The sequence below is a fragment of the Microtus pennsylvanicus genome, chromosome 7 (genome assembly GCF_037038515.1).
Source record: "Microtus pennsylvanicus isolate mMicPen1 chromosome 7, mMicPen1.hap1, whole genome shotgun sequence".
Taxonomy (NCBI): domain Eukaryota; kingdom Metazoa; phylum Chordata; class Mammalia; order Rodentia; family Cricetidae; genus Microtus; species Microtus pennsylvanicus.
In genome coordinates, this window is record NC_134585.1 from 114,137,684 (window position 1) to 114,209,205 (window position 71,522).

At 47.8% G+C, this 71,522-nt stretch overlaps 1 protein-coding gene across 1 annotated transcript; it reads left to right on the forward strand.

Annotated features, from left to right (window-relative positions):
- The first annotated feature begins 15,611 nt into the window (after positions 1-15,611).
- Tent5c (terminal nucleotidyltransferase 5C) lies at positions 15,612-38,584 on the forward strand. Its single transcript, XM_075981794.1, has 2 exons — positions 15,612-15,709; positions 33,307-38,584. Exon 2 carries the CDS (start codon positions 33,334-33,336, stop codon positions 34,507-34,509), a length of 1,176 nt encoding a protein of 391 aa, XP_075837909.1. The 5' UTR covers positions 15,612-15,709; positions 33,307-33,333; the 3' UTR covers positions 34,510-38,584.
- Positions 38,585-71,522: the final 32,938 nt, after the last annotated feature.

Below are 71,522 nucleotides of genomic sequence, written 5' to 3' on the forward strand. Positions count from 1 at the left end.
AGTTGCCTTTCCCGGGGAGAGGTGAATGGATTTTTATTTGTTCATGTAGGGCACCAATGAGAGCCAAACAAAAGAGTACAAAGAAGTTGAGCGCGATAAGTCAGTGAGTATATGGGGCCAGCTTATTTGAGTTCTCTGGACAACCTGCAGGCACTTCTACTGAGTACATATGATAATTGTCTTTCTGGGTCTGGGTTACCTCACTCAATATGATATTTTCTAGATCCATCCATTTCCCTGAAATTTTCAAAATGTCATTATTTTTTACTGCTGTGTAATACTCCACTGTGCAAATGTACCACATTTTCCTTATCCATTCTTTGGTCGAAGGGCATTTAGGTTGTTTCCATGTTCTGGCTATGACAAACAATGCTGCTATGAACATAGTTGAACACATGTCCTTGTGGCACGATTGAGCATCCTTTGGATATTTACCCAAAAGTGGTATTGCTGCATCTTGAGGAAGGCCATTTCCTAATTTTCTGAGAAATCACCATACCCAAAGGGACTGTACCAGTTTGCACTTCCACCAGCAACGCAGGAGTGTTACCGTTACCCCACATCCTCTCCAGCATAAGTTGTCATCTTGGCCATTCTTATAGTTGTAAGATGGAATCTCAGAGTTGTTTTGATTTGCATTTCTCTGATGGCTAAGGATGTTGAGCATTTCTGTGTCATTCAGCCATTTTAGATTCCTCTGTTGAGAGTTCTCTGTTTAGGTCTGTACTCCATTTTTTTAAATTGGATTATTTGTTCTTTTGATGACCAATTTCTTGAGTTCTTTGTATATTTTGGAGATCAGTCCCCTGTCTGATGTGGGGTTAGTTAAGATCTTTTCCCATTCTGTAGGCTGCCATTTCGTATTGTTGACCGTGTCCTTTGCTTTATAGAAGCTTTTCAGTTTCGGGAGGTCCCATTTATTGTTTCTCTCAGTGTCTGTGCTGCTGGGGTTATATTTAGGAACTGGTCTCCTGTGCCAAAGTGTTCAAGTGTACTTTCCACTTTCTCTTTTATGAGGTTCAGTGTGGCTGGCTTTATGTTGAGGTCTTTGATGTATTTGGACTTGAGTTTTGTGCATGGTGATAGATATGGATCTATTTTCCTTCTTCTACATGTTGATATCCAGTTATGCCAGCACTATTTGTTAAATATGCTTCATTTTTTCCATTTGATTTTTTTTCTTCTTTGTCAAAAATTGGGTGTTTATAGGTGTGTGGGTTAATATCCGGGTCTTCGATTCGGTTCCATTGGTCCTGTCTGTTCTTATGCCAATAAGTCCAGGCTGTTTTCAGTACTGTAGCTTTGTAGTAGAATTTGAAGTCAGGGATTGTGATGCCTTCAGAAGTTTCTTTATTGTACAAGATTGTTTTAGCTATCATGGATTTTTTGCTTTTCCATATGAAGTTGAGTACTATTCTTTCGAAGTCTGTGAAGAATTTTGCTGGAATTTTGATGGGCATTGCTTTGAATCTGTAGATTGCTTTTGGTAAGATTGCCATTTTTACTATGTTAATTCTACCTATCCAAGCACATGGTAGATCTTTCCACTTTCTGGTATCTTCTTCGATTTCTTTCTTCAAAGATTTAAAGTTCTTGTCATACAGGTCTTTCAGTTGTTTGGTTAGAGTTACTCCGAGATATTTTATGGTATTTGTGGCTATTGTGAAGGGTGATGTTTCTCTGATTTCTTTCTCAGCCCATTTATCATCTGTCTTGTTCCTGATTTCAGTGGGATCATTTTGTGTTTCTCTCCATTTAGTTTGATGCTGGTTGTTGGCTTGCTGTATATTGGTAGGCACCGCTACTGAAAAGCTCCTCCTCTCTCAGTGGTCGTTCCTTGCTCATGTATAACTCCTCTGGGACTCAAGAGGTGGCTCCTTGGGCAAAAGCATTTGCTGAGCAAGCCTGCAAATCTGAGTTTGATCTCTAAAACCCACATGGCAAGGGAAAACCAAATCCTAAAAGTTGTTTTCTGACTCCCACATGAATATTGCACACCATGGCGCCCCTCTCTCTCTTTCTCTTACACACACACACACACACACACACACACACACACACACACACACACTCCTCGACCTTTGGGAGATGCCTTGTGCATCTTGTCTTTTGAACTTTCTGGGACTGGAAAGTGTCCTCAGCTCCCCACATTTTAGGAGGCTCGCCCCTCCCTTAGGCAGGGATGTTTCAATTCCAAGGAAATGGCTGCTGTCACCAGTTTGTTATCAAGGTGAAATGACAACTTCTGAGAAGCAGGCGAAGTGGAGACTTGAGCAGAGGAAGTGTGATTGTCTTATTGACCATGTCCTTTGCTTTGCAGAAGCTTCTTAGTTTCAGAAGTTCCCATTTATTTATCGTTGCTCTCAGTGTCTGTGCTACTGGGGTTTATATTTAGGAAGTGTCTTCTGTGCCCATCCATTGAAGGCTACTTCCCACTTTCTCTTCTATCAGGTTCAGTGTGGTTGGATTTATGTTGAGGTCTTTAATCCATTTGGACTTGAGTTTTATGCATGGTGATAGATATGGATCTATTTTCATTCTTCTACATGTTGACATCCAGTTATGCCAGCACCATTTGTTGAAAACGCTTTGTTTGACTTCTTCCTTTCCAATTTGCATCCCCTTGATCTACTTATGTTGTCTTATTGCTCTAGCCAGAATGTCAAGAACTATGTTGAATAGATATGGAAAGAGAGGACAGCCTTGTCTTGTTCCTGCTTTAAGTGGAATCACATTGAATTTCTCTCCATTTAATTTTATGTTGAAGGTCAGCTTGCTGTATATTTTTATTATATTTAGATATGTATGTTCCTTATATCACTGATCTCTCCCAGATCTTTATCATGAAGGGGTGTTTGATTTTGTAGAATGCTTTTTTAGCAGCTAATAAGATGAGCATATGATTTTTTTCTTTCAGTTTATGGTGTAGGAGGTCCTTCTGTATTTATGTTGCTTTCATTGGTTATTAAAGAAATTGCTTTGGCCTAATTGATAGGGCAGAATTTAGGTAGGTGGAGAAGACAGAACTGGATGTTGGGAAGAAGATTAGAGTGGCATATGCCATGAATCTCCTGCCTGAGATGGACATTGGTTAGAATCTTGCCAGTAAGCTACAATCTTGTGGTGATACACAGATTTAATAGAAACGGGTTAATCAAGATGTGAAAGTTAGCCAATAAGAGAAGAGAGCTAATGGGCCAGGCAGTGATTTAATTAATACAATTTCTATGTGATTATTTCGGGGGTTAAGCTAGCCAGGTGGCCAGGATGAAAAGCAGGCCCACTCCTATTGTAACAAGTTTATTTATATGGTGGATTACATTGATAGATTTTTATATGTTGAACCATTACTGCATTTCTTGTATGAAGCTGACTTGATCATAAGGCAGCCTACTGAATGGGAAAAGATCTTTACCAACCTCACATCAGACAGAGGACTGATCTCCAAAATATATAAAGAACATAAGAAATTAGACATCAAAATTCCAAATAATCCATTTTACAAGTGGGGTACAGAACTAAACAGAGAATTCTCAACAGAAGAATTTCAAATGGCCAAAGGACACTTAAGGAAATGTTCAACATCCTTAGCCATCAGAGATATACAAATCAAAATGACTCTGAGATACCATCTTACACCAGTCAGGATGGTCAAGATAAAAAACACCAATGATAGTTTATGCTGGAGAGAATGTGGAATAAGGAGAATACTCCTCCCTTGCTGGTGGTAATACAAACTTGTACAACCACTTTGGAAATCAGTATGGCGGTTTATTAGAAAATAGGGAATCAACCTACCTCAGGATCCAGCAATACTACTCTTGGGCATATACCCAAAGGATGCTCAATCATCCTACGAGGACATTTGTTCAACTATATTCATAGCAACATTATTTGTAATAGCCAGAACTTGGAAAAAACCTAGATGCCCGTCAGCTGAAGAATGGATAAGGAAAATGTGGTACATTTACACAATGAAGTGGTAAAAAAAACAATGACATCTTGAAATTTGCTTGCAAATGGATGGAACTAGAAAAAAAACCATCCTGAGGGAGGTAACCCAGACCCAGAAAGATGAACATGGTATGCACTCACTCATAAGTGGATACTAGCTGTAAAGCAAAGGATAATGAGCCTATAGTCCATGACCCTAGAGAAGCTATGTAACAAGGTGAACCCTAAGAAAAATATATATAGATTCACCTGGAAAGGGGAAATAGACAAGATTTTCTGACAAAATTGAAAACATGTGGGGGGGGATAGAAGGGGAAGAGGAGAGGAGAAGGAAACGAGGGAAAATAACTTGAAGGAATGGGCTAGTCGAGATGAAGGAAGGACAGAGGTGAGAGCAAGGAAAGAGATACCTTGATTGAGGGAGCCATTATGGGGCCAGCAAGAAACCTGGCCCTAGAGAAATTCTCAGGAATCCACAAGGATGAACCCAACTAACACCCTAAGCAATAGAGGAGAGGGTGCCCAAACTAGCCTTGCCCTGTCTTCAAACTGATGAATATCTGAAATGTCACCATCTGAAATGAAGATCCAGCAACTGATAGAAACAGGCAGAGATCTGCAGTAGAGCACTGGGCTGAGCTTCCCAAAGTCCAGTTGAAGAGTGGGAGGAGTGCGAATATGAGCAAAGAGGTCAAGACCATGATGAGCTCACCAACTCCAGCAGGACAGGGAAAGAACCCACATAGGAGCAAACTAGATCCTCTAAATGTGGTGACAGTTGCATGACTGGGGCAGACTGAGGGGTCACTGGTAGTGGCACCAGGATTTATCCTACTGCTTGTACTGGTTTTTTGGGAACCTATTATTTTTGGATGGATGCCTTGCTCAGCCTACATATAGTAGGGAGGGCCTTAGATTTTCCCCAAAGCAATGTGCCTTACCCTTTCTGAGGATTAGATGGGGGGAGTATAGGGGATAGGAGGGAGTGGGAACTGAGATTGGTATGTAAAAGGAAAAAAGATAGTTTTCTTTTTTAAAAAAAGAAAGAAAAAGGAAGGAAGGAAGGAAGAACGAAAGAAAGAAAGAAAAAAAAAAGAAAGAAAGAAATAAAGAAAGAAAGAGTGAGTGAGTGATCTGGGAGCACACACTCCCATCGTAGTGGATTCAAGTCCTGCCCTCCTCCAGCCAACATCACTTGGTCCTCTGTGAGCCTTGGCTCCAGTGTCCTGTTGGGATGCCCATCCGGATCGCCACTTCCACTGGGGAGCAGATGCTTGTCTACTGAAAATGAAAACACGGATGGGGGAGTTCATCTGGAAAGAAAAGCAGCCATTACAGGGAATGCTGCTGTGGAAGACAGCACAGGGGACCTTTACCTCCAAGAAGACGCCTCTTGGAAGGTTAGCTACAGAGTGCATGATAGAGGACCAGGACAGCCTTTAAATGGTCCAATGTGACATTTTCACAGTCTTTCTTTACCTGCCACTCAGAGTTTGAATTGGGGAAAAAAAAACTTGTTTAATTTATCCAGGCTAGGCATCCAAACTATAATTAAATTGGCTAGGACACTGGAGAGGGTTTTGCTCCTGGAGGAGGGAGGCATGGATGCAGTGGGACCTCCATCTTGGTTGTCCAGATTCTCTGCTCTATGTCTGCCAGTATGCCACTGTCACTATGCCCTGGGTCCTCTTGGGGCAGAAAATGATGGCAGGAATTGTGTAAACTGTCCTGTCCACATGCTAAGCAGAGGCTAGGATGCTGCTACTCCCCAAATGACCACACTTTGGCCAAGCAGACTTAGGGCAAGCAGGCTGACAGCCCCAGGTTGTGGCAGCAGTCACACCCAGGAACATGGCAATGTATTAGTGGGTGTCTGGCATCAGTCAAGAATGCCCAGTGTAGACACTTAAAATCTTTATCTTTCAAACCTCACAAGATGTGAACGTGGCTAAGAAGAAGTCTTGGAAATTCTAGCAGGTCCAGTGGCCAATAGCAAGCCCAAGAGAGATCTAGAGACAGGAAAACCTATGACCTACCTCATGGAGCTCTTGGGAGATTAAATAATGCAAGTATGTTCAAATAACTTAGAATAGCACCAATATATAGTAGACACTATCTTTTAGTAATAACTCAACTAGCAAAGTAGAAAAAGACAAGATCTCCTGAGTAATTTGGGAGCATGGGGACCTTGGGAGAGGACCGAAGGGGAAGGGAGAGGCAGGGAGGGGGGCAGAGAAAAATGTAGAGCTCAATAAAAATCAATAAAAAATAACTCAACTATCATGAGCCTAACATATTAGCTACACTTAGTGTAAACATTTGTGTCTGTCTTCCTTAGTTTCTGTTGTTATAATTAACATCCCAAACAGTAAATTATAAATAATAAAGGTTTTTTTAAGCTTATGGTTCTGATAGTTGGAAAGTTCAAAACTGAAGGCTGTGTTTTGGGTGGGTTGGGGGCTCCCAGCTGTGTAGCACATAGTTCTGAATCCTCTTTCAAAGTAAGGGTCTTCATATACTCCCAAGGGCAGTGCCTCCCAACTCAGTCACCTCTCAGGACTGCTGCAGTGGAGATAATTTCCCACAGGAATTTGGGGACCTACACAATCTTTACCTCTTCCTCATAGGGTTTGTCTTAGAACAGTATCCTCCAAGTCCTCCATGAAGCTGTAAGCTCCTGGAGGCTGGAGGCTCTGCCAGTTTTCTCTGGTTCCTCCTTCCTCCTCATCACTCCATCTCACACTATAGAGTGGGTCCACATTCACTGAACAGATTGGGAATCTAGCTCACTGTGTGAGGGAAACAAAGTGAAGTAGCCATTCTCTATGCTTACTTACCAAAGACAGAATGTTGTGTTTTCCAAGTTCATAAATTGTGGTGGTTTGAATGAAAATGGCCCCCAAGGACTCATAGGGAGTGGCATTACTTGTTGGAGTAGGTGTGGCCTTGTTGGAGGAAGTGTGTCTCTGGGGATGGGCTTTGAAGTTTCAGATGCTCATGCCAGATCCAGTCTCTCTCCCTTCTGCCTGTGGACCCAGACATAGACCCCTCGGCTACCTCTCTGACACTATGTCTGCTTGCCTTTCACCTTGCCTCCTGCCATGATGACATAATGATAATGGACTAAGTCTGAAACTGTAAGCCAGGCCCAGTTAAATGTTTTCCTTTATAAGAGTTGCCATGGTCATGGTGTCTCTTCGCAGCAATGGAACCCTAGCTAAGACACCAATGGGGACATTTAAAATTACTTCTTCGCACTCATAAATGGACATGGGAGTGCCAAGCAGACCCTCCCCTTCCCCCTCTGGCTTCCTGCTGGGTCTGAAGTGACACCACCAATCTGCCTGCTGGGCTGGGAAGCTAAGAGGAAGCACAGGCAGGGATTGCCATGTCTGCAGGAGGCGGGGGTAGGTGTGCTTCCCGGCACTTGACTTCTAGGTTCAGTCTAATGGTCATGGAACTCCTTAACCTAAAGTCATGTTGTCAGGTAGCCCTCTTGTAGCCAAAGCTACAAGAGCTTCTGGTAACCTGTCTTATCTCTTAAGACCCAGTGTGGAAATGGCTTCCCGTTTATTGTTAGTTCTTTAAGGCGGCCTATCCCTTTAAAGCTATACGCAGGATTATCTGGATTTGGTTAACTGGAGTGGGAAGACTCCCTCGAAGTGTGGGTACAACTATTCTAAAAGCGCTGGTATCCCAGACTGAGTAAAAGTAGAAAACGACGAGAATGAGCATCCATCTGCTTCTTTCCTCTGAAGCAATGTGGTCAGCCTTGTCAAGCCCCTGATGACAGGTCCTTCCCACCACCGTGATGGACTGTCCTCTCCAGTTGTGAGAAAGAATAAACCTTGCTGCTTTTGTAAGGTTAGCTGTCCCAGTGGTAAGGAGAGTAACTAATACAGACTGCCCTTCTCTTTGCTCTCTGCTGAGCTCCTGCAGGTAACCCTACTGCTCTGAGATGGCATTGATCTCTGCAGGGACTCCGCTTCCACAGGGATGAGCGTGAGCGTGTGAGTGTGTGCGAACGCAGGCGCACAATGCGGAAGGCTAAACACAAACTATAAACAGAACTGTTGTGCAGCTCGTCATAATTGACTCCTTCCTTTTGCCACCATAGCCTCTGGTTTCTACCACCTAGTATTCATTATTGAAGTAAAAAGGTATTTAAGGAATAAATGTGATAGACTTACCAGTTGATTCTGTGCAGATCGGGCTCAGAAAGACTCAAAGCCCTCAGGCCCTGATCCTCTCAGGACAGATGTTGAGCCCGGATCTACTTTGGCTGAAAGGAACTAAGGGCATTGGACATGACTCTGTGGCTCGTGTATCACAGGGATTAAGGAGATAAACATGTCTGCAGCTTCAGATTCTTGACATGATTATAAAGAAACTAAGAAGCCCATTATCATTCCTGGGCTTAAGGGAAGGTCCTTTAACTGTGGTTGCTCCAAACTCTATCAGCCTGACTGTGCTATGACCACACAGGCATTGAGCAGGAGTTGGAGGGCCTTCCACTGTGAGCTGGGACGGGGGACAGGCTAGCAGTTCTCAACTTTTAGTATGCATAGTAGGAGCTGGGAATGTGCCTAATGCAGACTGTCTTTGGTGCTCACCTGTAGTCAGTTTTTTTTTTTTTTTTTGGTCCGTCAGTTCACAAATAATGACATGGAGACTTACTATGAAAGCAAAGCCTATAGCTTAGGCTTGTCCCCAACTAGCTCTTGTAACTTAAATTAACCCATTTATATTAAACTCTGTCCTATCATTTGGCATTACCTCTCCTCCATCTTGCACCTCCTGTTTCCAATCTGTGTCTCCTGGTGTCTCCGTGGCATGCCTAGATTTTTCTACTTCCTGTCTCTGCCCGGAAGTCCTGCCTATGCCTCCTGTCCAGGTATTGGCCATTCTGCTTTTTAGTCCATCATCAATACACCTTCACACAGTGTAGAGATAGCCCACAACACCCACCCCACAGCTTTTGGTTGCATGAGGCTGAGATGATTCTGGGGAATCTGCATTAGAGAAGCTCCCTACCCCAAGCTTTCCGCTGCATGCCCTGCTTCCCTTCAGTGAGCAGAGGAAGGGGAAACGGAGAGGCGAAGAAAAGAGCCAGGTGGCTGAGAGGAGCAGGCATGGTCAACCTAAGCAAACCATGTCGTCACCCAGAAGGAAACCCACTGGCAGGACATCGAGCCCTCCCTGGGCTATTAGTGCTCCGGAAACCACGGGGACCCACTGGAGGCTTTGCCTGATGCGCCGTTCTTTTCCATTTCTTCTCTGATTACATTGATCCTGTACTTTTGCTGATGTTGTGACAGTCTAATTATAGACTTCTCAGCTGCTGAGCAAACAGCCAGCCCCTCTTGGTAAATCTGCCTGTTACACAAGCGCCAGCTCCGGGACACTGTCATTATGTGCAGTCAACCTCACGAAGTGCTGGTGGGCAGCGTGGACACTCACTGCCTGAGCTGGAGGCCCCAGGAGTGCCCAGGCCAGATGTGTGCTGTGTGGTGTGTGGTGTGTGGTGCGTGCAAGTGTTTTAAACAGATGGGGGAAACAGAGGCCCAAGCAGTGCAATGGTTGGCACCACAAGCAACAAGGAATGGAAACTGGGCTTGAGCAAGAGTTGCCTATCCAAAGTCTCCTCCCCTTTCTTCCTCCCCCCCCCCTTCTTTTCCTTTCCCCCTCCTCTTCTTCCCACCAGGCAGCCACTAAATGCCTATTCTAAGAATTCTGAAGAGGAAAAGTACCACCTGCCCAAGAGCAGAGTATGGCAAGGTAGAGCCAGCTGGATGGCCTCCACCCCTAGAAACTTCTCAAGAATCCATTTTCCTGGCCTCAGGCTCAGACTTCAGAAACTTGTCAGCCTTGTGTCCCAGAGCCAGGAAGATGACAAGGTGCCAATTTGCCTGTACAAACCTCACAGGAGAACAAGTGTAAAGCTAGAAGGGAGAGAACATCTTCCAGGCACCACAGGTGCGCTTCTTCCCTCTGGGTAACCTTCTGCTTGGGAGGCAGAACCTCCCAAGGTGAAGACAGAAATGGCAGCTAACCCACATTCTGGCTTTTGCCGACAGGGTTGATCAAATGTCTCTTCCAGCCCCAGGTTGTGAATGGTTGGTGGTGATGCCATCAGGGACACTCAGACACAAATTCTGCTTACCTACCAAGTGGTATTGGGGGGCAATTACATCCAGCAGTGGCAATACTTGCTGTCTAGGTGTACTGTGACTTCAAGGTATCTTTTGCACCTACCCTGAAGTTTGGCTTTTAGGCCACACCCCTGGTAGCATGGTTGATGAACCAGCCTATCCAGCTGTCTTGCTGATTCTGTGGACTCCTTCATAGCTTTTAAATAAATCACACTTTGCTTAAATCAGTCAATGTCACCTTTGAGTGCTTGTGACTAAAAACCCAGAGAAATAAGACCAGTGGATGAGCAGGAAATGACGCCTGTTAGGGGAGTCAGCCACTCCCAGAAGCAGGGCATCCTTTTTCTTTGGCAAAGGATGTGGAGGCAGCAGGAGCTAATAGGGATGGGCTCCTGCATTACCAGTCTCAGCACGAGGGAAGGCTGCTGAGGAAGAATCTAAACAGTGTGGACCCAGTGCTTGGTCATGAGATATGAGATGATCAATGAACAGTTCACACCCGTGAATCCCTCTTTCCAGTAGGAGGGCTAAAACATTAATCCTCAGATAAGACACAGAGGCTGTAGAAGTGAGGGCGAACACAGAAAGGTGTTGAGAATGTATCCTCCCCTGCTCTCTTGGGACTTGCTTGCCAACCTGTCCTAACAGTCAGTAATGGGATAAAAGGTTGTCGAGTTGGCAGGGGACCCTGCCCTCCCCTCCCCTTCCTCTGTAACACACAGTTCCATGAAGCAAGTCGGTAAATTCTGTCATTCTTTCTGTCTCTGGATCAGGACGTTGAGATTCAGACTGATGAAGCTATCTGTCCAAGTTTAGAGCTTGGCTAGGACAGGGCTACAAGCCACATGACTCTGTCCAATGTCCTTTTTCCAAGGACACATTTTCAGAGAGGTGGACAGAAAAAAAGAATTGGAGGTGGCTAGGAAGCAGTCGGCATGGGTTGTCACCGATGATCTCTTTGCTGGTGACTTAGTCACCCTTGCTTTCTGGGCCCCATCATACCCACCCCACCATGTCCCCTTCATGATACTGCTCAGCAGCAGCCCCTCCTCCACCATGCTAGGCTGTGCCTGCTGTCACAGTCAACATCAGTGATGCAGCCATCCTCCTCCCTGGTCCATCCACTCAAACAACGTCCTCGGGTCCATTCATTCTGGGCTTTGGTCTTCGTTAGGGTTTCTATTGCTGTGAAGAGACACCATGACCACAGCAACTCTTATAAAGGAAAGCATTTAATTGGGACTGGCTTACAGTTCAGAGGTGTAGTCCAGTATCAGCATGATGGGAAGAATGGTGGTACGCAGGCAGACATGGTGCTGGAGAGGGAGATGAGAGTTCTACATCTGGATCCGCAAACAGTGCAAGAGAGCCAGCCACTGGGCCTGGTTGGGATTCTGAAACCTTAAAGGCCACCCCCAGTGACACACCTTCCAATAGAGCCACTCCCTATGGGCCTACAGGGGCATTTTCATCCAAACCACAAATTCCGTCCAAACTCCATTCTCTTTCTGCCATGCCAAAAAAAAGAAAGAAAAAGAAAAAAAAAGAAAGGAAGAAAGAAAGAAGGAAGGAAGGAAGGAAGGAAGGGAAGGAAAATTTGACCTGAAGAAGCTAGAGAGGAACCAGGTTCACTGGTGAGCACTCTAGGCCTTCAGGTGGTCATTGGGAAGCCAAACCATGGTCCTTCCTGCCCCTGACTCACTGGGGGTGTAGACAAAGCCTCCATATTAAAGTATGTCACACTCACTTTGTTCTTTCTTTATTCTTTGATCTATATGTAGGTAGCTCAGGTTTGCTCCGTGTGTGTGTGGGGGGGACATATCCATTAAGCTGTGTTCTTATTGAGGCCCCGTACACCTTTATACATATGTCAATCAAGTTGAAATTAATCATTCGAAGAGAGAGACTTAGGAGACATTTGAATAAATATTATGATGACTCACTCTGAGATAAAGTAATCAGAAATTCAAGACGTAGGAAACTGATAAATCAGGGGACAAGTCTCTCACTCAACAAAGGCGGTAATGGTGGAATTTCTTTGCTTCACTGGAGCACTTAAAGTGATTTTCTTGAGACATGAAGTTTCTAGGGTTATTTCTAGGGGCACCCTTGCATTTTAAAGACTGTTTTATCTGGTTTCCCCACCCTCGGCTTCTCTGGACACAAACCAGCAGATTATACCAAATGAAGAAAAGAGGTCCTTGAAGCATTTTGATCGGCTGTGCACAAGCAGAGGCTGAAATCCGGCAAGGAGGCACGGAGAGTCTTGGAGGGATGATTTAAATATCTGGTTCCAGGTCCAGTGGGAAGGACCTGGTGGCTTCCGGAGCCTCCTGCCAGCTTCAGGGTGGCGCAGTTTTATGAGGTAGAAAGAACACAGTGTACTAAAAACTAAAATAAAACTCTTCAAAATATTTAGAAAGGCTGTAGGAACCCTAAAAAGTGAGGGAAAATGTACACATGTGTGAATATGGTAAGTTTCTTTCCTGGGTCTGTTTCTCCCCATCTCCCCATCACAGGATCACCCAGTGTGTTCAGGAAGTTGATGAAGTGTCACCTAAGCAAAGGCCAGAGCAAACTTTAGGCTCCGAGGTCTACCTGAAGTAAGAAAGTAGAAGGGACTAACAGGAAAGAGAAGGGGCCAGCTGGGGTGGGATTGGGCTTGGCGGAGACCTGAGAGGGTGGGGACCAAAGTGTCTGACAGACATGTAGGCATGAAGTGGCATGGTGAAAAGCACTAATTTGCATGCTAGCTAAAACCTAATAAGATCAATAGCTACCTCTGATGACAGTATCCATGTCAAAGGCCAAGGTAATAATTGGCTTGACTGGTATTGAGCTGGAGCTTTGCAGAAGGCCAGTTATTTGCTCAAGGCTTGAGACCTAATTCTCAGAAGACAAAGGCCATTCTCTCGGTGGCTTTGGGATAGGCGGAGATTCCTTACACAGGACATAAAACTCTGAGCATTAAAGATAAGATTGATAAATTGGGCTGGTTAAAAATTAAGAAATTCTTTTAATGGGAAAATAACATTAACTTTAAACTGTAAGTCAGCCCCAGGTTGAGAGAAGGTATTTGGAACAGACATACCAGAGGACTTCTCTCAAGAATATGTAAAGAATCTATAGAGTTCCAACAAGCAACAGAGGGAATGGATTCTTCCTTCAAAGGCCATCATAATGGATGATAAGCATCTGAAAGTTGCTCAGAACATTGATCACCAGAGAAATAATGTTTGATTACAATGAACTACACGGCCCCGTCTTTAAAAAAAAAAAAAAAAAACACTTGGACCAGGGAGCTGGTTTAGAGGGTAAAGCTGCTTGTGGCCAAGTCTCATGATGACCTGACATTACCCCCAGATTCCACGCGGTGGAAGGAGAGAACCAATCCCAGAAGTTACCCTATGACTTCCACACACCCACTGTGGGGTGCACATCTCTCTTCAACAATAAAATGTGGTTAAAACATTTTAAACACAGCTGGTGGGAACAGAGTTGGCCTCTTTAGCTTTAAAAATGTATCCATTTTTGTTTCATGGTTTCAATTTAAAAAAGTTTTTTTCCCTTTGGTCGCTATTTTTATTACTCACTACTAAATATATTAAATATCTGTAAAGCTTAACATGTGTAAACTCTGTAAATCAGAAGTTCCGATCCCCAGCATGTGTTTGACAAGAATGAATGCTCCATCTACACATAGAAGAATGTCTCCAGCAACTGTGGACCATGAAAAACCTGAAGCAACCGCAATGTCTACCAAACAGGAAATTGAGTACATGAATTGTTGGTTATCTAATGAATATGCAGTTGGGAAGAATGAGTCGCCGTTACATACAACAGAGAAATCTCATAGAAAAATCCTCACCCTCTATTTCACATCTAGTTCAAATACCAGTACAACTGATAGATAAAGACTGAGACCTTAATGTGGGTAGCCCTGTGAGATACTGAGTGGCAGGGGCCATGGCTAAGCTGGATTGTTCTGGGTGACAGCTCAGTGAGTATACACGCCCGTCATTCTGCACATAATAATAGACACTGTGAGACCTGACAGGGCTCACGCCATCAACAACAAAACTGACCATACGCCCTGAATGTGTGTTCAAGAACAGGGACAACCAATCTCTGTAAGTTCTCATGCTGATGTCTTATACTGGTACAGTTTCTTGGGATTCCACTCCCCTACTAGAGAAAGCCTGTACTTGGGAACTCTTCATAGCCCAGCAGGCGCTGCAGGGCACTCACGCTAGGCAAGGGTGCTGAGAGAGCAGAGGAGACCACTGGTTCAGGAAGCCGTCTTGACCCCCTCGTAGCCAGTATAGGAGCAAACGAAGCTCCACAAGTGTTTATTAATGACTGCTTTCTGGCTTACATAGCATCTGGCATGCTCTTTATTCCAAGTAGTGCACGATTAATAACTATTTTCCTAATATTATCCCATCTTTACTCCCATCCTGCAGAAGGAAAATAGAGGTTTAGGGAGGCTAGGTTAAGCCAGTCAGCAAGGCTGGGTGTGTAATCCCAGCCACAGGGAGGTGAACAATGGAGGAACAATCCACTAAAGGTCAGTCAAGGCTACCTAGAGGTCTGTCTGGGTTCAGGAGACAGCGTCTCAAAAACCCAAAACCAAACCAAAACAAAAACAGCTCCTCTCAAGGCCTTCCAGACAGTTAGGTGGTGCGGGAGATTCTCACTCTTTAACCTTAATTCTGAAGCAGAGCCATCACCACGTGCAGGGGATTTAAGGGCAGTGTCCCGGGGTCCCTCGCCGGCAAGTAATAACAGCCCACAAAACCCTGTGACATTCTGAAAACAGCCAAGCTGCGGGGCTTTCGGCTTTTGCGATCGGTTCCCGGGTCCACTAACTGCACCGCAGGTGGTCCCGGGGCCAGAGAATCAGCTGCTTCCTTTTCCCCAGGACCACGATCTCACCTCTAGCCAATTTGCTCGAGGACTAAGAAAGATTTCCAGGGCCCATCTAAGAGTTTTCCGACTTCACAAACACCGCGCGAGACAGGCGTGGGCTTCCACTCCCGACTCCCGCAACCAGGGAGGCACTGGTTCCAAGAGCGCTAAAAACTCAGAAAGAAAACGCACCCGCCAGGGGAGGAGGTGAGAACAGTCGGGGCAAGGGAAAGCAATCACAGGAGAGGAGAGTAGCAGACAGAGCGAAAAGTATCCCCTCAACTCCTAAGTTGGTGGCGACACAGCTCCTCTCTATTGCGCCTGCGCAACGCTGCCTCCGGGCCACCCCGCCCCTTCGCGCCCCCGGAGGTTTACTTGTCTCTCGGCAACCATTGACCCGGGGAGCCAATCAGAGGGCGGCGTTCGCCCGGCCCCCGCCGTTAGCGCCGGGCGCAAGGATCCTGCGGGGCCGCGGCCAGCGCGCCCCGCCCTGGCTCCCCCGGGAGGCCGGCCGCGGGGCGGGGGCAGGGGCGGGGAGCCGCGGGGGAGTGGTCAGGCCGGTTAAGATCGGAGGGGGCGGCGGCGGGACCGCTCACTCGCGGCAGCTGTCTGGGCGCCGTAGTCACCGCGCCGCTCCTGCTGGGGGCTGCCCACGCCAACCACCTGCTTGTGTCGCCTCCTCTTCCAGCGCCCAGGTGAGTCCATGCTCCCCTCCTCCTCAGGTGTGAGGATGCTGCTGCGGTCCGGATGCTGCTGCGGTCCGGCGGAGAGTCACGCACTCAGGCTCCCGGGTCCGTCCCAGCATAACCTGGCCGGATGCCTTGGAGATGGAGCGGAGATACCGGCAGGTGTCGGGACCCGCGTGGCTCCAGCGTCCCTGGCTCAGGCCACCTCCGTGAAGGAGCGCAAACTTTTCGGAGACTGCGGCTGGGGTTTGGCAAACTTCGCCGAGCTCTCGCTGGCCGGGCGAAAGGAGAGTGAGTGGTGGTCGCCTCTTGCTCTTTCCCTGCCCCTGCCAGTAGGTCCTCCCGCTCTGCGCTGTGTCTCTGTGGCGCGCGCACCAAGGCCGGAACCCGGGCGATTTTGAACCCCGCGGTTTCAGCGGCGTAGATGGAGATGCAGCGGTCTGGGACTAGAGCCTGGCAGGCGACGGGGAGGGCAGCTTCCTAGGCTCGGTGCCCAGGATGGCGGCCGAGATCCTTCTCTCTTCTGGGACTGTGGACATCGCGCGCGGCCAAAAAGCTGCGCGTCTCTCGGAAAACTTCTCGAGAATACGGTGACTGGGGAACCTGGTTCCTCCCCTTTGGGGATCGAAAGTTGCCTACCGCGTGGGCTGGAAGCCATGTAGAGTTAGTTGACTCTGATAGCGGTGCTGGTGGTGACTTAGCTGGTGGCGGCTGTCCTGTAGCGTCGCGGTCCCCTAAGAGGGTAGGAAGGACCTTAGGAGTTGAGGAACCTGCAGTGCCAGCTGGTAGCCCTTACCCCTAAGTTCTGACTGTTGGCGAGCGGGCAGGCGGGCGATCTCCAAGTCAAGGAGAGCTAGTGAGAAAATGCCTATTTGGTGTTTCCAGAATGCAGAACTTCCACCTGTCAGACCTGGGTGGTCTCGGCCCCTTTTCTCCCTTCTCCCCACTTAAATGTGCAGAAACCCTTCTGCAGGGCCGTGACTAATTCCTCGTCTTAAGCCCCTTCCCCCTCAATTTGAGGATAAAGTGCTTACAACGAAAGACTTAATAGATTAACAGATTTGTTAAGAACAGCTATATATGTAAACCGTATGAATTGTGACGAGTTTGGTATTCTGGAAGTAAAGTTAAGATGGTTAGATCCTCCTAAATTAGACTTCCAGCTGCCCCTTCTACCCAGGGAAGGAGGGTGAGGGTAGCCATTGCTGGCTACAACAACTTCCAGTGTAATTTGCTTAACAAGCCAGCCAGTGAGCCAGAAAGCTTGCCAGGCAGCCAAGAGGGTGGTAGTGGACCTTACCAAGAATTCTACCCTGCTGGAAGTCACAAGAGGTGTGTCCCCCCCCCCCATTTTACCCCGCAGTTGAAGGGTGTGGAGTAGGGATTAAAGAAGCTCAACCTTCCCCTCCCTGCAGCATCTGTATCAACTGTGGTTCTGTCCTTTGCTATTCTTCTTTGCTGAGATGGGATGGAGATCAGGTAGCTGAAACCTTGTCTCCGAAGGGACACCTTGGTTTTGGAATTCACAGATGTGAGTTAGGAGATGTTAGAAGGAATATTTTGATGGTTGGAGTAATTATCCCTGTATCTGCACAGGTTGTCCCTCACTATCATTCAAATTGTGGGGGTGGGGTGCTCCGTGAGAAAGGTCCCGACTTCTGTGAGTAACTTTCCTGTGCACTCCTAGAGCAAACAGCCACACTTTTCAGCGTGAGTTTCCTCCCATAATACCTACCTTGTGTCTAGAGATTCAGTTTGTGAACTCTGGAGGGAAGGGCTTGGCTCTTGGCCCGTTGGTCAGAGTGAGTGAGGATGCCAAGGGTTCACTCCTCAGCTCTTCTGCCAGTGTAAGTCACCAAGCCTTCAGCTTGACATGCAGCCTCCCCCAACCTCCACCCCATCTCCCAGTCCGGCACACACATAGCCTGCATCCCCCAGGGTTCAAGGCCAGGCAGATTTTCCTTGCCTTGCACTACCCACTAGACATCCCAGCAACAGCTCAGCAATGAAGATGATTTACAAGTGGGCCCTTAGCTAGGCTCAGCTGTTACAGATTGGAAAACTGCATTGAATATTTCCTTGCTTGCTTTCCAGCTTCATCCACTAAGTGGTACTTTTGTCTTTATCTTTCTTCCTGGCTCTGCCATCCTGGAGTCAGTCAGAAGGAAGGGCAGCCCAGGGTAGACTTTTTTTTTTTTTCCTGTTTTACTAAGAACAGCTGTAGAAGCCCCAAGGTGTGTTGTTAGAGTTAAGCTGGTGTTTGGGGGTTTCTTATCTCCTTCCTGAACACCTCTCTCTCTCTCTCTCTCTCTCTCTCTCTCTCTCTCTCTCTCTCTCTCTCTCTCTCTCTGTGTGTGTGTGTGTGTGTGTGTGTGTGTGGTGTTTTCTGGCCTAAGAGTGGCCTGTTGCTCACTGTCATTATTGAAGAAACAGGAAAATATGGAAAGACGCCCTCCCCCATCTTGGTGTGTTGACTGTAGCCCATGAGGCTGTACTTTGATGATGCCAGCTTCTCCATATTGAAAGAACTTCTCAGGAGTTTAAAGCTGCCTGAGCTTATCTCTTAATCTCTTGGACCCAAGGTTTCTCTCACTTTTTTAACCTTTCAATTGGATGTATTCCTTGGAAGGAAGCTTTTATTTAGAATTTAAATGGATATTAAAAGCATCTTCACACAACCCGACTTTGCAAGGGGATCTTATGAACTGTTTCAAATTAGTATTCTGCACAGCTGGCCCCTGTAGCTTGTTCTTGAAGTGTTTGCAGAACTTTTTGGAACAACAACAACAACAAAAAACTTAATATGAAGAAGTAATTACTGACACGAAGCAACTCCGTGTGTAAGGATGCTTTATGGTTTCGGAGCATTTTCTGCTGTGGGTCATTAAATTGTGAGGTGTTTATTTCTTGGATGACTTAGGTGGTTGAGTCAGAAAGTGCTTCCTAGGTGGCGTTTGGTGCCAGGTGCTGGGGAGGCCCAGGGAATGGTATGCTAAAGGCCTCTGGAAGAGCTTTGGAAGGGAGCAGCGGGTTGCCTTGATGTGCTTGAAGAACTTGCTTTTCTCTTGACTGTCTCAACCCCTCCTTGCACATGGACCCCAGAAAAGTGGGATTTGTAGTCACTGCAGAGTCCTCATCCCTGCTTAGAGAGTGTATGTATGCATGGACATTCAGCTGAGGGCTGCCTGCTGTTCTCTCAGAGAAGGAAGCCCTCATGAAGTGGGCGTTCTCCTCCTGGATCAAGGTACGGGATGGGGTTTTTGCATCAGAAGTGCGGGTCTAAAAGGCTGGACGGTTTCTGGGCTGTCTTTCCAGGGACGCCTTAGCAGTGTAGGTTTGGAGCTGAGGAGCAGGGAGTGCAAACTGACCAACAGCTGAAACTCCTGAGCCCGGCCAGCCTCTAGCCCCACCCCCTGAGCTCTTCCACCCTCCCGCCCTCCCAGCCGCATGCTTCTCCCAACCCCAGCTCGCTCACTCAGCCTTTCTCTCCGTGTTCACTCAGCTGCTGGCTCTGCTGACTGTTCTTTTTTTTTTCTTTTTGTTTCTCACTGTCATCACTGACCTGGTTTAGGGGACTGTAGACAGGAACTGGATGAGGGGAACAGCGTGCCTCCCTGTCTCTGACCACTGCTCAGTCCTGAGTGCAAGTAGGTTCCCAGGACCTGCCCATCCCTGAGGTCTCTCTGCAGGCCTCTAAGATGCTATTCCAGATGCTTTCTGTGCTGTTCCATGAGTAGGTCGTCCCTACCTTGCCTTGCAAAATACAGACTTAGATATTTGGGAGAAAAATTGAATACAACCCATCTCCCCCCCCCCCAACTTTGTTTGAATATGTCTTTGGGGCCTCTGCAGGCTCAACAGATCTTTTCTCATTTGAGGGCCATCTTATCCCACATCTGTCTGCTCCAATATGTTATGGTTTTCTTTTCCATATTTTCTTGTTTCCAAAAATTTAATGTAGAACTAAAGGGCTTTTTTTAAAAAATGAAGTCCCTCCCCCCTTGTCTCCATATCTGTTCTCTATTTTTTTTAAAAAAAAAAAGATGAGTGGAAGAAAATTATCCAGGAATCATAAACAATCCCCTTATCTCATCCCGTCTCCTTAACTTCTCTCCAGACTTGGCCTCACAGGTAGCTTCTATCTGGCCTGGCTATGCCCCTCCATGCCCCTCCATGCTCTGTGGCGATCCTTGCCTCTGCTTGTCTCGGTTAGAGCTGGGCATCAGGACTCTGCAGCTGCCCGAGGCTATAGCGCTGTCTCCTGGAATATGGGACTAGAGAAGGATGAGTAGGGCCAAGACACAGGGATGTTTGCTCTGCGGTGAATCTAGGATTCAGCTCTGCTGCTGCTATGTCCCCTTCCAGACTTTATGCTGACTTCCTTGCCTTGTGGGCTGCCTTTCACTGGGGCGACACCTGGGCACTGAGCCTGCAGACTGTCCCTTTTCTACGCCAGGATTTCATGTCTTCATCTTCATGCACAGCAGACAGTCATTGCTGCCCCATAGACATATGGGAGCAAAGCCTGGAAAAAGTCATTCAGACAATAGACCTACTTATCTATTTAACTCAGTATGTCAAGTCATCAGTACGAAAACAAGTAAAAGAGATATTTTATATCCTTCCTTAGTATCAAGTCCCTGAAGTCTGTTGTGCATTTTGTATACCCTATTCACTTCTGTTTGGACATTCTACCTTTAAAGTCCTCAAGAGCTGCATGGCTCGTGGCTACTCTGCTGTATTGGGCAGTGCAGGGCTAGACCATGTGCAAAAACATTTTCCTCATATCCTGATTCTATGTGCGCGAGAAGCAATAGTGAACCAAGCAAAGTCACTGAAGAGTGTGTACAGCTCTGTGGGCAGGGGTCCCTTGTCTTCTGCCTTCTGACCGCAGAGGTCTAGGGGGGTGCTTACAACCCAGCAGGGACTTGGGTATCTGAACAGATGAGCGGCAATTCGGTCATCACACCGTCTTCCAGGGTCAACATTCATCCCACGGGGCAGGCTTGACGCCAGCACCCAGGCTGTTTGAGTCCCCCTCCGCTGCTCGTGTTTTAATAATTTTTCTTAGCGAACAGCTGGAAGAAGTGCAAATGAAACCTAAGATTGGCAGGCGACCGGGGCTGAGTTTTACCAGCAGGTAAAATGTGCCAACAATGTATCGTTAATGAAAACCTAGCAACGATCAAAAAGTTGAGCAAACATGCAAGAGGGGTGAGCTTTCAAGGCAGAGATGTCTGGGAGATCTCTAGGGACAGTCTGAGGGCCATCATGCTGGTGACCTGGAGTCTTGGCTCGCTGGGCTCTATGCTGGTCAGGCACCAGCTCTTAGAAATTTGGCACAGAAGTGAGCGCTATGCTGTGGTTTGGTTTCTTCCCATAATGCATACTCCACAACGTGTTTAACTTGAGCTTGTTTCTCTCTGCCTGTTCTGGATAGTGCCTACGACCAGGAGGTCCGCCACCTGCTATGTTTTAATAGCCTTAATCCGACGGGGGGTGGGGGAGGGGCATGTGAAGTTCTCGTCGGCATAAAGACTGAGGCTAGCTCACATTCAGACATCTGTGGATGGGGTGTGTATACCTGTCTTACCCTGATAAGCGTGCATTTGAGAGCTAAGCGTTCCTGGCCCCGTTCCTGATAAGACCCAGGGCTGCTGCTAGTGACTAAGCCAGGAGCTGTAGCCACTTTCAACTGACCAAAGTCTTTGTTTTGGATGGCTGATGACTCTGAGGGCTCCAAGCTGGAGGGCTGGATGGTGGTGGTACAGCCTTTGACTGTGGCTTGGTTCTCCTTAAACAGCCTCCTCTCTAGGAGCCTTGTTTTTCTTAATCCAGTCTACCTCTAAAACAACAACAACAAAAACGCTGTCTCTGTTTGGAGAGCTCTTCATGTGAGCCGGGACTGGTGACGTCTCTGATTGAGAAACATGTGGTATAGCAGCAATTACTATTTCTAGTTCAGTTTGTAGGGAAGGTACTTGGTATTGACACCTTGGGGGTAAACAATCAGATATTTTCTGCCTAGCTGTCCACTGACAATGTCTGTGCTCTGACATTACATTTGCAGTGACTTCAGGGCATTCTCTTGAGCATTTGCCCTTCCCAGTCATGCCTCTTGGAGTATCTGCCTCCGTGTTTTGATTCTGTTCTGTGCTGGCCCCACCATGACTTCTTCCAACATTATCTCTCTGCCCACACATGCTTAGGCATCCTATTTTGAAAGGTGGGAAGTAGCTTTCTGTTTGGAGTCTTGTACAGGTAGTGTCTGGACAGGGCCCAGTTACTGATAACCACTGGGTGTTGACATCCCTAGGGTAGCAAGAATCTGAAGGTTTCCCCCAGACTCTAGAAGCTTGTTGCTGAGCAAGGCAGCCCCATCCTATGCCTCGGGCCTCTGCCATGGGAATCTGACTAAGCCTTTTGCCTTTGGTAGACAAACTGACTACTGATAACTCTGAGAAAATAGAAAATGTGTTAGAACAGCAAGGGAGAAAAAGCCACCTGTGAAGTCCAGTGTCACACTGACTCAAAAGTGTTTTCTTGGGGCACCGTTTTCTGACCAGCGACAGCTATTCTTGTGAGCTGAGGTACAATGGATTATGGGCATTTGGGTGGGTTGATTGTAAACAGGACTGTACTAATTATGTGTGGGTGTGTAAAATCCCTGACCTGAGCCACCTAAGGAGGAAGGATTGATTTTGGCCCACAGATTTAAGCTATGATGGTTGTGGCGGGGGGGGGGGGGGGCACAATAACGGGAGAACAAGGCAGCTGGTCACAACTTGTCTCAGTCAGAAAGCAGAGATGAACACTGGTTCTCAGTTTGGTGTCTTGTCTTTATTCAGTCCCAGGCCCAACCTGTGGGGAGATGCTGCCAACATTTGGGGTGGGTCTTTTCCCACCTCTGGTAAACCTCCCTAGCAAGGCTCTCCCAAACATACCCAGAATTGTTGATCACAGATGATTCTGAACCCATCAAGCTGACATTGGAGAGTAACTGTATCTCAGTAGCATCTTGGGAGAAAGTTGGTGTAGAATACACATTATTGTCCTAAAAAAAAAAAGAAGAAGAAGAAGAAGAAGAAGAAGAACATTACTCTATCTGATCCTGTTGCTTTTGGGCTAACTCATCTAGATTATTCTGTATACTCCAAACACACAAGTGCCTCTGATTTTCTTTTCTTTGGTTTTTCCAGACAGGGTTTCCCTGTGTAGCCCTGGCTGTCCTGGAACTCACTGAAACCCGCCTGCATGTGCATCCCGACTGCTGGGTTTAAAGGCACAGTTGGATGTAATTTCTTAACATGTGAGGCTGTAAAGGAGTCTTCAGTATGTGGCTCCTCCCTTCAGGCCATGGTGAGGGACTGGAAGCCAACAAATGAAGGGCTTTTCCAAATGCCGTAGGCCCTAGATAACTCCTGGCCTTTATAAACCCAGGAATCCAAGGAGGGAGGAGAAGGGACAGCACCTTTAGAAGGCCAGGGAGGGAGGGAGGACAGGGCTTTAGAAGGTCAAAGAGGGAGGAGGGAGGACAGGGCTTTAGAAGGCCAAGGGGGGGGGGGGGACAGTGCTTTAGAAGACCAACTCCACTTCCACCCTGGTCTTGGTCTTCACTTTTCAACCGCTGGCCGTAGATGTCCATGGTCAGTCAAAATACTTGGCTCAAGCTTGGATGTATTTCATCAGAAGAGCACTCAACATAGCAGACATAAATTCTTAGTTTCTTAAATGCATGCGTGTGCACACACACCCCTACATATACATATACACACAATATATATATATACATACACACCACACATACATATATGCATACATATACATACACATATATGCATATACACACATGCACATGTACACACACACACACACACATCACAAGTTCTGGCTCTATTCTCTCAGGTAAAAGAATCTTAAGTCAAACAGTATGGGTGCATTGGAAGTGACAGATGACTTGTCTGAGGTTGGTCCCTTGTGATCTATCCTAGGTTGCTTCTCTTTTCAGTTATGTCTGAGGCTAGCCCTTGCGGGGGGTGTCTGGTGACCCTATTTGCCTCTCATCTGTAGAGAAGATCTCTTTGGTTCTGTCGCTTTATCATGAATCAACACTTCTGATCTCCCAGTAACCAGAGTACAACCTAATGGTTGTTTGTTCTATGAGCAGTACCCACTGCTGGCAAAGCCCATCCGTCATTACTGTCTCCTCTCAGTGTTGCCAGACCATCTTCTTGACCGGCTCCTTCCATTTCTGGCTTCGCTGTTCCTCTGAACCTACTGTCTCTGACATGAGCACACACACCCCTCTCCAACCCCCAGCTTCCTGCAACACCCTCCAAGTTGGGATCTTAGGCCTTCATCTCTGAAGCACTAACTGTTAGCTTGCTTATGCTTACTGTTCCAGTTCTGGTAGCTCCAGTCAAGGCGGATACACCCCCAAAGTCATCATGACGATGGGGGAGCCGTTAGATACTTCAGTTCTGCGTGTCACCCAGTCTTTTAGTGCCTGCCCTCTGGTCTTGCCTCACTCTGGTGGCCAGAATCCTCTGCCACCATCTGACTGAAACAGTCTTCCTGCGTTCTCTCCTGTTTCTTCTGCATAGTGCTACCTCCTTCCCATGGCTACCAGAGCCGCTAGTTCTTAAAAGTTTTTCCCCACCCCGTAATACACCTCAGCGACCCCCCTGTGAGGAATAAGAAACCCCGTTAGTCACATTGCTGCCACGTACCGGCAGGGTGTCCTCTGACAGTTTACAGTGTGCATGTCCTCTTGGTTCCCCAGTGTACCCCCCTGAAATGAGGGGAAGCGGCATCTCCTTTATAAGATTTTCAAGGACGCATGAGGATCACAGGGCACAGGTGGATGACAGGGGGCAGCTTGTGCGAGTTGGGCCTCTTCACCACGCTGGCCCTAGGTCAGCAGGCTTGGCAGCAAGTGGCCCTTCCTGCTGAGCCATTGGGCTCTCATCACTGCTTCTGTAGAAACCGGGTGATCAGACACGGTTAAAGTCCTGACATCACTCTCTTGCTGCCTACCTGGGATGTGGCAGAAATTTCCGGACTGAACATGCAGATGCACTTCCTGTCCTCTGGCCACAGCTGTGGTGGCTCCTAGCATGCAAAGCGCCTCCAGAGGACCCCGTCTTTGTCAGTACTAGCCTGGATGGGGCTTCTGGAGGGTGGGTAGAAGTTACCCGGTGGGAAAAGGATGTGGGAAGAACCAGAGGAGGTTTGTTTTGAAATAACAAGCGTGCAGCAGTTGCATTTTGTGAAGTGGGACTTCCCAGTCATGGTGGCCCATGGGTGATTTTCGGTGTCTCTCTGGAAGTCACCTCTAAGCTACTTGGAGTCCTTTGGTTCTAAAGCTTGCACAAAAGTGGACAGTAAAGGGTGACCCACTCTAACAGAAGATGGTGTGAGGGTGAGGAGCCACAGTTGGTCAGGATCAGCTGCAGCTTGCGTTTTTGTTTTATTATTATTATTATTATTATTATTTTGCTTGGAACCTGTGAATCTGTATTTTGGAAATGTTTGAGCAGCAGTAAGGAGTACTTATCTAGTGCACTTGTGGGCTTGTGATCTGTGTGTTCCCTGGCGTCCCCCAACCTCCTGCCCATCAAGGCCCCTTAAGCCTGAGGGAGGAGTCAACATTTCCAAGAATTAGGGCCAGGGCTCCAGGGATGGGTTCTTGCTCTCTTTATGAGCCATACTGTTTAAACTGGGGATGCAGGAAGTTTGGCTTGTGAGGGGTTAGACGGGAAGTGATCCCAGCCGCTAATTCTGCCTGCTAATTCCTTCGCTTTTACTCATGCTGACCCTGCGCTGTATGGTGAATGAGAAATAACCTGACCTGGGGGTTTCCCTCACCTGGCTCACTGAGGTAAGAGGCAGCGTGGTGAAGATTGTTCTCAGTCGTTTTTACTTCTGCTTAAATGCCCAGGTGTTTTTAGATGCAACAAAACGACCCCTTTACCTGTAGAATCTTCTCTTGTACCCTGGAGAGTGGGGCGGGGGAAGAGTTTGTGTGGGAGATATTGTAGGAAGTCACGCTCCCCCAGGCTGGGGGAGTCGTGGTTTCATAGGTACATTAGAATCCTCAGGCGTGTGTGCCCAGGCTTGGTTCCTGCCACGGGTAGCTGCTAGCCTGGCCTGAAGGATTTACCTGGGAGGTGCACGTTTTATTTTCTAAAGATAGCATCCAGCAGCATTTTGCCACCAAGAGAATGTTGATAGGCGATCATGGTGCTTCTTTTCTTTCTTAAACCTACCGTAGTCAGAAGAAGATGTAGCTTGGTTTCCCTGAATCTCGAATGAGTGACGTGCTCCAGTAAGAGAGCTTCAGTTCTAGCCTCAGTTTCCCTGATGCCTTCTAGGCAGTCACGTCTACAACTTGCATGCTAAATATCGCAGGCCTGGAGAAACCTTCCTTGGCTTCATAGAGACCCATCTCTCTACATGCAAAAACTCCGGGGGCCGATCTCCATGCCTGATGTCAGGCACCAAAAGACTCCTCAATGTTGATCAAATCCCAGGCTTTTATGAAAGCAAGCGGCCTCAATGTCCTTAGCATGCTTGTCCCCATCTCAAACATCTGCCTCCTCCGCATGGCCTGAGCCTGTTCATGCCTCCCTGGCTGTGCCAGAAACCTCAGTAGGCTATGCAGCAGGGATCCAAATGGAGTCTCCATTACAGCTCATCCCCCTTGTATAGCTCTGTTCTGGGCAGTGAGGCAAAGCAAGTGGAGCATCTGCCCTGACCTCAGGGAGCTCAGGCTAACCCTTTGGCACAGGTTATCTCCTTCCTCCATGTCTGCTGCCATGTCTGCAAGGCCTTTTCTCTCAATGTGTGGTTTCTTCTTTGAAAGAAGAAGCAGCCCGGGAATCCAGGAGTCCCTAAGAGAAACAATTGTTCACCAGTAATCAGACCATCAAAAGGATTAAATATTGTGAGGATAGAGAGATGGCTTAGTGGTTAAGAGCGCTGGTTGTTTTTCCAGAGGACCTGAGTTTGAGGCCCAACACCCACAGGGAAGCTCAAAACCACCTGTGGCTCCAGTTCCAGGGGGTTCAAGCCTGTTGCTGGTCTTTTTGGATACTGCATATGTGGTGGTGTATAGACATACATGCAGGCAAAACACCCATACATATGAAATAAATATGTACATATAAAATAAAATAAAAATTATTTAAAAACAAATATTGTGAACTGAGTAGGCATTTGGCCATCCAGGCTTATAGAAGTGCCTGGATTTTCAAATCAGTGTGCCCACCGTTGCTCTTTGTATAACCACAATGGATCTGGTTCTCCAACTTTGTTTTGAAATTACTGGACTTCAAGTTAATTTGTTTCCTAGCCACTATTGTGTTAGTTCTGCTAACTAGAATTTGCCTTTAACCGGGACCTTTCATGAGCTGAGCATGTTTGTTTCATGTGATTCTTTTATTTGGAGCTTACATAAGTGTTGATTTAAAAGCAGAATTAGAACTGAAACTGCTGAACCAAGGCCTAGTGTGTTATCTAAGCACCCGGGGCTGCAAATTGGGTTTATTCTTGTAAAACCAATGTTGAAGTAATGTAGGAATATACTTTTGATATGTGAAATCATCTGGTTTTCAATAATAGTTACAAGAATATTTATATATATTTAGAAATTTGTTCATTTTTAATTATGTGGGTATGTATGTGTCTGCGTGTAGATCTGTGCCTGTGAGTGCAAATACCCTGGGAAAGCAAGGGGGGGAGTTAGAGTCCCTGAAGCTTGACTTTCAGATGGTTGTGAGTCACCCAGTATGGGTACTAGTATAGCCAGACCCAAGAGCTGTGCAAGAACACTACACGCTCAGCCACTAAGCAGTCTCTCCAGTACCACCAACACCACACCCCACTGCCAAATATCTTAAGAATTTCTACTTTTCTTATGAGCTAAGAATTCCATAGGTAAATTTATAAGTACATTGGGTCAGCTCAGCTTCGTTGTAACTAAGTTATGGTAAATTGAGAGAATTAAAGGCCATACTCTGGATGTGACATCAGCCCATGTCCCATAGTCTGCTTTTTATGGATTCCCATTTTTCCCCTCAGAGTTTACTCCACTCTTCATAATTCTATCCACAGAAATTCATATGGAAGATGCCAACATAAGACTCTTGAGTTCCTGAAAATGTACATACTGCCTTAAAAAAACGTTCTTGCCACTGTTAGCTAATAATCAGCAAGACGGCGTAGCAAGGGCGGAAGGGCATAACAAGGGCAGCTTTGACAATCTGAAGTGAGAAGTAGCTGCCCTGGGAAATGGTTGAAAAAGTGTTTTGATACAGAACATTGGGTAGATAGTGTGAGTTGAACAGGCCTGTTACTTTGAGTTGTTCTTTTAACACAAACAATGGATGTCTTTTTATTTTAGAGTATGTTTGGTAGAAACTTGACAGAAGGCAGTCCCCCTCTTCCCGCATCCCCTGCAGAGGCCAGCAGGGAAAGCTTCCAAATTGACTTGATTGATTTGGTGCATAGATAGGAGAAGGAGGGCAGGGAAGGGAACCGAAGAAATCAGACACCAGGGAGCAGCCGAGTAGAATTCTCAAAAGATAAAGATCTTAGAATGTGCTTCATGAGATTTTTAATTTTTATCAGTGAGTGCTTCTAAGTCCAAAGGGTATAAAATGCCTCCTTTCCCATGCCAAGCTCAAGATGGCGCTCAGTAGAGACTGAGTTGCGTGTGTGCTTGTTTAGGCATGAAGTTTTGTGTGCACAGGTTTTCCACTTTCCCACTCATGAGTCATTCTTACACACGGCGCAGGCACCCTCCTTTTGAACAACTGCAGGCGTCTGTGCACAGCTGTGCACACACATGAAATCATTTCACCCCCTTCTGCTGTTGGCCATGTGTCCTCCCAGCCTCCTGACTGTCCACCAATGCCTGTCTCTGTGCATACGTGCAACTAGCCTAAAATTTAGAGACTGGATAGAAGTAGAAGGATCACATCAAAGGATAGTGGAATTTGAAAGTTGAGCGTCTCACCTAGCTCTTCTAAGAGCCCAGGGACCGTGCACCAGAGGCGTCTGCTGGCCCACACAGGAGCTGAGCTGCCACCATGGGTGAAAACCAGGCACTGGGGTTTTAGGTTGCTCACCCTCTGAGTGAGGTTGAGTATTTTGTGTCTGAGCCACTGTTTATACTCCTTCCTCTTTCTCTTTTGGGGTCTTGCATTTATGACTTCTTCCTTACTAAAGAAATGAATACTTTGCCTAAAGTTATGAATGTTTGTTTACGTATGCCTTCTGAATGTTTTGTACCATGTAAATAGTTTAATTTTTGTGTAGCCAAAGCTGCCTGGTTTAGTGACTGGTTTTCTGTGGTCTAAGAAGGCTTCAAGGCTTGCCTACTGTGTGAATTTGTGTAGAAATTCTGGGTTTTCTTTAGTTACTCCTCAAGTTCTTTTTAGTCCCAACCCAACCAACGAGATCAGTGGTTCTCAACCTGTGGGTCAGGACTCCTCTGGGGTCACCTTTCACAGGGGTCACCGAAGGCCATCGGAAAACAGATATATTTACATCACGATTCATAACAGTTGCAAAATTACAGTTATGAAGTAGCAATGAAAATAATTTTTATGGTTGGGGGTCAGCACAACATGAGGGACTGTATTAAAGGATGAAGCATTAGAAAGGGTTGAGAACCACTGAACTTGATCTTAGTCTTTAGTCCCTGTCCTGACCAACTAGATCTTATTTTAGCAGGAGATTTCCGGCAGCTTTTAAAAATATATAAATGAAGGATCCAGATATTTGTTTATTTATTTGTTTGTTTATTTCTCAGCACCATTTTTTTTATTTATGGGTTATTTATTGTTTGAGTTGGGATTTCTCTATTTGACCCAAGCTAGTCTGAAACTTAAAATCCTCCTCTCCCAGCCCCCATGCATAATTTTGCTTACTGTTTTGAAACACTTCCTTCTTTATACTAAATCTTCATACGTGTTTGATTTACGTAGTTTGAAAATTCTGTCCCAACAATTTGTGCAGTTCCAATTGCAATTCTTATCTTCACGGCTCTTTCCCCCCTCTTACAGCTGGTTACCTCCTTTCCATTTCCAGAACATTTCGGGCTGTTTCCACCCCTTATCTCATGTGGCCCTTACAGATACCCAGTCTAACATAGGTTTCAACTTCAAATTTGCTGCCAATTTAAAACTGTGTGAAAATCTTCACACATATACTTCTTACCCCAAAGGGGAGAGTTGTGACTGCTAGGTTCTCTGTGGTCCCCAGATAGCCTTCTCTCATGTTCTAGAACAGCTCTGACTTTAGCCCTATATAAATTACTTTTCTTTTGGCCTTTTTAATTTTTTTTTAAAAGCTTGAAGCAAAGGCCTTTCCTGCAATTATTCTATGCTGTAACATTGCTAGGGTTCTTTTTGGAGCCTTTTTACAATATTTTCTTTGCATCTCATGTGCTGACCACATTGGGAGTTATCAGACCTGTGCCAAACCTGTGAGCCTTGGGAAGTGTAACAGGTGACAGACAGCATAACGCCACTCAGCCAACAGGCCTGACTGAAACCCACCTCATCAGACTGCAGGCCTAGCTTCTAGCTATGTCTCCAGATAAGGCTCAGACCATTATACCTTCCTGAGTCTTCCAGACACAAGTCTACTGTATAGATACTGATCACGGAAAAAAAAAAAAAAGAAAGAAAAAGAACCACCAAGTATAGTGAGCTCAGAGAAGAGAGTCAGCTGTCCCAAATCTGGCTTGAAGGCAAATGCCAGGCACAATAGATGTTAGGTGTACATCACAGGCTGTGCTTGCTGTCTGTCACCGGGGTGGGCTACCCTCAGATGGTCTAAATAGCTGCAGACTCTTTCACCTTCCCCTTGACAAATGCTCTTCTATAGCAAGTGGGGGGACACTCACCCCAGAGCCCACTAGAGACTGTTTTGATCCTGGGGAGGCTGGCCATTTCCAGCTGAGCTAATTGACAGACGTTGAACTTGTGTGTTACTGTGCTGACCTGAGAAGCTCCTGACACCCCCAGATTATTGCCATTTCTAGCCATACGCTGCTTTTCTTTCCTCTGTTGTTCCAGCAACAGCTCACCATGGCTTTGTTATCTTATGTCCCCTCTCTGTAACCGATCACTTTCGTGGATTTCCTTTTGGCCCCAATAGAGACAGTCTGTCTTTTGTCTGTGTGTTGTATTGACTTCCTTCCACCAGAGTTGTGTAGATGACACACCACCTTGGGTTGGAGTATTATACTGTCAACGATCTTTGTGATAGAGTGCTGTAAGAGCTCATCCCCACATGACTAGTAGGACCCTGGCACTGTTAGGGTGCTGTAAGAGCTCATCCCCACATGACTAGTGGGACCCTGGCACTGTTAGGGTGCTGTAAGAGCTCATCCCCACATGACTAGTAGGACCCTGGCACTGTTAGGGTGCTGTAAGAGCTCATCCCCACAGGACTAGTAGGACCCTGGCACTGTTAGGGTGCTGTAAAAGCTCATTCCCGCAGGACTAGTGGGACCCTGGCACTGTTAGGGTGATGTAAAAGCTCATTCCCGCAGGACTAGTGGGACCCTGGCACTGTTAGGGTGATGTAAAAGCTCATTCCCGCAGGACTAGTGGGACCCTGGCACTGTTAGGGTGCTGTAAGAGCTCATCCCCATGTGACTAGTGGGACCCTGGCACTGTTAGGGTGCTGTAAGAGCTCATCCCCACATGACTAGTGGGACCCTGGCACTGTTAGGGTGCTGTAAAAGCTCATCCCCACATGACTAGTGGGACCCTGGCACTGTTAGGGTGCTGTAAGAGCTCATCCCCATGTGACTAGTGGGACCCTGGCACTGTTAGGGTGCTGTAAGAGCTCATCCCCATGTGACTAGTGGGACCCTGGCACTGTTAGGGTGCTGTAAGAGCTCATCCCCACAGGACTAGTGGGACCCTGGCACTGTTTGGGTGCTGTAAAAGCTCATCCCCATGTGATTAGTGGGACTCTGGCACTGTTACAGCCACAAATCTCTGGACCAGGGCAGGCTCAAAATCTATGTCGAGCCCAAGGAGAGTGCACTGATGCGCATTAAAACGTGGCAGTTTCCAAGCAATGAAACTGGGGCCGGGTGAATTTTTGTCTGCATAGAACTTTGCAGGGGGAAACCTTTCATTCATGGTGGAATTGGGAGACTGCACCAAGACCTCTTGTTTCAACCTGTGTCTGTCTAGATGACATCCAGTCAATGTGAGGACACAAGCTCTTTGGGTTTCTGAGATACCAATGTTTTGCTTCTATGTATTAGGATTTCTGGTAGGCCATCATTTTGATCTTCTTTAAAATAAGATCTACTTCCCTGTTACTAAAGTGCTCAGTGGTAGGCACTTTGTTGGCATGCTCATGGGCCAGGGTTCAGTCCCTGGCACGCTGTATGCACACATGCACACAATTATTGGGAAACTTTGTGGTTCTGGTGTGTGAAGTATGAGAACTGCTTTCTTTCCCGGCTTGGATTCAGTTTTAACTTTATTCCCCTAAAGGAGCTTCAAGGAATGCTTCTGCGGAAGGCCTTTGGAAGTTCGCCTGCCCTGAGGCTCTTTTGCATCTTTTGCATCCTTGCTGAAGGATGCTCAACTGCAAAGCTGATCTGACTTCTGGTTGACCACTGCTGTCGTCCTACAAACAGCTCTGGTCTGTCCAAGATGATGTAGTATTTGTTGTAGGATAGATTAGGCCCATATATGAAAAGGAAGTGGTGCAACAAATGGAGCAGTGGCGTGTGTGTGTGTGTGTGTGTGTGTGTGTGTGTGTGTGTACGTGCATGTGTTTGTTTGTATTGCACTGGGTAGTAGGTTTTAGGTATCTACCGGTTTAAAATGTAGTTAGGGAGCTAAAAGCAGAAGTAACTTCTATAGAAACCAGAGAAAATTAGGAAAACACACACATTGTAGCAAGTCTTTCTCCATCCCACTAGCCTGCTTCCAAATAACATAGAGACTTATTAATTAGGAAAGCTTGGCCTTTAGCTTAGGCTTGTTTTTAAATAGCTCTTATAACTCAAGTCATCCCATATTTTTATTAATCTACATTTTACCTCTATCCCATTCTGTGTGTCTGACTTGTTTCATGCCGAGATTCATCTACTACATCTCTCTCTGCCAGGAAGTCCCACCTATGCCTCCTGCCTTGCTATTGGTCATTCAGCTCTTTACTACCAATCACAGCAGTGTAGCTTCACACAGTGCACAAATATCCCACAATAACAGGTTCTATTTATCTGCACTGTTATAGGCTCTTTAATGTTGTTTGGGTGACGTGGTTAAGCCGTCTACTTTTCACACAAAGCAGCCTTCTCCACCCCTCCCCCACATAGGACAAGCAGATCACCCACAGCGAGAGCACCCACACAAAACAAAGCAACGCTCTCATCCACCCTGCTGCAGAATGAAGCTTGCGCGTTCGTGGTGCTTAATGTGTTTGGTGTTCACCGCCATGCTGATTAGCAGGCATTGTAGATGGCTATTTTACAGGAAGGTGATCATTTGGTACCTTTGAGCTCCTCCGCTGGTTTTGCCTTGCCCATGTGAATCCTAACTCTGTCTCTTGCCCCTTTTCAGCTCCCCCTGGCCAGAACATCCCCCAAGATGGCAGAGGAGGGCAGCAGTACCAGGGACTGTGAGTCCCTCAGCGTGCTCAACTGGGATCAGGTTAGCCGGCTGCACGAGGTCCTGACTGAGGTCGTGCCCATCCATGGACGAGGCAACTTTCCAACCTTGGAGATCACCCTTAAGGACATTGTCCAGACTGTCCGCAGTCGGCTGGAGGAGGCGGGCATCAAGGTTCAGGACGTCCGACTGAATGGCTCTGCGGCTGGCCACGTTTTGGTCAAAGACAACGGCCTGGGTTGCAAAGATCTGGATCTCATCTTTCACGTGGCTCTTCCCACAGAGGTAGAATTTCAGCTGGTGAGAGATGTGGTCTTGTGTTCCCTTCTGAACTTTCTGCCGGAGGGCGTGAACAAGCTCAAAATCAGCCCGGTCACCCTGAAGGAGGCCTATGTGCAGAAGCTGGTGAAGGTTTGCACAGACGCAGACCGCTGGAGCCTGATTTCCCTCTCCAACAAGAACGGCAGGAACGTGGAGCTCAAGTTTGTTGACTCCATCCGGCGCCAGTTTGAGTTCAGCGTGGACTCCTTTCAGATCATCCTAGACTCTTTGCTCTTTTTCTATGACTGCTCCAATAATCCCATCTCTGAGCATTTCCACCCCACCGTGATCGGGGAGAGTGTGTACGGGGACTTTGAGGAAGCCTTTGACCATCTCCAGAACCGGCTGATCGCCACCAAGAACCCTGAGGAAATCCGAGGCGGGGGTCTTCTTAAGTACAGCAACCTCCTGGTGCGGGACTTCAGGCCTGCGGACCAGGAGGAAATCAAGACTCTCGAGCGTTACATGTGCTCCAGGTTTTTCATCGACTTCCCGGACATCCTGGAACAGCAGAGGAAGCTGGAGACCTACCTTCAAAACCACTTCGCCGAAGAAGAGAGAAGCAAGTACGACTACCTCATGATTCTTCGCAGGGTTGTGAATGAAAGCACCGTGTGCCTCATGGGGCATGAACGCAGGCAGACCCTGAACCTCATCTCTCTCCTGGCCTTGCGAGTGCTGGCAGAACAAAACATCATCCCCAGCGCCACCAATGTCACCTGTTACTACCAGCCAGCTCCTTATGTCAGCGACGGCAACTTCAACAACTATTACATTGCCCATCCTCCAGTTACCTACAGCCAGCCTTATCCTACATGGCTGCCTTGTAACTAACCTTAAGACCTGCGGGTTTCCGTAGTGGGAACCCATTTAGGGCAGGGGCTCTCAGGTAGGAGAGCCTCCTCCTATAGATATAGGTGTTTGGCTTTTAAAGGGGAGCTCAGCTCTGACTCTGCTTTTCTTTGTGAACCCATTGGACTAGGTCCTCAGACTATCCTGAGCCAACCCTAAAAGGACCCGTATCATAGTGCCACTCTGGAAGATGCAATAGGAAGTGTGACCTCTCTCCATCTTTCTAAGATAGTCACTAACGTGTCCCTTCCCAGACATTAGCACATGGGATTTGAACTCTGCGCAGTCTCTGAGGTGGGGAGAGTCGGGTGGCACCTGAGAAGTGTTCGAGGCGCTCTTCTTGGCTAAGCCTACAGTCCTCTGCAGGCTTTCCTTTAGGATTCTCAGCCGCTACCCCGCAAGCTGTGCCGATAGTCTCCTATTGTGTCGGTTGTAGTCGGCCCTCAAACTGATAAAAAAAAAAAAAACCACCAGGGTGCTCTTTGTGACTGAGTTTTCATTCACGGGACTGAGTGTGTCTGTCTAGTCCCTGTCCGCAGAGCTGAGAATTTCATTCATCAATAAACCAAAGCCAATAGCTGAAGACTTGAGATCTGGTTGGAAGTGGTTTATGGTAGATGCTGGGCTATATCAAGGAGTTTTGAGATATTGTGGAGAGAAAAAAAATGACCTTTTCTTGAAATGTAACTTGAAAACAAAATAAAATGTGGAACATAATGTTAGTAGAATTGTGGTGGTGGCGGGTGGCGGTTGTCAATAGGAAACACGAATGTTTTGTTTTTGTTTTTTTCTATAAGGAGTTCTTATTGAATGATATGTTTTTTCCCCCTTTATTGGCTCTCTGATGACCGACTCTTGTTTGATCTTTCTGAGAGTAAGGGCTGTGTTGTGTTTAGAGTCACTGTCGTATCTGACATGAGGTTCTTCCTGTGGTTTAACTGGAAGCCCAATTTTTTTGGACATCATTCCCAGCATGACAGCTGTTTTGCTGGAGTACATTGGCCCCTTCTTCTCCAATCCCTTTAAAAATAGCGATTTCATTCCCTATATATTTTTCACAGCAGGATAATTCGGGAATTTCCGGAGAAAAGAGTGACAGTGGGCCCACTCTTGAATTTCACTTGCTCTCTCCAAGTCGCAGGGAAGTAGGGCGTTAGTGTCATCTGGCCTTATGTGTTCTAGCTACCAAGGCGCTTTGACATCACTCTGCTGTGTTTGGGGAGGAGTCAAGAAGGCGACGAATGACCCTTCTTACTCTGTAGATTTAAGCATCATGTTTATGTTCTGCACTTTAGAAGGAAAACAGTGTTACTTGCTGGTCCAAAGCCAGCAGGCCACGGGGAGAGATCGAGGTGACTGTCACCTTACCTAGTAGGTTCAGGGGAGAGATTTCGCCCTTTGGAACTTTCTGTGGGATAGTTTAGAAGGCATGGCATTAGGACACCAGTGGGAAAAGCATTCGGTATTGCCAGCAAGCTTGATTTCTAAAGTCATTCCATAAGATCCATGAGCTCAGTTTTGACTTCCAGCAACCATAAAAAAAAATCCAAAGATCTGGGCGCTTGTTTTATATCTGCTTTAAACAACCTAGTTATCTTCTTGCAAAAAGGTTTAGTACAAATGAAGTGGCTGGCCCTTTTCTAGTGCTGTGTTTTCAAGTTTCTTCTGGAATGTGCTATATTGCTCCCCTTAAGAGTTGATTGAGGTGCATCTTCACTGGCCTCCAGAAGCCACTTAGTATAACTAGTTTCTACTGCCCTGTGAATCTTCGTTATTTGTGAATTTCCTGGCTTTGAGTTCTGTGAGGGGACCCGAGCTGCTTCCGCTTTGGAAGGTAATGAAAAGCCAACCTAGCTTTGAAAATCATCGGTCATCCATGACCTTAGGATGCTGCCATTGTAGTGAAATGAGAAGATGCTTGCGCAGAAATAGGTTGGTTTAATCAGAGCTTTTGAAGTGGGTTGGAGCCGCCCTCAATAGAAATACTTGCTAACAGAGGCAGAAATCAGAATTGCTTTGACCAAGGAGGTCGGGGACCAGTGGGGCACTGGAAAAACATCCGGTGTCTTTTTGGAATTCTTTCTGCTTTACATACACTTTTTTTCCCCCTCCAGTCTGGCCATAGTCCCCTGAGGATGGAGAGAGAGACACAGGCATTGTAAGCCACCACTATCTGATGGCCCTCTTGGTAGTTTCTTCGCTTGCCCAGCTGTTTTGTAGTTTGAGAATTGATGTGTGTTCTAGAACCATCATGGTAAAAAGTTGCTTTGACCAGAGCTCCGTTTTTAAGATATGACTCCTAGGTTGTGCATGTCTGGACTTAGAGGTATATCTACCTGCTCTGTGAACCGTCTGCCAGACCAGAAATAGGCCAGGGAACCCTGTATTTCAGAGACTGTGCTGCTCACATACGTACCAGACACCCTTACTTGTAGTGACTCCAGCGGCTCCTCTTTGTGTGTGTGTGTGTGTGTGTGTGTGTGTGTGTGTGTGTGTGTTGGGTAATGTGAGACTTGGCCTTGGCAGAGGGCACTGAAGGGCAGGTGCACGCTCTGAGTCCGTTCTCCCAGTCTTCTCTTCAGAGTCAGTGACAGCTGGGATGAAGACAGTGCCTTTGCCGTTGAGTGCACGCACGCACGCACGCACGCACGCAAGCTTGGTTCTTGGCCTTGAGCTCCAGGCTCACTCTCTTCCTTACCCTGGCAAGAAGATGCTGTTCCCTGATCAGTCATTGCATTGCTGAGCTGAGACTCTAATTCTTAACTCCTCTAAATCACATTCCCGGTGACTGCTTGTGGACTGGGGGGAGGCATGGCCTACACCTGGGATCTGGTGAGGAGTGGAGTTGAGTAGGGAAAATGTTTGTCTTGGTTCTTGACTTTTTTTTTTTTTTGGCTTTCCAGTGTTCTCCCCCTCCTGTTTGACTTAACTGGGAACTTGTGTCTTTAGCGAGCTGTGTGTGGATCTGTGCCTTGTGGTATTGCAGCAAGAGTTGCCTTGCTAAGCCCCACAGTCTACTTGCCTTCTAGCTGGTTTGGCGCTAGCCCCGTCATGGTGGTTTAGGATTTTACCCAGTACTGCTTTAGTTTTGGGAAATGGTGCCTTTCGGAACCGACTTTGATCTTTCTTCTAGTGCTCTTTCTTTTACTGGGACCCTGTTTCAGGACACTGCTAATGATCTTTTCTTAGGCTGGGGCCCTGTGTCAGGACCCTGCTAGTCTTAGTTCAAATGCTATCTTCTAGAGGCGGGGCTAAAGTATCATTATCCAAGCATGAGGCGGTCCTGACGGCTCTAGGGCATTGCTTCCTGGGTGTCTAATGGACCCTACACTGGGGAAAACCCTTGGGGGTGGTTCTAGAAATTGAAAGATTTCCTAATTTTCAAAGTTGGATTTACATCATTATTCTGAGACAGAATTTCACAGCCGATTTTGGAATGTAGTCTAATTTAACCAATTGAATCTAGAGGGTGGAGGAGAGGCTCTTTAACATCCTGGTGACCTCTCAGGATTATTTGTGGGACTCTCCGAGGAAAGAAAATTACTTTTTTTTTTTTTTGGTGAATTCAAGTGCCTTCATCTTGTTTACCTATCACTTTAAAAAAATACTTTATAAGCTTACAAGAGTTCTGGAGTTTGCCTGGGCTATTGAGATTTGGTGCAAATTCTCATGTGTGCTTGCACAGGAAGATGAGGTGACCATCCACTAAAGAGGAAGGAGCTGATTAACATGATTTGTGGTCTTTACAAAAGAGAATCCAGCTATCTGACCTTTGTGTGTATGTATGCACGAACACTTAATTTTCCCGAAGCATCTATTTATTTCCAAATTAATATGGATGAAAATAAAAATGCCCATTGGACTACACCAGAAGCTATCCGTTTCCATATTTGCATAAACCCAAAGTGTTCCTTAGTAGTTCTTCCTCCTTGGTAATGGTCACTCATCTTCTTTCTTGATGCAGATGAGATTTCTTATCAGTGCAAATGTATTAGAACTTGATGAAATAAAGCTTTGAGTTTGAGAAATAAAGATATATTTAAAAGTGTAAAAAAAACCTATCTTGTCAGTTATGATCCTTTTTTGATTTTTGGGGTTTTTTTGGGGGGGAGGTCTTTGGTGGTAAATTTTAAGTTTGAGGAAGACATGGGGATGAAAAGCCTGTCACCACTGTCCACTTTGGTCAGCACCATGACAGGTTGGGGAGGGGTGAGGTTACCCCAAAGGCCTAAATCCCTTTTCTAAGGTACCTGGCTAATTTAGGCTGATCTTAGTCTCAGACCCCAAATCAAGCCCGGTGGCTAATGCCTCCTGTAAGTGATGTCTCCCCTTATCAATGCAAATGATGATCTAACCTGCAGTCTCAAGGATACCAGACAAGCATCTACCGGTGATCTACATCCCCAGCCTCGGGGTGTTCTAAAATAATATGGCTTCACCAGCGCCTGGTTTTATCTAGTGGCCATGGCTCCATGACCATGTCAGTAAGAGACCCCGGATAGTTACCCAGACTAAGCAGTGGCTCTCACCTCACTCTAAGAAATACCCATATAGAAAAAGGATGTGGCTGATAGATAAAGGGTTAAAACAGTTCTGCTCCAGGGTGCCCAGCCCTTTGACTTGTGACATGACACCTTTATTCATAGCTGTGCTGGGGTGCATGTGGTCTCTGGGCTGCAGGTTAGACACCTCCTAATTTCTTTGGTCCAATCTCCACTGCTCCAGATCTGCACCTCTTCCCCTTAGCTTATGTTTTAGAAGGCCTCCCTTCTGTGATGGATTTTTTTCCCCAAAACTCTTAATATTTTTACCAAAAAAAGCAAGTGTCTTTCATACCCTTACCTCTTACCTTGTGGGCCCTCCCCACTTGTACTGCACATCTTTCTGAAACATTCCTTAACTCTGACCCTCAGGAAAAAGTGCTGCATTCCTGTTGTACATTAAAACATGTCAGTGGATGCTGCATCCAACCCTGCAGCAGTAGGGATACCTTGCAGCTATCATAGCCTTCCTGTTCCACCTAATCTACTCTGTTTTCAGAGACTACAGTCCTTTCCCTTGCACCTTAGATGGCTTCTAAAATCTCAGCTAAGTGTCAGCCCTTGTCCCACGTCCTCTGGCTTACCAGATACCAGGCCCTGATGCCTCCCCCTTCCTGTGGCCTTTACTGGCTTGCGTCAGTTCATCTACATTGTGGACACTAGGGAGTCTGGCTCTCCTTTGCCCTCCTCCCACACAACTGGCAAAGGTTTACTGCTTCAGATGTTGAACGTGGTGTTTTGTCCCTGGAGGACTGGGACTCGGGCCACTAGCAAACAGGCGAGATCCTGAATATTTACCTCTTTGTGTTGTAATGCCTCGTTCTAGTGCCAGAAACATTTAAATCCAGGCTTTGTCTGGACCAATATTTACATGCAGAATAGCTCATGTGTGAAATGATGGGATGCAGTCCCCCAGAATGACCTGACAGGTCCATCGCAAGCCCTTGACCTAACAGTGATCATTAGTGTCCCTTCCTCTGCACAGGAGCGAGGCTCCTCCAGCCACCCTGTATCTAGGTGGGACAGCGGTGTTACTTGGTTGTAATTTAGGATTCCTGTCTGTGGAAGATGCTGACGACATTAACAAGACCTGAGAGGGCTTACCACGGCAAAGGCCAGTGCTTGACTGTGATGACAGTATTCCAGCAACCCACAGGTAAGTGACTTCAGCTCCACACATAGTTACCGAAGGTCAAGACTGCTCATTCGTTTCCAGCTGCCCAGGCCCGAAATAATCACACAGAACCCATACTTGCAGTACTGCTTGGTCAATAGCTTAAGCATATTTTTAACTAGCCCTTATATCCTAAACTAACCCATCTGTGTATGGCCATGTGGATGTGGCTTACCGGCAAGGTTCCATCCAGCATCTGTCTCTGGTAGGGGCTATATAGCATCTCTCTGACTCCACCGTCTCTCTCTCTCTCTCTCTCTCTCTCTCTCTCTCTCTCTCTATATATATATATATATATATATATATATATATATATATATATATATATATCACAATGTCTTCCAGCCTGGCTATATTCTGTTAAGTCATTGGCTGAAAACAGCTCCCTTATTAACCAATAGTAGTAACACATACACAGAAGGACTTCCCACACCAAATGTTGAGGGTTATGTCTAGATTAAGATGTTAAGAGGAACCTGATGCCACAATGGTGATTGGTCCTCTCTCCTTCCATGAGAGTGTGAGGAGGGGTTTGTGAGGCCTGAGTGGCCACCTAACTCTTCAAGTGACTGCCCTAGAGCTAGCGCTGTAGTGGTGGCTTCCTACCTCCTGCTCCAAGTGTTCTCTACCTTGGGGCCTCAGGGATAAATGCTCTCTAGAGATTGGCTGCACTGGCAGAGGAACTCCACAGAGATCAGCCTCTTGACTGGGCATTTTTTTCTTAGATTTCTGTGAGCAGTACCAAAAGATCTGGGGCAGCCGGGCCGTGTCAGTAGGATTGGTTTTATGCTGTTCCTGACCTAGTTTACCAGACTTACCTCTTCCAGGTCTAATTAGATCAAGGGTCTCTCAATTTCCCCGGGGCATTTCCCCCAAAGCAGTCCAACTGCAGGGCTTTTCAGTGCAGGGAGTTCTCCAAAGGGACCTTGGAGAAAAGCAGGAAGAGCAACGATTACCTGCTTTGCTTGAGGAACTTAGGTGGGGAGGTTGTGTGTGTGTGTGTGAAAGAGGACACTCAGCAAGATTGGTCTAGACAATTTATTCCATCCTTTCTACACAGATAGTGCATGAGGCTTTGCCTAAGAGAAGTCTGTTGGGAACTGAAGCCGTGGGCAAATGGAATCCCCCAAGCTTGGCCAGGGTCTCAGGGTTCTCTGAGTACATGTTTTGTATGTGTTAGCTTGAAGGTCTCAAAGCCTGAGACAGATGGTCATATTCCCATCGGATAACAGGAGGTGGCCACAAACATTTGGCTGTAAGGCCCTAGTCTTCCCTACTCCTGCCATCCAGAAGCCCCTCCATGAACCCTACCCTGCGTGCAAATGTGCAAGCTACCCCCTCTCTGGGGTTGAAGTGTTGAGTTGCCTGGTAATACATCTGTGTCCACTTAGGCAGGAAGGCATTCCTCTGACCAGCCAGCACCTATGCCCAGACAACCGTCCCTTTGTGAATCATGTTGGGGCACCTACTGAAGGTTGATATGTTTGGGGAACAGTCATCAGGTTCCAGGCCCTGTGTGAAGCCTTAGTGTTGATCTCCCTCCCAACAACTCTGAGATAGCAGCTGTGTACAGATGAGACCAAAAAGCCAGATGGATGCCAGGGTTGACCTTGGGGCCGGAGCTTTTAATCGCTGAACAGTACGCTGCGTGTTGGGTTCCTCGGGGAGGCAGGTGGAAGACACAGCTACCTTCCAGCAGAAGCATTTGAGAGGAAGAGGGAAGAGGCCCAAACAACTGACTGAACTTTGTTAGAACCAAAGTAAAGAGAGGTGAGATGACTCAGCTGGTAAACTTGCTTGCTGCCAAGGCTGCCAGCTCGAGTTCAATCCCCGAGACCCACACTTCTTCCTGCAAGGCGTCCTCTGGCCTCCACACGTGCCCTGTGGCACACCCATCCACCCGCCCACCCATATACACACAATGTAATAAGTAACACCAAAATATAATAGACATTTTTAATAACATTTATGGTGAGTGTGTGTATATGTGTGTGTGGCAGGTGTATGAGCGCGGGAAGCTACAGGACTACTTGTGGGAGCTGGTTATTCTATCATACGGGTCCTAGGGGTCAAACTCAGGTCACTGGTCTTGGTGGCCGGCACTTTTATCCAATGGTCTCACAGCACCCCCGCCCAACATTTTCTGATAGAAACCCGAAGACAGCTCAGTTCAAACCAAACCAAAACAGGGTTCCGTTGGGTACGGTGTGAGGTTTTTAATTAGAACCGAAATAGAAACAGCTCCCTGTTCTCTTAACCAAGAGTGTGTAGCATGCAGGTACTTGGACGACCTGTGGGCTGCAAGGCATGTGTGGTGGGCGGGAGTGGGGAGGCGTCTGCAGCTGTCAGAAACCAGCTCACCTGCCCCAGAACAGCAAAACCGAGAGGGGGGGGGGAGGCATTCTGAAAGCGCAGAACCCAAAGCAGCTCCTGGAATCAAACACCTGTGGATTTTCACGCACTAAATATAGTGGAGGTTGGCTGTCTTATCGGTAAGTAAACACAGCAGGGCCGAGGTTGCTGCAGGAACAACCTTTACACTGGCTCCTGTGGGCAACCGTGCTCAGCTGTGAGTGGCCCCGCTGGCGGCTTGACGCAGGGCTCCTCCGCCACTTCTGCTCCTTCGGGTCCCCCAGCCAAGGGGGCCTCCGTGGTTCTTCCCTGGTCTTAGGTCAGCTGCCCGTACCTATTGTCCCCGGGTCTAACGTCCCCTTCCCCCAACATTCAGATCAGTTTTCATGGCCTGCATAGGAGCTGAGTGTGGACAGAAGTGCCCCCCCCCGCCCCACCCCCTCCAGCTCCGGAGGCATGCTTTTCAGCAGGATTATTTTCCATTATTACTGGATGGAAAATGAGTCTTTGAATTCTGGATGCGGCTGAATCGGGCACGGCCCCTCCCCCCAGGTCAGGAATGTTAAACCCCGAGGCTCCCCGCGGCAGTTTTCTGCTCTGGCCCCAGAGAGACACTATTCTCTGAGTGCCAAGCAGTAACCAGCTGGGTGAAGAGAATGCAGGTGAGGGCCCTTCGAGGGAGGCAGGGAGACAGATCCAGAGGAACTTTGCAGCCTGACCTTTAATCCCAGCATCCTCCTGCTTTCGTGGTGGCCCCTGACTCAGCTGTAGCCAGGGATGATGCCAATCTCAGAGTGATTGGGGATAAAACAGCCCAGGACCAGGTGCTCACAGATATATCTGTTCCTTGATCGTCCACCAGTGGTTCACAGTGTTCCTAGAGAGTTAAATTCCCGAGTGGTATCCAAAGCACCGATACAGAAGTGAAATGGATCCTTTGGCTCTGTTGGATACTAGGACGTCAGTATTAACGCTACCTATGATTTCCTGAGACTTGTAAGGGCCTTACCAATACTGTGGGTGATGGTCCTGACAGCCCCCCTCTTCTCTACCCCCATTTAACAGATGAAGAATCATGGCTTAGAACAGCTGCCTTGGCTGATATTTCACACACACACACATACACACACACACACACACACACACACACACACACACACAGCTAAGGTGGTGTGGGCCAGGCCTAGCTGCTAGTCGGGAGGCCGAGAGCACCAGCTCCGCCTTGGCAGGCTTGTCCTGTTGCTCGCTGGCCCCTGGGATGCAATCTCATCGTATTCTCTCTCCCTAGGCATTTATTAGCCTCCCTTGGACATATTGCCAACTCATACAGTTCCCCAGAACTTCAAGTCTACTTCCTGGGCCCCTGCGCTGGGGGTAAGAGGAGATTGACAGACCCAATACAACCTACAGAGAACTCGCCAAACAATGGAGCTGCTGTGCGCTTTCTCCCCAGACCGCTTCCCTGTACTGGGAATTAGAATCTGCACTTTGAAAAAAGCCTCAACCCTTCCTGCTTGAGCACGGCAGGCCCTTTTGTCCATGTGTGACCTGCTGATTTTGCTGGCCTGTGCACATTTCCGATGCAATGGGTAACAAAGGGGACTTTGCATGGCAGGGGTGTGGTCTCCCTCCAAACTGCTGTTTCAGATGCCCCTCCACTGCCAGGCCCAGAGCATCTGCTGGCTCCCCCATCGGGGCCTGCTTCCCTTCCCCAACAAGGTTGTTCCTGCTCCCCCACCCTAAAGGTTTTAATGACTCGGAGTGAAGCCAGCAATCCTGGGTCTGTGGCAAAGGGCAGGTAGTAAGATGTTGCCCGGTCACGTGGGATCAGGGAACTTCTGACTCCACTTCTCTGGAAACTAATTTGATAAGTAATCTATTATAGGCCTGTGGAGGACTTTTCTAGATCAAGACTCAAGCAAACATTTTCGACAAAGGGCTGAACAGCTAAGATTTTGGGCTTTGGAAACCCTGAGATCTCCACCACAGCCCTCCCAGCTGGCATTTATATCCTGAAAAGCAGCCAGGGATAATATAAAATGGGTTCAACTCTGTCCTGATAAGACATTATCTGTCAACAGCAGACTTTACATTTTGTGTATCGTGCAATATTCTCTTGGTTTCCCCCACCACTTAGAACCCACTCTTAGTGACGGGGGGGGGGGGAGAGATACCAACAGACAGTAGGGCAACGTGGCCCACAGCTGTCGTTTGCCCAGCCTCATTTAGATGATAAGTCTTCGGGTCAGCAAGATGGTTCAGTGGGTAAAGATTCTTTCTGCTGAGCCTAACTGACCTGAGTTTGATCCCTAAGGCCACATGATAGAAGGAGAGGACCTGCCCCCCTAAATTGTTCTTTGATGTCCACATGTATATACACATACCCATGTACCCCAACACACAAATAAAGTAATTTTTCAACCATTTCAAATAGGCTGCTCTATGGTGAGGCACCTTTCCTATTTCCATCCTCACCTTCATCCTCTTCTTATGAAGGTGGGACTCTGCCAGTCCTGTGCCCTGTCCATCATCTGCCTCCTCTGCTCTGCCTCCTCGGGGTCTGGTATGGGTGCCTGTTGTACGGGCTAGCATGTTTGCTGTCACTACTACTGCTCTGAGGTTGGTTGTTGAGGGCCCAGCCACGTTGGCGGCACTGCCTTCTGTCCCTGGCGGTTCTCTTGGCCTACATTCTGTTACGTCCCTCAGCGATGAGCGATGCAGGCTGTCAAGTTGACAGGATCTACATCCACCTAGGACACAAGCCTCTGGGCATGCTTGTGAGGGTTTCTCTAGACTAGATTAGACTAACGGAGGTGTTAGACCCACCCAACCTGAATGTGGGTGGCACCATACTTTCGGCTGGGGGCCAGATTACATAAAAGGAATGAACTATTCTCTGCTCCTGACTTCATATGTAAAGTGGCCAGTAGGCTATGGTGTGCCTTACCCACTATGGCGGGGCTACTCTCAAACTGTGAGCCAAAGTAAACCCTTCCCTTCCTTAGATTATTATTATTTAATTGTGTTATTTTATCAGCTATCGCCTAGCTGATAAAGTTCCTTACCCATCACTGTTTCAGCCTCTCTGTGTTCTCCACCCGGGTCCTTCACTCAGTTGGCACAATACTTGCCTAACATCCACGAAGTCCTGAATTCATTCCCCAGCACTTTGTAAAAGCAGGCATAGGAGAGTATGTGCTGGTAATCCCAACACTTGGGAGGTAGAGGCAGGAAGATCCGGAGTTCAAGGCCTGGGATACAAGAGACCCTTTCTCAAACAAAACAGAAGAGCCTGGTTCAGTTCCTTAGAGCTCAGCTCACAGTCCCTATGGGCTCCCAAATACACCTGTCACTGTTGAGTCAAATGTGTCCTTTCTGTCCCCCAGCTGTACTGTGGGCTTCCATGGTACTTCCCGGGGCGGGGGGGTGCTAAGGCAAACTATTTCAGAATCCCGGAGGCTGACCCTCAGTTCCTAGACAACGCCTTTCTTGGGGGCCTTGGGATGATCTCAGTCCCCACTGCCCAGGGAGGAGGGGAATGCATAGAAATCCACCAGACAGCCAACTGTAGAGCTCACTTCCCCCGGGGGATTCTCACCCATTCAACAGAAAAGACAGGCAAGTCCTTCATGCACTGTCATTTCCTGACCCCCGTGACCCTTGGCAAAAGTCTTTTGTCTCGTCTGCTGTACAAATGGAGACGCTTCCGCTATACGGTTAGTACAGGAATTAAAGGCCTTAGCGCTAAGTAAACGCTCAGTAAATGCACGTGTGTGTGCCTGCCATGCCCTCGAAGGTGCCTGTATTTAAACAAGGTCACCCTTCACTGCAGTAATGCTCATCATTTGGGGCCCTAGAATGCCTGCTTAGAGTCGCTTGAAATACTAATTAAAAGCTCAGATTCCTCAGACTCGAGCCGCGGGCTGTGATTTCGTAGGTCTGGGAGGTGAGCCCAGAATCAGGCCCTGAAAATTCTCACATGCTTCTCCATAGCAAAGAGAGCCCCGAGCAGCTAGAAGACAGGTACCCAGGGAGCTGAACCAGAACAACAGCTACAAGGAAAACGGTTCCTTAGCGTGAGGCTAAGGAACTATTTCTGCACTTCAGATTAGTGTGTGTTTAAAAGGTTGCCTATTTGGATGCAATAAGAGAGACAAATTGGCCCCATCATTGTTTCTACTTTAAGGTCAGAGCGTGGAAAGACCTGATTTTTGTTTGTTTGTTTGTTTGTTTCAGTTAGTGTGTTGCTTTTTTATTTCAGACTTTTTCTCCTTTCCAGGGTGGGAGGAGAGTGGATTCTGAATGACAAAACAAAACAAGGGAATTTGTGGTTTGTAGAACAAAAACTGAATTCAAGAACTGACATCTGTCCAGAGAGTAGCTAGGAGAGGTTTTTCACTTCCCTCGAGTGGAAACAATCCAAAGTCTTGAAGGATTCTCTCTGGAAGGAGACTGGAGCAGGGGGACCGTGTGGCCAAGCAGGTCTTCCTTTTCGAACCCCCTCTCCCGCCGGAGCCCTGCTGGAGTTGCTTCACCTGCCTGAGACGCAGGTTTCATACAATCTGCTCAGTGTGGGCTGAGCGTGCAGAGCTGCTGAGCCAAGCTGGATGCTTTAACGAGATAGGCGGCTAAGTTAAAAGAACAAAAACAAAGGCAGGTAGATCTAGAAAGAACAAGAATCACAAACAGATAACAAACACAGAATGCTGGCTCTACATGTTGCCCCGTGTGGCCAGGCCCTTCTAGCTCCTGTCCACTGTGCCTACAGCAGGCAAACTATACCAGAGCTTCAAACGGCTGGGGCACAATGAGTCACCCCCCTTGACCTCTTGAGCCCCTGGTTCATCTGAGAATTCCCAGCTATCTTCATCCATGACCTATTCATTTTTCTATCTGCCAAGAGCCTTCCCAGCCCAGACTTTCCATAGAGCAAGGGGAACCACCTGCAGCAGGAGTTCCGCTCCCTCACGGGTTCTCAGTAGCCTGTACTTTGTCCTTTCTTCAGGCTGAAGCCCTATTCAGGTCTCCTGCTGTCAGGACCTCCTTGTACTCTTTATTGCCTGTAGAATTAAGGCTCATGGTCCCCCCTGTCAGCCTCAAATCACCTTCAACACTAAACTGCCACTCCTGTGCCCCCCAACAACCCACCACAGCTTCCAGGGTGCTGAGCAGAACATGTCGGTCGGGTGCTAATCTATTTCCTAATATTCCAATGACATTCTTAAGGCTAGATAATTTATAAAGAAAAAAAGGTTTACTTAGCTCTTAGTCCCACGAGGCCGAGGATGTGGCATCAGCGGACATTACAAAGGCACAGTATAAGACAGGAAGCCATGGTATAGCAGGATCTCAGTGGTTCTTTCCAAGAGTGGGGCCCCAGATGGCCTACCTCCTTTCTAGGCCGTACCTCTTAGAGATCCCAGGGCCTTGTATGGTGTTGGAACAATTCTATATCCTGTCAGTTACATTTTAAATAAATGCTGATTGGCCAGTAACCAGGCAGGAAGTATAGATGGGACAACCATAGACAGGAAGTAGAGGCAGGGCAAGGAGAACAGGAGAATTCTGGGAAGGAGGAAGCCCATTCCTCCCCAATCCTGTGCAGACACCAAAGAAGCAGGATGTGACCTGCCCCGCTGAAAAAGGTGCTGAGCCATGTGGCTAACATAGATAAGAATAATGGGTTAATATAAGTCATAAGAGCTAATACAAAGCCTGAGCTAATGGGCCAATCAGTTTATAACCTAATGCAGACTCTCTGTGTGATTTTTCTCTGGGACTAAATGGCTGGGAAACCGGGCAGGACAGACACCTCAGGCAACACTTGTACCACTGCAGTGGAGATCAAGGCTCCAGCATATGAATCTTTGAAGGTCACAATCGAGCCCTTACTTCCTATTCAGCCATCATATCTCATGTTATAAGACACAGGTGGGCACTGGCCTAGCAACCAGGAGATCATGTTTGCTGTGGCTTGAATGTGTCCCCCAGGGTTCCTGTGTTGAAAACCCGATCCACATTTCAACAGTGTGGGGAGAGCTGGGTGTTGTAAGAGGTGATCGGGTCGTGATGGGCTGCCCTCAAGAGTGGACCGTGTCATAACCACAGGAGTGGGTGGATTTATTCTAAACATGACGTTTGACCTTCTCCTGCCCTCCTGCCCTCCACCACATGATGATGCAGCAAGAAAGGCTCTGCCAAGTGCCCGTACCACGCTCTTGATGTTCCTGTCTTCCAGAACTACCAGCCAAGTAAACTTATATTGTTTGTGAATGATCGTGTTTCAGCAGCAGACGACGGACTAAGGTAATCGCCTGTTCTGGTGCCCATGGCCCTGCAGGCCTTTGGTCTGCACTTGGCCTCAAAGTCCTCATGTGCAAAAATGCGTCTATTGATCAGCCCATCTGCAGAGGCCACGCCCACTGCGCCCAGGCCTGTCCTGTTGACACAGCTGCCCTTGTGACTCAGGAGAGCTGTGGGGGACTCAGCTGCTCAGAGGACAACTGATTGGAGGGTGCTCGCTCACGTTAGAGATGGGTGAGAGCCTAGAACCTTCCTATGAGCAAAGACTTCTCCTAAGGGGGAAATAGGTAACTTCAGAGAGGGACAGAGGGGGTGATTGAGAGGGCTCACCCCTGCTCGGGCTGAGGAATGTGGGGGTGCATGAGACCCAAAGAGGGATGGGGAAACAGCCCCTGCTCAGAGAAGCTCCAAGACAGCCAGGAAATAGAAAAATACCCAAGTGTGGTGGTGTGGGTAGATGTAGCCATGGAACACACTTTAAGGGTCTCACTGGAAAGCACTTCCTGGGGCGGGGATCTTGGAGCTGTGCATGGAGGGAGGAGTCTGATTTGGCTACGAGCACTCGAGAAATGGGAGACAACAAAAAGCCGGTAAGTACTGTTGAGTGGCTGAGTGACCAGTAAGGTTTGAGTTTTGGAAAGATTCTAGCCACATGGGGAATGACAGGGCAGAGTGGAGGCTGGAGCAGGGAGGCCAAATAGGTTGAAACACATTCTGAAGTCATGTAGGTCTGCATAGGACCCTTATAGAGCCCTTGAAAAGCGAGGGCAGCACAGAAAAGGAATAGTTCTGTAGACTCATAGGTGTGTGTAATAGTTGTGTGTTGTAATGAGCCATTTGTAGTTTATCTCTAGAAACACTCTTCCATCCTCCTCAATTCACTGGTCTCCACCCCACCCCTCCCAGAGCACTCTGGACCCCTTCAGCCTCGGGGCCGAACCCGAGTGTTCGTTAAGAACATCCTTTTGGGATCCTGGGATGGACTCCGCTTGGCTGATGGACTGGTTTGTACGCTGTGGGACATTGATCATCTTGGCTCTTCAGAAACTGCCTGGCTGTAGCAGACCCTAGCAATTATGGCCATCAACCCACACTTAGTGGAAGTCAGCATTGACTGGGTGCTGTCCATGCCGCACTTGTGCCCTGTCTTCCAGATAGCAACAGTCTCTTTCTCAGCTCAGTCTGAGCAACGCATCTTCTGGCCGCTCAGACAGCATAGATTCAGAGACTGGAGTACCTCCCGTCAGCCTGCACACATGGCTCAAATATTCCCAGTCTACCTTCACACTAAGATTCTAGGGTCATTTTCCTTTAGCTCATCGAGGTGTGTCTTCACCTTCCCCTGCTCCTTTTTCTTGTAAAGCTGTTGGGAAGTTTCATGTCATACTGACTCTTCATTCTTTGTGTGTCATCTCTCCCTCTTTCCCTGACATTGAAGAGCCTTCTGTGACCAAATGTCCTGCTCTGGGTTTGTGTCTGTTGGTACCTGTGTGCTGTGTCCATCTATCAGACTGTGCTTGCATGTGTTTACAAAACCGTGTGATGAGTACTTCAGGGGCCATTTAAGTCTGAAAATCATGGGTGTTGGTTATGAGAAATGCTACCATTTCCTTTAAAGTAACATCCCCCCTTTCTCTTCGTAGATTTTGATGACTTGGATGGTAAGGCTGTGGGCTAATCCTCTAATGTCTCTGTTTTCTTTTTCTGAGAGATAAAGAAAAATATGGACTTTCTATTAACTGTGCATAGCAACTGGGGCAAAGGGCTCTCCATGCTACAGAAGCCCCCCAGGGCCACATCTCTGGTTTTTGATCGCAGTCACTCTCTCTGTTCCTGTCCTCCCTGCTTCTCTTTTTGCTCTCTCTCTCTGGTTTTCTGACTAACTTTATGAATATGCCTTCTAAACTTCCTGGTGAATTTTAATTTTTGCTTAGGACTTTTTAGCTTTCAAAAATTCTTTTAAAAAATACTCCTTGTTTAGTGTCATGTTCCTATTTCACAGACCCAATGTCTCTTGATTTTGTCTGAGAATATTATTTTTAAGTTTTGCCAGGAGGGATGGAGAGATGATGCGGTGGTTAAGAGGACCTGAGTTTGAGTTCAAGCACCGACATGGCAGCTCACGACTGCCTGTCACTCAAGGGGACCCATTGCTTTTTCTGGCCTTTGCAGGCTCTAGGCACACATGTGGTGCACACACATACATGCAGACAAAACATCCATACACATGGCATAATAAAACAAAAAATACAAAAGAAGCTACAAGAGTTTAAAAAATAAACTTTAAAATAAAAATTTGGAAGTTTCAGTGGGATTTTCTTATGCTTCTTACACCCTTTCGCCTTGTGCCTCTCCTGTTGGTGTGTTCTAGCCCATCTTTCTTTCTAAGACTTGCTTCAGAAGGCAGGTGATCCTTGCTGTGCTGGAATCGGTTACTTAAACATGAATTAGAAGCTCCTGCCAGCACACGAGGATGACTTTCATCCCATCTTTTCTGTTCTCAGCCATGCTTTGGGAGGCCCTCCCAGGAGTGGACAACTGTAGGTGTTCTCTCCTGTTGGTTTGCTTCCCCAGCCACACTCTTAGCTGTCTGTCTGTCTGGAGGCAGAAGTCCAACTCACAGTGAGGTGTGTCAGCTTGCACTTCACTTCCAGAATAAAAAAAGTCTTGACCACTCTTTATATTATTATTATATAATGATTAATACATTGTTGGTCACTCCACATCCAAAGCCATTCCAGCTCTTTCTGCACCGGCAGACTCTGGTGGGGCAGGAGCAGCTGCCCTCAGTACAGACTCAGGCAGGGGGCTAGTCTTTAGGGCCACTTCTCACACACGGATCCTCTCTGGCTTTCTACTGCCCCGTGTTCTCACTTCCTGAGGTCCCCCCCCCCCCCCCCGCCCTGTGCTTCTGAAGTCTTCCTGAGGCTCTGACACTAACCCTGCTGGCTTCTTGGCCGTTTCTTCCCTTCCCAGCTTTGGTTTCAGTGTCTCTAGAGGGTTCGTCAGCTGCCACTCATCCAGCCTCGGAAGGCACATAGATCGTTCTCAGGACTTGTTGGGTCTCCCATTCTTGTTGTTACTATGGATAGTTGTCTTTTTAATTCATGTTCTGACATTTCTTCCGGGATTAAGGCAAGGGCCATTGCATCCTTTCCAGACTGGTCTCTTCCACTCAGCAGTGTGCATTTAGGGTTCCTCTGTGTGTCTGGCCACCATTTGAATATGCCACGATTGATGCATTTACCCACAACAGCACAGTCTCATCTCTTCTAGGCCTGTCTGCTCTAGCTGAAGGGACTGGAAACAGCCTTTGTGGAACAGGAGACATTGCAACCTAACCCTTTAGTGTGATTCTTACCCTCCCTGTTACCAGCTTGCATCACTGCTTAGCCGAAGGTTCCAGAAGATGCCCTGTAGATCTCTGGAGGACCCTCTCAGAATGTTGTCCTCTGATGCACCAGCCTGCAGAGGCCTTAGACTTGACCTCCTTGGATACCCTAGCTCTTCTCTGAAACTCCTCTTGCCTCCATCTTGCCCACCTAGGGAGGGATGGCAAGGCTCCTCTTCTTTGCCTCCCCACTCAGGAATCAGCTTGTTGCATGACTACCCCTCCTCAAGACTGGGACCCAGAAGGGCTGGAATCGAGGAGTCTGCAAGAGAAGCTGGGTCTGTCTGCCTTTGGGAAGCAGAACAGTGGGGCCGGCTGGGAGGTAGTAGGGAGGTATGAAACCATTGGGAAAGTAAGCACAATATTATTTATACTGTTTTTCTTATTAAGACCAGCACAAAAAATATTTCAGACTGGAGAGATGGCTCAATGGTTAAGAGCAAGATCTGCTCTTCTGGAGGACATAGGTTCTATTCCCAGCACTTCTTGGCAGCTCGCAACCATGTATAACTCCAGTTCTAGGTGATCCAACCCCCTCTTCTAACCTTCCCAGGTACCAGGATCAAATGTCCATGGATAACAAGGCAAAAGAAAGGCAAAGCACCCATGTGTATAAAATAAAAAATAAATTTAAAAAACCTCATCATCTGTGTGCCATTCAGTATCTTTACTGTTAGGTTGATCAGTGTCTTTAAAACCAGGAGGGGAAATGCTGCAAACTTGGCAGTCTGTCTGGAGTTTAGAAAAGGCCTGGAGCGGGATGACTCCAGGCCCTGCACCTCTGGTCTCCCGCTGCCTCCTGGCCATGGTGCCGCTGGGTTATCCTACAAACAGGGATGGGGGCTGCTGGCGTGTTTCCCTCACACCCGAAGCTAAGCCCTTTAAACACCAGCATTTCAAAAACTTCCCCTTCACGTTAGTATTCTTCCCCCAAATCCACCCCGCGCTTCCTTGCCTTACTCAGTAAACAAAACAAACTGACGTCACCACCCCTAATAACTCATACACAGGCTTCTGGCATGAGTGTTAGTGTTTTCCATGTGTCGTGTAGCAAGCTTTCTTGTCGGACTATTGTTGATGGCCAGCCCACAGATAATGACCCGGAGACTTATTAATTATGAAAGCTTGACCTTAGCTTAGGCTTTTCCCCAACTAGCTCTTATAATTTAACCTGTATTTTTTAATCTACGTTCTGTCGTGTGTCTCAGGTGCCTCTTCTGAGTAGGGCACATTCGACTTGCTCCAAGTCCCTGGTGAAAGCACACCTAGATTCCCAGTCTCTCTCTCTCTCTCTCTCTCTCTCTCTCTCTCTCTCTCTCTCTCTCTCTCTCTCTCTCTCTCTCTCTCTCTCTCTCCTCCCTCCCTCCCCGGAAGTCCCACCTATTCTCTTCCTGCCTAGCTATTGGTCATTTAGCTCTTTTTGAACCAATCAGAAGGCGCCTTAGGCAGACTCACAGTGTAAACAAACATTCTGAAAGGAAGTTGATTGATTGAATCCTCCCAAACAACCCTGTGATGTACATGTGAGTTTTATCAACGTGTAGTCAAGAATGTGTGCAAGGCTTTCATCAACACGTAGTTGAGGAGGAAACACACATGGGAGAATGGGAGATTAAGAATTTATGGAGGGCAAAAAAATCAACCAACACAGATTTTTCTCCTTTTGGCAGCACAGAGGCAAAACTAGGTTTCCAGATGTTAAACCACAGTCATGGGTGAGACCCACAGCTGGAAGGAGTCTGACATCTGAACTCAGACCTCTCAGAGTTAGGTTCCTGCTGGTAGCAGTTGCTCTATGTGGGAGCCCATCCATGGGGAACAAGTTCTGGGGGTGCTGCTGGGAGAGAAAGGTTTGCGGGAAGTTGCGGGGTGGAGCATGTTGGGGTGCGTGGATGGTCACCACGTCAGTATAAAGCAATGGAGCTGTTGAGATATGAGTTCGCCTGCACTGACTAGGTAATCCTTATTAGTACCCCCTGATCAAGCAGAGGGAAATGGAAACAGACACCCAACATTTAGAAGTGATTGACTCAACCATGTGCACGAAGCGCTTAGCAGAATGCCTGGAATGTGGCAGACTGTAAATTCAGTAAATGGTCTCAGCTTCTTCTGACAGCGGGTTGCTGAAATGAAGCCAAGAGGCACACTTGTTCTGGTTACATAATCCACCCTGTCCGTGAATTCGAATCTAACCCCAGAGTCATGCAATAGGCAGACACCCCCCCCCCAACTCTTGTTTTCTTAGAGGACATGAGGGAGATGGGAGCGGGGATGCGACCAGTGAGGAACAGCGGCATTAGATCGGGCAGCCCGTGCGGTGCGTGGTAAAGCTCGGTAGCTTCTCCTCAGGTCCAACTGTGGACCCTGGATAACACAAACAGCAGGGATCTACCGCCTAGAGGCCACACTTCCCTTAAAGGAGCCCCAAAGATGAGCCAGGGTCACTGGAGTTGGCCCACATGACCACGAATGCAGCGTTTTTTTCTGGGCACAGAGGTGGGAGAATTAGAAAGATGAGGCAAAGAAAGCAGAGCTCGGGCTTTCAGGGTCCTGGATCCAAACGGATGCTCAAGAGACGCTGTTTTAGTGAGCAGACTGCAGCAGAGATTGAAAAGGAGAAGGGATTTCAGTGTGTTTGAATAGTGGATCTGTTACTTAAGGGAAAATGGACCGACAGGATTTCCTGTGCTTTTCCTTTTGCATTTAAACCCATTTGCTACAGGAACTCTTTGACTATTGGTCCACATAGCAGGCAGGGCAGCTAGGCTGTGCTCTGATTGGAGGAGGCGCTGGTATCCCGCCCAGTGGGGTTTGTTTCTGTGGGAAGCCCTACAGTCATGAATCCCAAACCTAGGATTTTGAACCCCATACCCCCAAATAAGAGAAAGATGAAAAATTAAATGGCCAAGAGAGGCAGAGACCCAGATACACCCATGTCTCAGCCTGCCTCAGGACCCTGTATTTCTCATCTTACAAACCAAACTCCATCTCTGAATTCTCAGTAGCTCTGGATTTAGGAATCCAAATGAATAAACATGTAACAGGAATTTTTGAATTTTGAATGAGATGAGAAGGTCCTTCATTTTTTTTCTTCATTTATATTTGGAAAATTCATTTAGTCTTGGGGGTTTCATCAGAAACTAGTTCTGAGATGGTTCCATTCTGAGATGGTTCCAGAACCCACTCCGAACTCCCCTCCCCCCATTCATTAGTTTTCCAGTGTCCGTGAGTGTGCATAGGCCATAGTGTGCTTGTGGAGGCCGGAGGACAGCCTGCAGAAGTCAATTATGTCCTTCTACCTCATAGGCCCCGGGGGCTGAACACAGGCTGTCAGGTCTTGGTCAAGCGTCTTCACCCCTTGAGCCAGCTCATCAACCCAATTGTAGCCCAGGCTGGCCTCAAACTGGTGACCTCCTGCTTCCACCCCGTCAGTCTAGCCTACCAACATTTGGCCACCACCATAACCAGCCAAACTCCTTTTTGACTACAAAAGAGATGAGATAAATCTAATGGGGTTGCGGGGAGGGAGGGTGGTTACAGATCACTAGTTGAGATAGGACGAGAGAAAACGAAACACTTATTTTTGTCCTCATTCCCCTTCCATTGAACTTATACAGAGAGATGAATGTATTTCTGGGAGCCAGATAGTGGGGAGCATCATGGTACTCAGACTTTCTCTGCATTAATTGATTAATAATTAAATTTATATAAATGCTAGGCATTAATGTTATAAAGATGGGCAAGACACAATAGAGCAACTGCTGGGACCTCCAATTCCAGAGAGGGAGAGAGAAAGGGAGAGAGAGAAGGGAGGGAGAGAGAGGAGGGGAAGGGGGAGGGAGAGAGAGGAGGGGAAGGGGGAGGGAGAGAGATCCTGCCCTTTTCTCATGTTCGTTAGAAGGGCATGCTGAAGGGATCCAACTCTATCTGGAACTGTGACAGCGCACAGAGGTACTGGGGACATTGCTGGTGTGTATAGAATGAGTGTGTTAGCGTGGCCAGGTCTCGGCTCACACTCTCGGCTGCAGAGTCTGGTGTGTATAGGGTAAGTGTGTTAGCATGGCCAGGTGAGGTCTCGGCTCACACTCTCAGCTGCAGAGTCTGGGGCACAATGTTTTCTCTGATGCATTCAGTTTTGAAGAGGGTTCCAGGCCTCCCAGTGGGTAAACCTGATACTTCACTGAGATCTCAGAGCTGATGTGAGGAGATGCTCTACTCAGAGGTAATGGAGACAGGAAAGTAGCTACAAGGGCGGTTCTCTAAGGGATTTAACCCCAGGTTCTTATGAAGCCTTGGAAGCTAGCAATGCTGGGGTGTGACGGGGAAGTGCACAGTGGCTAGCCAGGCCCGTTGTGTTCTGCGGACAACACAGCCAGAACTAAGCAGCCTGGATGAGGAGACTGTCTGCTGACCTTTGCAGTCACTCAGGAGTTCTGAGAAACCTGCTGAAAGTCCAGCCCCGCCTTTCCCCAGGAAGAAGTACAACCACAGTGTGCATTTGTGCCATCCTGGGGCTGGGCAACCTCTCTTGGACGATCAGAGAACCCTACTTTGCACCTCGACAACATAAAGGACTTTGCACCTGTGCCTAGGTCCCTCACCATTAACCCTCCTTGTAGAGGTGGAGGCAGGGCAGGAAGCAGAGGCATCCTTCACTCAGTGATTCTGTTCTCCCAGTCTCAGCAAAGCCACACACGTGGTACGGGGCAGGCGGCGCAGGCGTTGTGAGTCCAGGTGTCTGTTGGCTTCAGTACCCCGTGAATTCCTGGTGAGATTCCTAGATAAGCTTGCTCCAAACCCTCTGCCTCTGTCTTTGGAAAGCTCCAAGCCCTTCTCCAGAAGTCCTGGGTCTGCTCCTAAAATCCCAAAGCCCCACTTGAGACTCTTCTACAAAACCTTTTAAATTATATACCGCATAACATAAAACATAGACTTGCTGGGAGGTTTATAGGAGAAACTGATATCACGACGATCAAGGTTGCCAGATAACTCCCAGTCCCATCTCTTCCCCCCACCCCCTTTCTAAACCAGACACCCCTATCAGCAATGCAAAGAATTTCAAATTCAAACATCCCCTTCCCTGGGGATTTCCTCCTGCCTACCACCTTTGCCACCTCTGTGGTCCCCAGCACCTGCCCATCACTGGCCAGATTCTCCCTCTCCTGTCCCCTTTGCCCTCATTGCTCCTTCCTGCTGCAGGTTGGTTAGCATGCATATCCAAATTCTCTCTGGCTCTGATTCTGAGCGCAACAAAAGGCCTTTCATTCCCCCAGCGCTGCTCTTCTTGGAAGGCAGTTCTCCTCACAAATAGAAATGTCATCTAATCTCACTCTTGAAGAGGGCCACCAGGGACAGCAAGACCATGTCGTCTGCTCCAGATAGTTACATAGCTCCTTGCTGGAGCCTGACATTCCTGGTGGAGAAAATATGTTAGACTGAGTAGCAGTCCATGCCTTTGCCACATGCTTATTCCATCCTCGTGAGCAGATACAACAACAGGAGTGTACAACAACGACTGGGCTGTGGATAGACGACTAAGGAGAAAGAGAGAGCTCAGGGGAGGCAGCCACAGGCCCCTGCCATTGGGGCAGCATTGAGAGATTCGCAGTGAATTCCCAGAGGAGTCAATCAGAAGACTTCATGGGGAGGTGTCATTTCAGCTAAACTCAGGCCAAGACAAGGGAGAGGGTATTCCAAACATAAAAAAGTACAAATACAAGGGAATGATAGAGAAGTTGGTGTTGGGGAATATGCATAGGGGAGACCCATGAGGTAGGCAGGCCCAGAGGAAGTCTGGTTCGCCTCTCTTGTGAGCACATGCTCACACTGGTTCTATTTGCACAGTGGTTTACTTCAGAGCGAGGGGGCAAGATGCCTCTCCAGTGTAGGCAAAGCGCTAAGCAAGAAAGAGTCAGCCTAGCACCAGTCCCACAGACAGCACTACTCAGAGAAATGAGGAAAGAAAGCTGGGAGGTCTGAGAATGGGCTGCCAGAGGGGCAGGTAGAGAACCCAGGGACCGTGACGTTCCAACAAGCTTACAGGAGAACAGGCCCAACTCCATGTCTTCAGTCCAAAATGACAGTGAGTGGTTTCGTTTCCTATGGCATGTAGCAAGTTAGTATAAACTGTCTCATAGCCCCTGGTGACAGGGGTCAGGATAGGCTCAGCAGACAGCTACAGGGTCTCCACAGGGCTGGAGTCTTCACTTAAAGCTTTGCTCTAATAAACTCTGTTGCAACCTGCGGTGGTTTGAAAGAAAATGGCCCCCGAAGGAAGTGGCACTGTTAGGAGGTATGGTCTTGTTGGAGGAAGTGTGTCACCCTGGAGGTGGACTTTGAGGTTTCACATATGCTCAAGCCATGCCCAGTGAGTCAGACCACTTCCTGTTGCCTGCAAAATGTAGGACCCTTGGCCACTTCTCCAGCATCATGTTTGCCTGCAGGCTGCCATGTCCCACCATGATGACAACAGATTGAGCTTCTGAACTGTAAGCAAGCTGCACCATTGAAATGTTTTCCTTTATCAGAGTTGCCAAGGTCATGATGTCTCTTCACAGCAATAGAAACCCTAACTAAGACACCAGCTCACAGGCCCAACAGTTGGCAGAGTCCAGCACTTTGCAGGCTGTTGGACTGAGTCAGAGTTGTCCATCAAACAGAGACCACTCTCTGTTCCTTGTACATGGAGCCTTCCAAAGTGGTCCCTGCTTCACAGAAGAGTGGGAGCCAAGAAGACATTAGAATCTTCTAGCAAGTGCATGCAATCCACTTATAAAACAGCATGCCATCATCTTTGCTTGTTCTGTTGGTTTCAAGTCACAGATCCAAGAAAGGGAGTTGTGTAACTGTGTGACTACAGGAGGTGGGGCGCTGGGAGCCAGCTTATACTCTGCCCATCTTGTGCACTGTGCAGGGTGGATGATGGGTAGGCAGTGCTTGGTCTCTCTGGGGAGTGATGTCATTACAGGTAGGAGAAGGGCAAGGAGGCTATGCCAATAGAAACCCATGTATGTCATACACCATAGCTTATTCACGTCAGGACCAGCTCTTCTTATCTTTCCTGGCACTGGGGTGTAGAGGGAGCCTATTGTCTCTGAATCAGGCCAGTGCTTATGTTATGATTTGCCCTGGCGAAGGGCATGCATCTTCTCAGCATGGTTCCACTTGGGTCCCTTGACCCCTTGTCGAGGAGGTTAGTGGGGACATGAATTAGGAAAACAGTCATGGAGATGGGGAAGAAAGACAGGAACAGAATTTTAGAAGCTAGTCTTAGAGCGCTGATAACTGATTGGGTATGGGAATGCTGGTGTGTTGTGGACCAATCCTTTTGTACACTGTGAATATATATTACTCTCATTGGTTAATAAAGAGCAGACTGGCCAATAGCTGGACAGGGAGAGGTCAAACAGGACTTGCAGACAAAAAAAGAGAGAGCGAGTGGGGAAGGAGGGCAGAGTTGTCAGGAGATGCAGAGAAGCAAGATGAATATGCTGTGCTGAAAATAGGTACCACCATGTGGTAGAGCGTACATAAGAAATAGGGGTTAATTTAAGTTGTAAGAGTTAGTTAGTAATAAGCCTAAGCTATTGCCAAGTATTTATAATTAATAATAAGTCTCTGTGTTATTTGCCTATGCTGTTGTTAGGTGGAGTAGAATAGAAATCACTTTCTACAGCCAGAAATTGGTGAACAACAGTGCTATTGACCAATAGAAGAAAACGTGGATAGGAGGCTGTTGGGGGGCAGATTTCATCATCTGAGTTTGAGGACAGGATGCTGACAGTTACCAGTGTAGTTGCAATGCTCAGGATCAAAATGAGAGCTGAGAGTCACAGTGAGGAGGTGAGTACTTCCCCTCACTTCTCTGAGGTCACAGAGCTCAGCAGAAATGAGTCAGCCTAGGGCCAGCCCCTCAGAGAGATGGGAAGCTGGGTGGTCTGAGAAAGGGCAGCAGGAGGGCAGGTGGAGAATCTGGAGAGCGGGATGTTCCATGGGTGGGGAGGAGTGGGTGGTGGGCTCAAAGGTTAGTACAGACTGGAGGAGGCGGCAATCCCATCTTGTGACTTGTGGAGTTAGGCACATGGAGCAGAGAGGGTCAGGGCACTGTTACAAGGAGCAGAGGAGGGAAAGGGAGGTGATGAGCCGATGGCTGTTTTAAAGAAAGGACAGTGGGCCTAGAGCGGAAGGCTATGGGCTGACAGCCTGGGCTCCACGGTCACCATCTTGGCTCTATAGGCAACTCTTGACTTATCAGGAGAAGAGAAGATCTCTCTCTAACTCAGGTTGTGTGGGTGCCCTGAGGGTATGCTGTGTCCCCCCACTGTCCTGCTCCTCTTAAATGCCCTTCAAAAACTTTCTGTGCTAGTTACTGTTCTGTCAAGGCCAAACAGCTGGCAGGAAGCAACCAAAGGGTGGAAGGTTTATTTTGTCTCATGTCTTGAGAGGAAACAGCTCATTCTGTCAGGAAGGACATGGCGGCTTCCTGGCAGCAGGAGTATTTAGAAGCTGCTTACTCGTGCCTCATCAAATCAGGATGCAGAGGCAGCCAGGGAGTGAGGCCAGGCTGTGAATACCAAGGCTCCCTCCATGTGACCCACTTCTTCTACCGGGACCCCATTTCCTAAAGGCTCACAAATAGTCCCGCTCACTGGCAGTCAAGTGTTCAAACACACGAGTGTATTAGAAACGACAGGTCACATTCAGACTGTAGAAATCCCGACACATTGGTCCCTTTCATGAAGAATGTCATTCAGAGCCTATGCCTGAGCGACCTCTGTGTATCTCCTTGGCCTTTCTGGGTGCCTCAGTGTCTCAATGCTGTCACCCTTGGATCTGTGAAACTCTTCAATGCCTGAGTCCCTCTGCATGGAGCGTTCCCCTCGGGGCTGCTCTTTGTTTTGTTTTAATCTTAAAAAAATATTATATTTATGTTTTGTGTGTGTATGATTGTATGTGTGTGCATGCACTCATATGCACACACATGTGCACACATGCATGCCACATGCCACAGTGTGCTTGTGGAGGTCAAAGGACAAACTGCTGGAGTCGGGTCTCTCCTTCCACCACACAGATCTTGGGGGTTGAGCTCGGGCCGTCAGAGTCGCAGCAAGCTGAGCCATCGTGATGGCCTTTGAGCTGTCCTCCTGACCCCCCAGTGCTCCACAGTCTCCCTTTCACGCCCACTTCAGGGAAGTGAGGGATGTCCTGGACCCTCACCTAAGATAGGCTCCCTGATAGAGTCCTCCTGCGCCTGGAAAATTGTAGTCTCATAAGAGGAAGTCCACAAACATTTGCTCATGGAGAAATGAGAATGGATTTCATGGTGAGCTGCCTGGTCTCACACTAGTCACCTCCACATTGGGATTAGAGTGTACCCCAAATAAGGAAGGTTGGGAACAGGGCACAGTGAACTGCTACGATCTTCTCCAACTTTGGCATTCTTTGACTTTTAAACCTTTAGTGTCTATCAAAATGTATCCTAAGGAATGAAAGGACAATATAGGGGGACAAACTCAGGGAGGCTAAAGGGTGGGGAGCGTGGCAGAGGTCTGGCATGTCCACAAGACGTGATCACCTACACTCTTTTCAAACACCCACAAGTCTTTCTGTGATCTGATGGGCAAAGCAGGGAGGCAGGCAGAATGCCAACCACATCCTTCCATTTTTAGTGCTTGGGTTTCAAGAGGGTGAAGAAGCCTGAGTAACAACCGGTGCCAACTTCTGTAGAGTGATGTGGGAGTCCCCTCTGTGTGCTGTGATGACCATTAATGAATAAAGAAACTGCCTTGGACCTACAGCAGGGCAGAGCTTAGCTAGGCAGGGAAAACTAAACTGAATACGGGGAGAAAGAAGGGTGGAGTCAGAGAGAAGGAATGTAGTCCCACCTGAGCGGGATGAAATTTTACCAGGTAAGCCACTGCCTTGTGGTGATACATATATTAATGGAGATGGGTTAAATTAAGATGTAAGAGTTAGCCAATAAGAAGTTAGAGCTAATAGGCCAAGCAGTGATTTAAATAATATGGTTTCTATGTGATTATTTTGGGAGTCTGGGCAGCTGGGAAATGAACAAGCGGCCTCCTCTGACAGCAGGGGAAGTTCTTTGCATAGTCATGAACCCCACGCCGAACAGACACATGCCACACACTTCTGTTGCAGAGGCAGACACAACTGTACACAACACTTAGGCAGGGTCCTTGGACACTTCCACCTCGAGCTCCTGGCCTAGGACAATCTGTCACCCACTAGGGCGTTCCTTACTCTTACCTTTGGGTTACCCCCATCGCAAGACTCAAGGCTGTGCACTTGGACCCTGGGGAGTTTCATGTCTTCTCCTACTCACAACCTGGCAGGAAAAACAAGTCATGGGCCCTCCAGATGTTGCCTTATTTGCATCTGCACAGACCAAAAGTGTGAGGAAAACGGGTTTAGTCACTAGAAACTCTGTACGCAGGTGCTGCTTTCAAGAGAACTGGAAAATGGTGGCGTAGGTGACCCTGATAGTTTCACTATTTACAAAACAGGCTCACTGGTGACCTAACTGACTTCTCAGAAGGAGGTGGTAGTCCCCATGTGTAGGTGAGGAAACCAAGCCTTGGGTACAGTGACTTGCATGAAGTGTGTGTGGCTTAGCCTCCCCAACAGGCTTCTGATTCCAAAGCTCCCACCAGCCCCGCACCCCCTCCACACCTCCAATCCACAGCAAGACTCTAATGGCTTCACTCTTGGAGCCTCCTGGGCTCTAGGAGATGGGGATGGGAGCTCCAGGGGAAACTGACTGCCTGGTTGTGGGCCTCTGTGTATGATTAAAAGTGTGAGTTTTGTGTGTCTGTGTGTGGCTTGTGTGTGTTGTGTAGCTTCACACGGCCATGGAGAGTTGGGAACCTGACAATGGAACTCAGCCCATGCTGAATGGGGCCTGGAAAATGATTTGTTTTCTAGAGACTTGGGCAAATGGAGCCTACAGGAGTGACTAACTAATGGCTTCAGCTGCAGTCCTTGGTCCAGTGATCTTACAAGAGGAGTGGGACTTTCTGGAGAAAGAAAAACATGGACAGAAGGGGGACTAGCAGGTCATAGCTAGGCACTGGCTACTAGGAATCAAAATAATCTTGTTGTTGCCAGTCAACAAAAAAGCTTTTGACAAAAAGCTAAGTAAACAGCACACCTCCCCCTCCCCCTTACGCCCCCATGCTCACCCTCACCCCCCACTCCGTGAGTCTGAGAGCTTGAACAGGCAAGATACTCTACAGTTCCAAGAGACCTTCGAACTTGTTAAGACCGGTGTTTTCTAAATTACCTTGATGTCACTGCAAGCACTTGCTTAAGAGACAGAGGGCCTCAATCCTGACCTCTAGAACATGAAATTCCCCAGGGGATGAGGGTGGTGGGGGCGGGGGGAGAAGTTAGAACCGTACAAAGCTCCCCACAGGTTCCTATCACCCGCAGGATCTAGAAACACTGAACCAACCACTGTGTTTTATGAGCAATGTTTAGTGACCCAGAGAGGGCATGAGAACTGTCCTAAGTCGCCCAGCAAGATGATAACAGGGCACACAAGCGAGTTCACTTTTCTCCTGTTAAGAAAGAAGAGGACAACTGTGACGACAGAGATGAGAACAAACGTATACACAGGTCCACGCGTCTGTGTGGGCTGGAGGCTAGGCTTGAATATTTAGTGGGAACAGCAAAGGACCTCCCGGCTACCCATGCTGTGCTGGCTGCTTTTCCTGTGTGTGCCCTTTAATGCTTACAGCAGTGCCCTGTCTGGGAATGGTCTGTCAACCACCCCTTTCTTGGTCCCCGAGTTCCTGTGAGAGAGGAGGAAGTGGGCACATACAGGCCCTGGGCCCTTCCCAGGGTCCCAGACTTTGCAGGAGATGGGGCAGGATTGGATGAGATCTGTGCACGTTCTAGAACTTGGGAGGCAGGAGTCTCCAACACCACTCAGGTGGCCTCACAGAACCACTACATACAGCTCCTGTCACTGACACCCTTGTGACATGAGCAGTCCCTCCCCAGCTCTCTCTAAAAATGTTTAAGATTTTGTTTCCATTGATTCCCCTCCCTTACTCTCTCTCCATCCCCCCCCGACCCTGCCCTGCACCTCCTGATAGCTTCCTTTACCCTTTCATGTCATGGGTGTCCCATTGCCCTCCCCACCCCTTTCTTCAATGTCCCCCCCCCCATGGCCTTTCTAGCTTCCTAGTCTATACCCTCACTCACCCTCAGTATAAACACATTGGTACTAGAAGCTAGGATCCATGTATGAGAGAGAACTTGTGATTTTGGTCATTCTCAGTAAAGGTAATAGTTTCATTTTTTTGAAGTCAGTATGGAAGTTTCTTAAAAATTAAAAATAGAATTTCCATATGACCCAACTCTCCCACGCCTGGGTATTTACCCAAATGATTTTCCCTGCCACCACAGGGAAGCTTGCTCATTCGCGTTTCTTGCTGCTCTGTGCACAGCAATGAGGAAACCGGCTAGCCTAGGTGTCCATCAGCAGATGAATCAGTGGAGGAAGATGTGATACATAAACACACAGAGATTTTATTCAACTGTAAGGATAAACCAAACCATGGACATCTGAAGGAAAACGGATGGGCCTGGAAAGGCTGCTTCCTTTTTAAAAGTTAGGATGCGGATCTGGGGCCTGTAAGGTGATCTACCTAAGATCTTGTAGCTGGTCGCCAGGAAAGGAAGCCTCGTGGTGCCTCCATACCACCCCACTTCATGCGCCTCTCAACACACCTCTAGGTTCCAGAGGTTTCTTCTGGACCGAACCACAGGTCAGGTCCCAGTTAGAACTTCCGCTCACCTCTTGGTCTCTGCCCCTCCCACTCCTGTCCCCCCAACCCTGCCCCCATCCTCCACTGCTTGCTGCTTCTGCTTCTGCCTCTGCCTAGCTTTTCCTGTCTTCATCTGCACTGAGATTGTAAAGGCAGGTTGAGCGCCTTTTGAGGAGACCCCGGGGTAAATATGCCAGGCTCTGGAGGCCATCTTCGCTGCAACGAGTCACCTCAGTTCTTGGGTCAGCTGCAAACAACATGCTAATGCATGCGGATAGCAAAGTACATGATGCCACGGGCTGCAGCTTGACTGTCTCCGTTCCCGTAGAATGTTGGGGTCTGCAAATCCGAGCAGAATTTCATTTGTTTTTGTCCCTTATGGGAGAAGGTGTGTATTCAGGAAGAATCTAATTTATCTGGCTACTGAGCACCCCAGAGCGAAAAAGCAAGAGGAGGGAGTCTAGTCCACAGCTTGTTTCCTCATTTATTCTTCCCTAGGGTGTTCTTGAGTATCCACCATGGGCAAAGCAGCATACTGAGCCTTGGCGAGTCAGGGAAAGAAAGTCCATGGTCAGCAGGCGCTTGTGACCCTGAACCACTGGGGGCTGGGCAATGTGGTGAGAGATAGGTCTCCAAGAGCAAGGTGGGGAAGGATCAGAGAGGGCCTCCCGGAAGAAGCAACACTTTAGCTGATTGCCTAGGTGAGGGCAGGTACAAGGACAAGGGCAGGAGGGTAGGCAGGGCTAAGGGGAAGAGCAAGGGCAGGGCAAGGCCCAAAGCAACACACAGAGAGAGACCTTGAGTGGCAGGTTCTTAAGAGCCCTTTGCAGAGAACAAGTACACTAGTGAATTTGGCCCTTGGGGCATGGGGGCGGGGATATCCTTCAGAGGACTTACACATCTGATTTCCCACCAGGAGACAGATCTCCTGTTGGTCTGTCCAATCCAAGTGGCCCCTCTTGGGAGAAAGGGAAGTATGGCTATAGGGAGGTCCTGGTCCCAGGAGTTTCTGCTTATCTGAACTGGCCAGTTGACATGGGAACAATGTCATGCTAAATTCCCATTCACTCCTTTAGACTACTCCCCCAATCCAGACGTCCAGTTACAGCGGAGACAATGTTAAATTAGGGTGATGCTTCAAGGTAAACACTTAGAATATGATCTTTATTTAAAATGTGAGATAATTTACTGCCTTTTTTTTGTCTTCTGATGTGCAAACACATCGTTATATCCTTGCTGCTTGGACTTAAGAGTCGATGTTATCTTCTTAAAGGAATGTACAAGGACCATAGCTGAGTAAATGTAACTGGTACTTGCTTCAAATGGTAGTTTTCACTGAATACTTTAACAGGCTTCTCAGGCCATGCTCCGTCTGGGAAGAGTCTGTGCTGCTGATAACTGTCAGGTTGCAGGTGCTATTGGATTGCATCAGTCAGAATGAGTGACAGCCCCTCAGCATGAGTGACAGCCCCTTTCCCCAGCAGGGTTAGCACAACAGCCCAGACAGAAACTGTGCAGCAGGCTTAGATCACAGCCTGCGCCAATCCAGGCTTCGTGCGTGTTTCCAGATGGTGACAAAGATGATGGAGTGTCTAAAGGCAGTGGTGACAGCACACAGCCCGTGTCCTCACACCACTCTCCTGGCTCTCCGCCAGGAATGCAAGATGTCCTAGAAAGATGCTCTTGGCCATTGTCCCTGAGCTGCTGACTGGTCACACTGCCCTTGAGCACTAGACTCCACAGCCCAGGGATTGAAGACACTGAAGGAGGTGGCCTGCTGTCCAGGGCAGAGATAGCCTGGCGGGGTGGGGGTGGGGCCCAGCCCTGCGAGTGAGGTGGCTTCCAAACAGCTTTCTACCAGGCAGACACCTTTCAGGAAGGGGAAGAGGCTACTAGACAAGGTCATTGAAACCCTGTCTAGAGTGAGGATGGAAGGGGTGGGCCGAAAGGAGGGAGACTGGCTGTGCCTGTGTCTGGGGGTGTAGGAGGGAAGGCCAGGGGGCAGCAGCCTACAATCTAGAACGACAGGGACCCTGGAGAAGGGACTCAAGGCCCTGATAAGAGGAGGGAGTCTGACCTTGGTGGAGCAGACCTGTTCGGGGCAGCCCTGATTACTCTGAATCTCCCTCCAGGATGAAGATAGTTCTGCTCACAATGCCAGGACACAGGTGGCCCGGGGCCCTGAGGGAGGAAAGAAGGGGCCCGCGGATACTGCAAGTGTTTGCCTCCTCCCCCACTTGTGGTCGGCCGGAGCTCTAAGAACTTTGTGTTCAGCACAGAAATCCCACCTGAGCACATACTCACTTCCTGGAGGCAGTGTAAGTAGGCTCTATGCCGGGGACAATTCTAGTTAGTCCCTAGTTAGGGGTTTCTGGAGGACAGGGGACTTTACTGACTAAGTCCTTAGACTGTCTCTAGCTCTAAGGAAGGTCAACTGTGGTCTCTGTGGTCAGTTGTGGGTAACTGCCACCAACTCGCAGCGTCTCCGAGTCACTGCGTGTCCCCAACACCAAGACCCCCGTGTGCGATGCTGTCACTGCCCCGCTGGCATCTGGTGGATGAAATGTAATCTGCTGACAGCACCCGTGGTCTCACGTGTCCTCAGGGAAAGAGGCAGTTGCCTTTTGCGGCAGCCCCGGAAAAATTACTGTTTGGCAGAACAGGAAGCACGGGGGTAGGTGCCTTCATCACTCAGTAGCGATTTGTACAGTTTCTCCTGTGGGCGATCTGGGAGCTGGGTACCGGGTTCTGGAGGTGGATGGTGTGTGGCAGAGCTGGGGACAGACACGAGGCCCCTCCCTCTACTGAGGTAGAAGATAGCAAAGACATTCCTTTTAGGGGGTGTCAGAAGTCTAGTTCCAAGGCTTGCTTGTGGCCAAAAGTCTTGCTCAGCCCTTCACAGATCTCTTGGCTCAATTCACAGCTGGTTCTCACAGCTGTGCCACAGACCTCTAAGTTCACGCTGGGTATACACAGCTTGCCCTGGGCCTCGAGTCTTCTCACGGCCCGGGTACATTGCTGGAGAAGGACTAGGGCTAGTATCTGTTTCTCACAGTAAGTTAAATAGCTCTGGGCCCCACCGAGTACTGATAGTTCCGAAAGCCCTCGGATCAGGACAGAAGAGAGGTCCTCCCGCTCCAGACTTGCCAGGTCATCCCCAGACTTCACCATGTAGGTCTGCCTCGCCGGTCTGAACATGTGCAGTCTCTAGATAAGGGTGTTCTGAGAACCTGACTCCGCAGACCTTGGTTACTGCTCGCTTGGGTGAGTCTCCCATCGTGCAGCCTTCTGATTGGCTCCTCCAAACTCAGAATTTGCCAGTTCATGCACTTCACATGGGTAACAGATGTTTTGAAAACACAGAAGCTAGCGTAGCAAGTCACAGCTTTTATGGGTCTTGGGAGACGATCTTGAAAACAAAAATAGGAACGCTTGGTTTTGTTTTTCTATGAGAACAATGACATAAGCAGTTCTAACCTATTGAAACATGCTATATGGATCTGTTGACACACTCATGTTTCAAACCACGGCACACAGGCTTGTTCAATATCTGTGCGTGAGTTCTCTCTCTCTCTCTCTCTCTCTCTCTCTCTCTCTCTCTCTCTCTCTCCCCCCCCCCTCTCTCTGGCACCCTAGCCTTTTCTCTGGTCTCTGATGATCTGCCATGGTTTGCATGTAAAAATTTACATATGCCACAACACAGGGCTTGAAAAAGAAAAAGACCTGCATTAGTTAGCTTCTACTTATTAGCATATCGCTTTCTCAGTCTTTCTCCCGGATGTAGGTCAAGAATCTGCTCAGTTACAGATTCCCAGGGTCCAGAGCCCTTCCAGGTGGGAGTGAGGAGGCCCTCTTTGGCGTCAAAACGATCCATGTTACTGGATACGAGTGGCAAGCTATGTGACCTGGAACAGAGACTTAATTATTGGAGTCTCGGTCTTCTGATTAAAATTGAAAGATAAAGGCTGAAGACAAATCTCTACAGGAGAGCACTTGTGTGAGGTCTCGTGTTTCATCCTCAGCACTGGAAGACACAAACCAAAGCAAAAACTGATTAGCCAACTGAACAACAGTGGAGATGAGGATTCTTGCCTTGCAGGGATTGGTTAGTAACTGAGATGCCACACACGAGGCCGATGCTCGCCATTGTGCACTGAGGCGGCAATAGAAACGCTGGTACCTTTCCCCCATGACCCACCCTAGATGATAAAAGGCACTTAGAGGGCATAGGTAGCTCCCAGCTGGGCTTCTCCTGTCGTCCGAGCTTCCTACATTAAGAAGCGGAGACGAGGCCCAGCCAGCAGCAGCTCCTAGAGAAAGGATGCAAAACTCTACTGAACTTACCACCTTGCACACACAAGCTGGGCTTGGGGAGTTCTAGCGATGAAGGCAGAGGTGGAGTGACTTCTGTAGGTGGGAACCTGATGTGGGAGTGTCTTTTATCTGTCTGTTGCTTTCATTGGTTAATTAATAAAGAAAACTGCTTGGCCTGATAGGGCAGAATTTAGATAGGTGGAGTAGACCGAACAGAATGCTGGGAAGAAGGGAAGTGAGACAGATGCCATAGCTTTCCTCTCCAAGAGGGATGCAGGTTAAGATCCTTCCCAGTAAGCCACCACCTCATGGTGCTACACTCATTAATAGAAATGGGTTAATCAAGATGTGAGAGTTAGCCCATAAGAGGCTAGAGCTAATGGGCCAAGCAGTGTTTAAACGAATACAATTTGTGTGTTGTTATTTCGGGTATAAAGCTAGCAGTGCAGGAGCTGGTGGAAATGCAGCCCGCAGCTCCTTCACTACAGGAACCCCTTCCCTGTGAGACATGCCAAGAATGTGGAAAGAACTTTCTGGAAAGACTAGACACACACTATCTAGGGTTGTGTGGCAGATGGGAGAGCATGTCTTCTGGGAGAGATGTGAGCTGAAGAAACAGAATAGGTGTACTGAGTTTGTTCACAGGCTGAGGCGGGCAGCCTAACCAAGGAGATCCTCCATTAGCTGCTCCAAGTTGCCAAGAGCCACACTTTTAAGAAGCAATGAGGGTATGAAGGTGTGTTTTCATCTCTCAGTGGACACCAACAGGACACTACCTGGTTCAAAGTCACAGCCATGACCTCGCCGTGTTGTCTCTGAGCAAGAGTTGAACAAATTTAGTGAATTTACTCAACTCTTAGAAATCCGAAGACAGATCATGTACGCAGGAAGCCCTCACATGAGCGTGTGTCAAGTGCCTGGCCTGCGATAACATTTGTTTCTATTTGATGGCTTACTGGAAACCTCCCCATGCTCTGTGAGAGCAGAAAGAGGATGTGACACCTGGGTTTTATCACAGAAACTGTGGCTGGGGATGAGCACATGTAATTAGTCATCCCAAAGCTCATCTCAGCCCAAGGCCGTCACAGGGCGGCCATGTGATGGAGGATATGAGGATCGCTTCTAATCTCAGTGTGGGATTTTGGGAAATCACCTATTTCCCTCCCAGTCCTAGGGCCTTCTCTCACAGGTACTAAGAGGGGCAGATGGGACACTTCTAGGCTGTGTCTAGCTCTGACATCTTGTGATTCTAGCATAACCACAAAACCCACAGACCTGTGGTCTCTTCATCCTGCACCGTCATCAGAAGTTTCTCTTAATAAGGTCCCAGGTCACTTTCTAGGCCCATCACTCTCGAGTGGCCCCCGAACCCCCGGATGCAGAATGGGTCCTTCTAAAACAAAGCCGTTGTCTTTCTTCTTCTTCAACAATTCCCCAAGGACTGACTGCTGCTCCTCCTGGCTGTGGGCTAATAGCGCTGGCTCATCAAATGTATAATCTTTTTTTTTTTTTTTTGGATTTTTGAGACAGGGTTTCTCTGTAGCTTTTTGGTTCTTGTCCTGGAACTAGCTCTTGTAGACCAGGCTGGTCTCGAACTCATAGAGATCCGCTTGCCTCTGCCTCCCGAGTGCTGGGATTAAAGGTGTGCGCCACCACCGCCCAGCTGTATAATCATTTTTGATTGTCTGCTTGGCTTTGTGGACTGTACTTTGTAGGGAGCTTGGACATTTTGTGAGCTTTTTGGGGGGGGAGTTAAATCACTCTACACACATATGCATATATATAGTGTTCTAGGGAGTTAAATCACTATTATATCATATATATAATATATATATTTTTACACACACACACACACATACACACAGTGGTCTAACTTCCCAAAACTACATAGTAGGGTCTTAGTAGGCTTGTGTTTTCTTATCTGATATATCAAGCCACTTTTGAACTCAGTCCTAAAGCATGCCCCCTTTTCTATACCTGAAAGACGGTGGCCCCTTCTAATCTGTGGCTTCATTTTTCCGTCTTTCACTATTACTGTTGACTATGGTTTGAAAAGGGCAAGAGAAAAGTGTAAGTTTTGAATGGCCTTTCCTGGTATAGTGTTATAATTGTTCTATTTTATTATTGTC

Coding starts and splice junctions, on each gene's coding strand:
- Tent5c (XM_075981794.1), top strand. CDS start 33,334: ATGGCAGAGGAGGGCAGCAGTACCAGGGACTGTGAGTCCCTCAGCGTG.